General features: G+C 36.5%; 2 long non-coding RNA genes across 2 annotated transcripts; both read right to left on the minus strand.

Annotated features, from left to right (window-relative positions):
* Window positions 1-24,313: 24,313 nt before the first annotated feature.
* On the minus strand, window positions 24,314-34,936 carry LOC116793876. The gene is made up of 5 exons (XR_004359618.1): window positions 34,768-34,936; window positions 32,270-32,887; window positions 29,739-29,918; window positions 27,937-28,043; window positions 24,314-24,579 (listed from the first exon to the last, which is right to left on the minus strand). It is a non-coding gene; the product is annotated as an uncharacterized LOC116793876 (long non-coding RNA).
* A 6,585-nt stretch (window positions 34,937-41,521) lies between these two features.
* On the minus strand, window positions 41,522-56,976 carry LOC116793996. Its single transcript, XR_004359667.1, has 3 exons — window positions 56,917-56,976; window positions 53,983-54,105; window positions 41,522-41,553 (listed from the first exon to the last, which is right to left on the minus strand). It is a non-coding gene; the product is annotated as an uncharacterized LOC116793996 (long non-coding RNA).
* Between the last annotated feature and the right edge of the window lie 15,113 nt (window positions 56,977-72,089).

The following is a 72,089-nucleotide window of genomic DNA, read 5'->3' on the forward strand; positions in this document are numbered from 1 at the left end:
TGTGCTGTCTCCCTAAATGAGACTCCCTGCCTGCATAATTCAAAGTCATTGGTTAATTATCCTGTAGCAAAACCGCATTTTGGGTGCTGTGATTTGAACATAATGATGTGACTATAATTTGAACAAATTAGAAATATGCAAAGTTGAATACTTGATTTCAGATATAATCCAGTAATTAAAGACATAACAAATCATTTAGCAGGAATGTTGCCATTGTTGCTGAGAGAAGCTGCTAATTGCAGTGCCCATATCTCCCCCTATATCTGCAGTGTTTAACTTCCACCACAAATCAAGACCCAATGGTAAAAATAATGAATTATAATGTATATTTCCCAGGTTTTTATACCATGCAGACAATACTGAATAAGAAAGGAACAAGGTGGACTAAACAGACATAATTTGAAGTGTCAATTCAATGTTTACTATACACTCCCTGTACAATAGAAAATATTAATGTGCCTGCGTGTGAAGTTACAGAGATAATATGCAAGTATAGTAAATATAAGGAGATAACCAAACACAAAATGAATGCTAAGGAATATTTCTTTTAAAAATATGCCGGTGGTGTCATCCTGATAATTTTATATATTTTTTTTGCTATCCATTCACCCAATTCAGGCATATTTCTGATACTGCTTATGAATGATATTTTTCCTTAATAGAGTACCACGATTCTGGATGCATTTGAGGTATCAGCATTTACAAACGTTTCTAGGAGCTCTCCCTGTGGCAGCTGCTCTCAGGTACTCAAGGTTAATGTCACTGAGTGGTCTTTCACTGGGAGACCTGTGAAAAAGGCCTGCTCCGAACTCAGCAATACAAAGGGAAATAGCAAGAGCTGTTCCACAGCCACCTGAATTTACAGGCAGACTTTTATTCCCTGGCATCAGTGTGATTTCAAATCCTACAGAGACATTGGTTCTGCCATCCTGATGAAAAAATATAAGCATGTTTCAAGTGGATTGAAAATGCATGTTCAGCAGTCCTGCTCAGCCAAGAATATTGTTCAACAGTGACCAAAAAGAGAGGATGAATGATACGAATGTTTTACAGGTCAAACCCGCGATGTGAGAACTCAAATGAAAACCTCCTTTCCTCATTCCTTGTTCCCTTAGCAGTCTGTTTGATCACAGAGGTAAACCCCTGCTTTCACACATGTCAATTTGCCTCCAGGAATTGTTCCAGTGTTGTCTATTTTTTCACCTCTCCTGCTATAGGGAAAGGATAAAATCCTTTGAAATGCAATCTTGTGCTTCTATAGGAAAAATATTTTTTTTTGTATTGACAGTGATCACCACATCTGTGAGTGTTTTTGTGTCTCAGCAGTCAGCTCAAAATCTGCTCTGGTGAGATGAGACTTAACATTCAAATAACAAACACGGGCATCTGCTCAGGTTTTAAGCACAGACTTGAAGTTACTTTAGAGGGATGAGTTGTTTTTACGGATAATGATTCACAGACTTTGAGTGAATCTACTAATGGTGACTGACCTATGTCCATTTTCCTTCTTAAAAATCTCAGTTTTTATTCCCTCAATGTACAGACCAAACATCTCCTTAAAGTCCCCAGGAATTCTGTTTAATTGACGAGTGACATAAAAGCACTAAATAATATTATATTCTGCTTGTCATATTTGATGAGATAAATTCATCAGCCTCTGTCTTACTTTGTTTCTGTCACTGTGACACAATTTTGCAAATCAGTGAAATGCCCATGATAATACCTTTTCTCAGGATAGTTAAACATGCCAATTGGTAATTAGCTATTAACATCTGTATTTTGTTCAAACAATTGTCTCCTGTAAATACTCCTTGAAAACTGAACCTTTGGCTCTGTTAGAGAAGAGAGTAGGAGAAGGGATTATGAACCAGAGAATCTTATATTTGGCTGGGAATTGAATCCTGTATTGCCCATCAGTTCTCTTTTCTTTTCCTCAAACAAAAAAGGCAATGTTGTAACACAATAGTTCAGGGCTAAAGCATTTCTGAAAAGGCAGCACTTGAAAATGGCATAAATAATGCAAACAATATCAGTGCTAGGAAAGCAAAAGTCAGAAGAAACCCAGATATATTATCAAGAGAAGAAATATTCTCAGTGACTTCATACACTGTCAGTAAGTGCAGTAGTAAGTAATACCCATAACCTGGATGCCAGGATAATAACCAGGAAATTCAGAAGCCATGTTCCACAGTCATCCACTCTGAAGTGATCTAAATCTGCTAATCTTCAGGGACATGGAAGAACTCAGCTCAGGGCCCAGGCTTGGAGAAGGAAGTATAAATGGGGGGCTGACACAGCTGATTGCAAAGACAGCACTGGATTTACCTCTGTTATTCTACTTAGTTCACATTATTTGGATCATCAGAATGATAGACTGAAGTGCTTGGAGAAAGTCTACATGCATCAGGAACTGAAGAAAATAATAGTTCTAACACACGAATCTCTCAATTATTTAGTACCCTCAGGCATTAGTCATTTCATTTATTCCAGATTAAATACTGCTCATTTGACTTTACTACTGTTCATATAAAAAAATGAATTTCCATAGAGTGGTGAATAATTTTTAAAAGGTCAATATCATGGTAAGATAAGCTAGAATAAGTACTGGACACAAAGAAATGGAAAACCCACCCAAGCAAGATATCTGAAAAGAATTATATCAATACGAATCAGTCACAAGAACACCAATGAAAAAGGAAACCTGACATTAAATTATGGAATACATTTCATATAAAAAAAAGGTATTTGTGGCCAGGAACTGGCTCAAAAATAAGAATGCTGACTGTTCAAAAGAATTTTTTGATTTCCAGACTCTCTTATTTGTTTGAGAGAGGGAAAAAAAATGAAAGCATCTCGGCCTAAGGATTTATGATATTTTATTTGAGAGGATTCAGGATAAATCTTTCTCAAATCTGTAGTAAGATTTTTGTCCTAATATATCACTTCAACTACAGGAGCACACAGAAGTTTGACAAGGATTGGTATGGAAGAGAACTTTCTTTGTGCAACAGCTATCTGGAACTTCTGGAAGCAAGACAGACTAAAGCAAGGACCAGCTTTCAGTGTCACTTCCAAGGGCTTTAACACATCTGTGTAGAAAAAATGACCTGTAGTGCAGTTTAATTGGATTAACATGGAATTCAGTGCAAACACTGGCAACATTGCTAAGATGTAGCTGCTCTTACCACTGTCCTTTTACCTCACTTTAGTGTTTCTTTTCACCTGAGCTGACTCAGAAGCTAAAATTGAAAGATGTTTACCCAGGGGATTTTAGTAGCCTGTGAAGGCAGAGGTGACAATGTCCAAGCACTGACAGCCCTCAAGTGCTGTCCTACACTACTTTCTTGTATTTGGAGTGGACACAAAAATTCTCCCTCAGTTGCCTGGAAAGCACCAGTGGCACAACCCACTGAGGAACAAATAACCTTGGGGCACACCCACTGAAACTCCTACATCTTATGTACATCAGTGCCAGCCAAACCTGGCTTCAGTAACTCAACTGGCTTTTCATGCAGCTGCAAACACACATCAGAGATGGAGTAATCAACAGTCAGATTTAAGCCACTCACTCAAATTCTTCTTATTTTTTGGTTTTCTTGTTAAGGCAGTTGTACTGAACTGCTAAACTCATATCCACTCTACTAAAAGGTCAGAATCCTGCTATTCTTAACACATCATGCAACCTAGTAGTTCATTTTCTTTCCCTTTCTTCGAGCTGCACTTCAGCATGATGCCACTCTGGAGGTTATTGAAATTATTGTTCATGTCCTGAATATCTGGTTAAACAGAAATGTGTGAATCAAATTATTAACTAAAATGAAAGGAGAAAAGATGACAACATAAAGGGTCTTATTTTTAATTCTCTTTGCAAATCTCAGCAGTTAACAGCCACATGAATAGAAATCAGTTAAGGTTCATTACTGTCACAATTCATCCAGAGAAAGAGAAAGATAGAAGTTCTGGTAAATTAATTTTTATGCTTGTGACCCAGTAAATAATTTTCTAGTTAGAGCTATGACTTCTTGCAACCCAAAGCTCATATAATTTCTATAATAATATATTAATTTTTTGCATTGCTAAGTGCTGTTAAATGGAGATCTGAAGGCTATAAAATTGAGAACAAAAATGAGAGCATTTCTTTAAAAATCACAGATGTATATTCAAAATTTTTAGCCACAATGAGACTATTTAAATAAATGAGAAAACAAGACCGTCTGTCAAACCTACAGCAATCCAAACGAAAAATCAAATTTATAATGAGCCTACCACAGATGACATGCTTCCATTTTCTCTTCACACATGGGAGAGGGTAGATTTTCAGTTAGCTTGGATCATTTAACCAATGCCCCTGTAATTCAGATGCGAGTGATGAGTGTGTTACCTGAACAGACAGCAGAGGCAGGTGGAGGGGGGGAATATGACATTGGATTTGTCCCCACAAAAGGACTTTTATCATATCATAATTCTGTTTCACTTGCAAAAAGGAATGAAGAAATTAATTCAAATATATCTAGATTACATCTAGAAAATGGGGCCACATTTTATTATTATATTTATTGAATAATATTCTAATGATTAAAAATTCATTCACTGTGGAAGTCGCATTAGGAGGATTCTCCTTTGACGAATGTGCAGGTTGGTTTAGGAGAGGTTTAAACTGGTGAAACAAGGCAACTTGTTAAAAACATAGGGGCCTTTTAATCTTGTTTAACCAGTAGCATCTAAGTTGCACAGTGGGCAAGCCAGTAACTGTGATCCTGAATTAAAAAGGTGATTAATGAATTACAGATTAGCATTGTAACGTTGGATTCGGATGTTAAAAAAACACTGTATATCTTCTCACTGCTAAATGTAGGTCTCTGATGTGGACAAAAATTAATTTCCATTGATATCAATATCTGACAAACTTCTCAGTTGCAGGACTTTAGATATTTTCAGTACATACAATGAAGAACAGAATGATGGGGTTTTGCCTCCAACATACACTTCTTCAAGTTCTGCAATGCTCTGTGATAAATTCAGGTTATAATTTATGCTCACTTTTTCACTACTCTACAGGTAGTTTCTAAAGAAATCTTTCAGCAATGGTTAACATCTGTAGGAATTAATTTTTCAACTAATAATAGAGAATGAAAATTCATAATAAGCAGTACCTTCTTCAAATTTATAGTAACACCATACGACATTCTGTACAAACAAAGAAATTACAACGTACATAACTTAGGAAATATCTTACCACGTTCTTTTAACATCCAAGATGAAAACAGAGATGAGAATGGAAGGAAGGAAGTAAACCTAGACACATGGTATCATTCCATTTGTAACATTTTTACTTTCTGATTTTTTCTGTCTTACACCACCGCTAAGAGGAGTCTTTGTCTACCACAACTTCTCTTGTGTAAAAATTAAACAATCGAGATAATGTAATGAATATTAATAATGTGTTCTAGCTTTATCTTTTTCCTCTCATTTTTGAATTTTAATGATATGAGTTATAATTATGGAATTGTAGAAACACTGGTTGGAAGGAACCTCCAGGTGAAGCAGTACTAAACCAGATCAGCCTTGTAAGGCTCAGCTTTTAAAACCTCTGAACTCTCCAAGTGACCCACTACGATGCTCTGCTTCTCTCCTACTCAGGGAGGTGTTTTCAACGTGCACTGTGAATCTCTGATCCTGTAGCTCCTGGTCCTTGTTTTACTCTCTGCCCCATCCCCTGTAGGTCTCATCTTTGCCAGACCAAACAAGCCCCAGATCCTCAGCCTCCCCTCACAGGCCCCGTGCTCTGGGCTCCATATTTGTGGCCTCTTCAGTTTTTAATATCTTCACGATCTAAGGGACCCAAATTTGAATGTAATATTCCAACAGCAAGATATTGCCCAGTTGGGAATGATTATCAGGCCCAGCTGGTTTATTGCAGGGTCTCAGATGACTCGATGATCATTGTGGGTCCCTTCCAACTCGACACATTCAGTGATTCTGTGATAACTGTCCTTTACTGGAGTGTAAAGTCCTTGCTTACATACTTTATTCAGACCCAAAGTGCAACCCAGGTAAGCAATCTGCTCATGGATTATGTGTTTTCATAGGAAAAACATGAGCCTTTCTGAGTTCCTGAGGTGCTTTCTGTGCCTCCCTCTGAATCATTGAGACCAAAGCCTGAGAAACTTCTTTCCCGTTACAAATGTCCAAAAGAGAAACATGTCAGAACAAAGACAGACTGCACCTAATCCTATTAATGCTGTGCAAAATCAATCTCCTAGAGCTTTCTAGTGCTTGCAAACATGCAGTCAAGATGCCTCTGGTGATGGACAGAAATTGCAGGTTTTCCTCCCCATTTTGTTGTTATTTCTTATTTTCATTCTCTTTGCTGTTGCTGCAAACTGATTGACTGTAAAAGATCTACTTCAATGTCAGTCTCCTGTTAACAGCTGGGAGGTCACTTTGTCTTACTTGCAGCCACAAAAAACCCAAGATAATCACACTGTGACAGCCATACCCAGCAAGACAGCAAGGGAAGCAAATCTCTTTGCCTTATTCTGCTCTGCCCATTTCAGCCCTTACTGAATTTCCAGTGAAAGGAGAACATTCCTTTTCAATTCCATTAATGGTGGATAGCCAGTAGGAAAGCTTATTTTCAGCTCATAAAGCATGTTTTCAGGACAAAGGTAGAGTTTTTCCCTTCTCTGCTACTAAAAGTATAATCTACAGTTTTCATTAATCTATCCCATTTTAGGGAAAATAGTCTCTTAATTTTCTTAACTGTGTTTCTCAAAGTCCTGTTGAGCTAGACAAGAATATTCCAGACAGAGGAATTCAATGGGAAAAACTATAGAAAGAGACAATCCTGTGACATAAAAACCTGGAGCTGAACAGCATTAATGTCATGTAATTTAGTTGCTAGTTTCTATAAGCACTTGAATATAAATCACAATTTCTACTGAAAATGAATTTAGTAATTAGAAACACAGGGAAGGAAGCATAAAGAAGACCATCTCTTTCTCTTCATTGCCTCTGAACTGTTCCTTGTTTCCATAGGTGCTGGTGCTGCTTCTCATTTAACAGAGACATTAGCATAGAAATAATCTGCATCAAGTCTGCTTCAAAGCTTGGCTCAGTCCCAGGAGTTTTGTCTGCCTAACTATATTAGGATCAAAAATAATTTGAGTTGTTATATTTTACATCCAGATTAGCTATAGAAAAGATAACTTTATTTCCATTAACAGATAAACATTACAAAACTATTATTCCCCTTATATTCACATAACATTAGAGAGATTGTCACAGCAGTTCATTCAAAGAGCTAGAAAAAAAATAAAAAAAAAATCACTAACACCAGCAGTTTTCTAATAAAACCATCATGTCCAAGTCAGATCAACTACCTACAGTTTCACATTCTACATGGCATGTTACCTGTAAAGAAAGAGCTAAATATTTTTTTTTATCATGTATGCCAATAAATCACAGGTAATTACTCCAAACTCTATTTACAAAACAAAAGAAAACAAAAGGTTCAGCACTAGAAGCACTGTGCTGCACCAGCCAGCTCCCAGGGTCTCAGAATCTATCATTAGGTCATAGTTTTATCTACTAAAAAATTAAACTTGGCCGGGATCATCATGAAATCGGCAATAAATCTGAGATTCTATATAAAGAAAGAGCAAGTTAAGGATACTTTGCTATTCACTTCTCTGTACTGGTAGCTATTTGTTGAAGCATTCAACGTTTATGAATTTCTGCAAACCTAAAAGTAATAACTCAGTCAGCCAGACACAGTGTCCCAGAGTCATGAGCCAGTCAGTAGGAAAAATAAAATAACCAGTAATGAGTATGATGTATTGGTTAGAGTAGATACTCCTGGATTCTTTATTTAGCTCTGCCAGCAATTAGTATGTGACCTTGAGCAAATCACTCGGCTAAAAAAACAGTTTAAAGCACCAGGTTTATACTGGGCATAGATACAAATGTATTGTAAATCTCACAGATTTTCAAGTGCAAATAGGAAATTCAGGTTCCCTTACACTTGTACATTATTTTTAAAGAGAGCTGCAAGAAAATAAGAACTGTAAGTTCCACACCTACTTCCACTGAATGTTGCCTCTAAATCCTTTGAAAAAATGTTAAACACAAACTTTTAATGCTACAGTATCTATTTATGTTGTATATACTATCACAGTGCTCTTGCACAGTGCTGTGTAATGACGAGGTTTTGTTATGTAGTGTTATTACAGAGCTGTTTAACAACGAGTGTAGGATAAAGATATGGAACATGAGTACCTCCATCTTCTCCACCGCGTCCTAATGTCCTCTGTCTGGACAACTAATGGCAGGGAAATGAAGCCAGATTGATCCCACCCAACATCAGGCATGTCAGGGAGCAGCGAGGTGCAGATGGTCCATGAAGGGAACTGAGCCTGGAGCAAAGCACAGGAATAAGGCAGAGAACTTACCAACATGTAACCAGGATGCAGAGCTGCAGGTCCAGGTCAGGATCAGGGCCAGAGGCAATGGTCAGGACTGTACACAATCCCGTGATTACCCAGAAAGTCCACAGCAGCAGGGCAGGGTGAGGACAAACAGGGAAACCGAGCCAGCAGGTTGGGGGCAGGGGCAGGATGAGACCAGGCACAGACCGACCTTCTGCACAGCTCCTGTCAGCAAAGGGGCTGCCCTTGGACTCCATCTGCTAAACTCTGACTTAGCCAGCTAAACTCCAAGAAGGAGGATGCCCTCAGGTCCTGCCCAGTGCACTGAGGGGCAGAAAGAAGAGAGCTCGATGCTCCTCCATCAGAAGAGACGTTCATGCAGAGTGTCCGTACACTGATATCTGACACACCTTCTGGAGTGGCTTCTCAGTCTTGTGAGTTCATCAACTTCTGTGCTGCCTCACATAAGTGCTGAAGTGGAATGAAAGAACCTGAGTCAAGCATTCCTTCCTAAGACTGCAACCTGTGAAGAGCAGGAGACTGAACCAAACCCACCAGAATCCCCTGGCTATCAGCAAAGCCATTGGAATCTGCTCCTTCCTTTCTGATAGGATCTGAGCTCCTTCAGTTGTATTTTATCCAGTTTTGGAAGGATTAAAAATCCCAGTCATGCTGGGTAGATTCCTTAAGACATGTTCCCCATGACATTCAAAACTCTGGATGAAGAACCCCATACAGACACTGAGTAGCATGTCTAAACTAGTATTTTTAAGATGTATTTTTATATTTACACGTTTATCAGAGCTTCAGATATCTCCTTGTGGCATGCAACAAGAAGCCAGTAAGGTTGCCATGTGCAGATAAAATTAGTTAGCATCACTGGTATAATTAGTCCAGAGACAGCCCTCTCAGAGGGATAAAACAATCTCTCTTCCAGGATCTACTCCTGATTTTCCCTTAAGCCCTTTATGACAACAGGCACATTAGGCTTTCTATGACTACATTTCACCCTCTATTAAATAAATTAAAAAAAAAAAAAAAAAGAGAAAACCACACCAGGTTTCTCAAAACACCTCAGTGAAGAGTTTTGGGATCATAGGATACAGAGCATCAATAACTGATACTGCCTGCAAACCACAGGGAGCCTGGAACAGCTGTAACTGTTGGAACAGCTCTGCTCATTTCGCAGGATTTTTGCCTGAGAGCAGAGTGCACCATTGGTTTACTGATTATCTCACATATTCCAAGGGTATCTCTGCCACTGGATGCAGCTGAGTCATGAGTTATGAAATAGTGATTTGCATGACCACGAAATAAATACCTTGTAAACAGATCTAGTGGGATGGAGTGTTATTGTGTCTGAGCTTGCATAACACTTTTTTTTCAGCAAAGCTCTATGAGGTTGTATTAAACTGACATTGATTAAAAGTTACAGAATTCAGTTATATTTAGAACTTAATTTAAAATCTTAAAAACACCCCGAGGCCAGCTGTAGGAAGACAAAGCATCATTTTCTAATTAATATTAATGGAAACACTTTCAAATTTTATTTTATTGAAGAGAAACTGAGTTTGGAATATTTGCGCAGCCTTTTAGAGTGAAAAATCACTTTGGCAGTTAATCTGAACAAGTTTCCTACAGCATCTTTTTTTTTTATACTATCCTCTCTCATAATGCTGGTAACTCCCTGGCAATCCTTAGGTAAAATACATTTCCCCAAGATTTTAGCTTAAAAAACATTTCAAATTCCGAGGAAAAAAAAGATGTGAAATCAAAGATAAGTATCAGATTTTTTTCTTTGCTTTAAAACAATTAGAGGAACCCCCAAATTTCTGTTAGAGAAACACAGAAAATAGAATTTTTCTGAGTCAATCTGCCCCATCAATGAAAGGGACAAGAATCCTGAAAAGAAAAAAACCAGATTAAAGAGCTACTTGAGAGGTGATGGTTATTGAAGAGATAACCCAGTTAAATTAAAATGACTAATATCTGTTTCAAGATGTTGCTTTCTTTTCAAACCATTTTAATCTATTTGTTGCAATATTCTTTTTGTCCAGACTTTACAAAAAAGACCATGTTTTGAGATGTACCCAGCACCCAGTCTGTGTGTCAGTGAACTTGTACACAGCATGTCAAACAATTGGGCTAAACATTTGCTTATTACCTACATCATTTATTTACTTACTTTGTTTTTGAAATTAGATATCTAAATACTTAGATAATTTTAGAGATGAAAGGAATTTGCATAAGAATTAGTACTCACAGAGTTGAGGCCTTGGTGTATTTTTATGTTTTGTTTCCTACTATCCTGGGTCAACTTTGATTACTTATCAAAGATGAGAGAAAGAAGAAGAGAACCTCATTCATGTTCCTCCAGCCTTGACACTGCTGAAACATCTACAGACTCTGCCTCAAGTTTTAATAACATTAGAACAAATCTAAATTACAGCCTGCAATTCATGGTCAAATCAGCAGTTTCAGCTCCTGAGTTAACTCAAGTGCAGTTTACAATAACCATAACTCTTCCAAAGTGTATCAGCTCAGCTGCACGAGCAAAAAGGAAGTAAATTTAGAGGGTAGTATATGGGCTCTCTCTCAACTGAGGGCTCTGGAAGGGGACTTTTATATTTAGGGCAACAATATTTCCCTTAACATCAGTGAGTCTGTTCGCTCATGTATTCCCCAAAGTGATTATGGTTCAACCTGAAGCAAAAAAAGAAAAAATTAAGTTGACTCTTGCAGAATCATAATGAGTTTTTCTACAAGCAGCTGATTGGCCCTTTAAAGTTTGTTTTTATCATGAATGTCCATACAATTGCATGAATGATTTGCACCTTTAAAAACTACTCTCTTTCCATGCACAACAATTCTTCAGCTTTACCCATGCTCATCAATCTGTGGATAGATGCAATAACGTGTGGCTTATTTGATCAAGCATACAAAATTGAAAGTATTCAATAAAAGCAGTGTTGATATATTCACTCATGCCTCTCCTGTGATGGGCATTTTGAAACAAATATTGAGAAAAAATTGTGATCTTTTTACTCATAATTTATTACACAAAGTACATTTAGGGCTATGCAAACCCCTTCCAGATACCAGCTTGGCCTCTGCTACCCAAGCACTCAGGCTTTCAGGTTCAAACCAAAATATTTACACTTGTTAACACAATATATACGTGTAAAATGAGTGTCACATGTAAAAATAAGAAGGTAGTCAGGTAGTACAATCTTACTGGTTGTTTTTTTTACAGAAACATTATAAAATATTAAGTTCAAATAATTTACCCAAAAGATTAGAGGATTGCAGGTTGAACTCCCAGGCACTTCAGAAGTTTTTAAAGAGCCATGTAGTAGCTCCAGTGATGCTAAAGCATATTTTTATAATTAGGTAACCAGCTTCTGCAAAAATCATATACATGTATATCACCATTATTAAAGAGTTTTAAAAAATCTACATCTTTTACCAACTAATTGACTGATACACTCACTGTATCAACAGTACACAGCCTATTTTCCTTATTAGTACTCCAACATTATTTTTCAAGATTTCAGACCTACATGCTTTATTACAGCAAATTAAAACATTTAAGTTATTTAAACCCCAAAATAATACAATACTTTATATATAATTTATTGCTTTCACATCCTCAGGGACAATGGATGTTTTCCCAAACCCAACTTTGAGAAGAAAGTATTTACAGCATATATATCTATGTCTATATATATATATAGCATAAGTGTATAGACTTAAGTCTCATTTCAAATAATAAGGTTGACATGAAGTACCACTGGGGTTTGTTTCCTTAATTTCTAATTATATTTTCTCATCCTGAAGTTAAACAAACTTTCTGCAACCTATTTTGGTAGGATCTCCTCAAGGTTCCAGTTTGACATTACCTTTCAGATCAAAAGGGAACAATTCAATCAAGTTCAAATACATTTCAGATATAGGATGTCAGCAATGTAAGTTAGAGGCATGACTGTAATGGGCTGAAGGATAATCACTGCTCACTAGTTCACACTGGAAACATTTATCATGAAACTTTCTCTTAAATGAAACCTTGCAATCCAACAGCAATATCTCTCAGCTGAGGAGAGACATGACAGAATTGTTCAATAAAAGTCTTGTTCATTAGAACTTGGACTTTTTTTTTTTTTCCTTTTTAAAGCAAGGATGTCTTATGATTAAAATATCATTATAAATGAGATGGTAGCCTGTCATGTGGAAAATTGAGATTCTCTGGTTCTAGTGAACTGCCTCCCAGCCTGAGGGTTTTTAGCTAACTTAAGTGACAGGCCTCCTTGTCTCACTAATTTAAACATTTAATTTTTCATTATCTGTTTTCATGTAGACTTTTTATTGTTTAATGTGCTTCAAGATACAAAATATGCTGGTTGTCTTCTCACTTTTATTAATATGCAGTCACATGTATCTATGGGCATATACAGAGTTCTATATACTGAGAATTTTTTTTGAAAGAAAACTTTAAAATCCATAGACATAACCCCCACTAAAAGAAGAGTTTATTTTTCTTGAATGACTAAAATGTAGAAGGAGCTGCACATGCATTATATTTTTGGAGGGTCTCTTGTTCTTGAATGTAAAGTTTTGACAGCCACACTGAACAGTTCCATTAGTGCACCATTTTTTCAGTTCTTTCATGATTTTAACATAGATTAGATTGACAGTAACCACATTTTTCCTTCAGGGCAAAAATATATGTTTTCCTATTAGATTTTGAAGGGATTAACATCAATGGTTGACCTCAATTTTTGCAGACTATTCTACTAACAGCACTCCTATTATATTTGCCAATCAGTTAAAGGACTTCTGTCAGACCCAAGTGCTTTACCTCCATCAGCTATGATCAAAGGGGGTCAGGACCTCCAATTTTAGAGGATATTTTTTCCTTCTTCCTCTCCCAGGAAGATATCAAAAGACCATGTTTTAGTGACTGATAGTCACAGGACGAATTCGTACTCCAAGTATGAGACCAAGAGGAGTTTCTTAGAGCAGGAGAGAAGGCAGAGCAGCAGCAACAGCCAACTGTGGGATATTCATGCACCAGGAAAGCTCAAATTTCCTGAGTGTTTGTACCTTTTCCTAATTTCCCATGTCATAATTGTTCACTGGCACAATGAGTCATGGAGTCTAAGCCGTGTGTCAGCAGGCAGATCTAAATCTCACTGAAGCCAAAGAGAATGTCACCTGTTAATGCCAGGGTAAATCAGGCCCTTTTGTCTTTTCCTTTCCCAGACTTTACTAGGATGACTAAATAAGTGCATGTATGAGGGTATCTAGCTTTGTTTCAGGGAAATAGTTGCATGAAGGTGGTATTTCTCCATTTAGGGAACAGAGAAAACTGGGAAATAAAAGAAGAGAGAGGGAATTAGATCCCCTAGGGATTTGAATAAGTTCTTTCCTGATGCAAGGACATTGTTCTTAGTTACTGGAAAGCTTCATTTCAGCCACGTACTGAGGAATATCTCAAACCTGCCTATATTTAGCAAAATATTTAACTAATAAATAGGTAGGCATTAAAGACGATGAAGTAAACAATGCTATGAAAAAATTCATCTGAAGAAATGGAAATAGTCATCACAACTCACAAGACTGAGGAATCCATGTTTCACAGAGGTGTTTGCAAACGATCCATAATTTAAAATGGTGAGAAAAAAAAAAAGTTGAATCCTGTTTGTATATTACTTAAGAGGATAAATTAATGGGATAAATTATTCATTCTGAAATATTCACTGTGCTTTACTAATTATGACAGCAAACACAATGCAGGAATTTGGTAACTTTCACTGTCACATACAAATGCAAAGACATGCCTGGAGATGCACTGCAGGCCAAAGGGAATGGGAAGAGAGATAATTAAAGATGCTTTAATAGGTTTTCAAAGTTGCTAAGATACCGTCAGGTAGCGTAGCACATCTTGGACAGGCACAAACATCCAAGACTATGTTCTAAATATTCATTTCCTGTAGCTTTGCTTTCATTTTGCCTTTCCTTTCTTTTGCATTTCCTCTACTTCTTCTTTTTCAAACTTTCCTGTTAATTGCAAACCTCTTTAGATAAAACATCACCGTCTGACAGGAAGAAATGTTTGTGTTCAGGATTCACTATATCCACACAGCAGTGAACGAGTCTTTAAAGCTTTTCTGAATAATAAAAAGCAACACAAATATAAAGATGAAGTTATCTGCAAAAGCATGACTTGTAGCAGAGCAGGCAGCTGAGGAGATATATGTTTACTGCTTCTGATACAGTCAGGAAAGTAACAGGAGATAGAGCTTTCTTTGACTGTCACACATGGATTTTTCTAGTAGCATTACACCTTCCTGTGTAATTGAAAAAGAACATTGAGGGCATTTACATTAGACACAAATGTGAAGATGGAGTAATGTGAAATAAAATAGCTTTACAGATGCGACATAAAAATAATAATCTCAAATAAATGGTTCTGATCTCACTACCTGCCTGAAGTGTATACAACAGAGCAGTATGAGTAAGTGTGCATCTGCTAATATAATAATATAATATATAAATATATATATATTAATAATGGGTATTGAATAATTTAGGTGTCACTTTAATCCTTGTAATAATCATATTCAGACACCTATACACAAAAGCTTCACCATTTTAACTAACACCACATCATCAGTGATTAAAGATCTTAGAGCAAACATTCCTCAAATTAAAAGCTAAATTACCTATAAATACTGAACGAAAATCAATTCAGTTCTGATTGCCTTGGCACAAAGCTGGACGGAAAAATTCTCTTCAGCCTTGCTTTTGGTGTCCCTTTTTGCCACACAGATTTTTGTACAGATGCATTCCAACCCAGACTTAGCAATGTTCTTTGAAAACAGAATGGCAAATGCCTACTGAACTTTTCTTTTAAAACTTAACACCTAAGATCAAAGACTAATTCAATTAATTTTAATCTCTAAAGTTATTAGATCTGGGGGCTTTATTATTAACATTTTTTAGGCTTTTAATCCTTTATACAATGACTTATGCAGGCACATAATATCCCAAATGATAATAACCACACTGCGAATTCTAATAAATTTTTATCTGGCACAAATCATATATAAAGCTGTCAGTTGAGCTCCTTCTCTGTAGAAAAGAAACAGAAAATCCTGCACATGATGGAAACAAGGGGTGATAAAGACTACAGATACCAGTGCACTATTTGCAACTAATCATTTATTCAGAGATCAGAAATTGTTTCCGGGCAGACACTGGGGCAGTTCTTGGCACTTAACATGATCCTCTTTCAAGCAACTTGGTGTTAAAAAGGGATATAAAGCATCCCAAGGACTGTGAAATGCAGAAATAGCTTTCAGCTGCCTTTTCTCTCTGAATTGTGCGCAGTCATGAGAGGGAAGCCCTGACCCCACTGAAGTCAACACCATTTCTGTCATTGCTGGTAGCAGGATTGAGCTTTATCACTGTTTTTATTAATATTTTTCCTTTAAAATGACTTTGTGTGTATTTTGGAAGTGGCTTTGCTTTTTCCATTGAAGTGAAAAATTGATGCAAACCCAAAACACATTTGGAGGATGTTACCAGCTCTGATATTAGGATAAAACTAGTTGAGAAAAAAAATTAGATCGTGCTTATGTTGATTCCCTACTCTTGCTGCTTCCCTAAGCTCCAGTTCCATTTGAACTATTTAAATACTATTTACACTGTTATACACTTGCACTTTTTATTTCCTGATTAAAATTCTCTATCAAGATACTATGGTACTCACAAACTCTAGATTTGATGTAATGACACGCTAATATTCTCCTGGAGAGAATATAAACTTAAGAACTTTAAAAGTCACTTGCTTCAGCAACCTGAGGCTGTTAAAAGAAAAAAACAAAAACTAAACCAAACCAACCCCCAAAAAACAAACAAAAAAACCCCCACAAACCAACCAACCAAAACAAACAGAAAACAAACAAAACAACACCCAAACACACATATTTCATATCTTTAGAAATATGTGGGTAAGGACATAGGGAGCAGTCTCCTGAAGTCTCAGCCATACCAAATGACATCTAAGTGTAAGCTCAAGTTTAACAGCCATTCTTCTATCATAAAGGAATTGCTTGTGAAGGATTTCAACAGCTCATATAAGCTGAAAAGTGTAAGTTCTTTTGAAAACACAAGAGATTACACCTCTAAGTTTGCACTTGCACTTAAATTCCTACAAACCCAGTAAGACTGAATTGAATCTTACCAATTTCTCAGAGGTGTTTTTTCATTAAATATGGAGTACAGCTATGAATTGCTTCCTTACATATTTCTGACATGTATCCACCACCAAAGTGGAGTGTGATACTGAGATTTTATTCCTACTTCAAAGCTCTTAGAAAGTTAAATCTTAACGTCCACAGCTTGAGTTGTTAAAACATCACAGTCTGTAAACTTATTTGGGACAGATTGTTAATTCTTTTTTAATTATGGAAGTATTATAGCACAGACAAAATTAGATGACTTTTATTTTGAATGTTAAATATTGTTAATGGTGGTGAATAGAGCAAAGGATTATTGATTAACTGTCAAGGGTACTTGGTAAATGGTCCATGTGTTTAATCAATGAGTTAGTACCCTGAGGAGAGTGATCCTTAAAGTACTCAGCCAAGTTTAGAGATTGATAGGCTTCTGTTTTATTTCCAACTTACTAAGCATGTGCTGTGTGTAGTGCAAAGTATCTTTGTCATTGGCCTGAAAATAAAACGTGTTTTTGTGGATATATTATGTACTTATAGCTGGCAACAACCATTTCACACTTGCAAATTAAACCAATCCCTGTCAAGTGACTGAGAGTCACGTTGATTTCAGTAAATCCAGAGAGATCTGGTAAACTGTCAGGACGAGTTTGGTTAAATGTTAACAGAGTTCAAAAGGAGAACAGAGAACATCAGTTCTAGTGAATTCCAAAAAGTAATTTGTGTCAAGTTCACTTGAAGGGAAAAAAGAGTTACAGAAAAGGTATTAAAACCCTAGAGAACCATGTTCAAACCTTCTCTTACAGTTTTTGGCCTTTGTGTGCTTTGGCATTGAAATAATTGTATGCAAAGCTCTTTAAAGATCAATCACTGCCTACTTGTTAATTATATTTAATACAATAGGAAGATCATTCTACTCCATGGGTTCATACAGCAATTATTTTGGAAGAGCCCAAGAACTAAAAGGCTAACTTACTACTGGATGACAAATTAACAGAGACTGATTTTTCTTGTTTACTTCTATGGAAATATATGATCGAGAATACAGACAGAAAGAAAGCATAAAGCTCTTTGAAAAACAGCTGTAATGAATACAGAAGCTGACACCAAAGGCTGTCTTTTGCACCCTCAGAAATGACCTGGTGTTTCCAGCCAGCAGATAGAATGGTTTATAACCAGCTTCTGACATTCAGAATACTGATATGGAAAAAAGACAATGTCTTCAAGAGTGACCACTGTGCTGAGCCAGCAGGAGCAATATTGTACATCAGTGATAGTGTGGAAAATTCAGCAAGAACACCTGGGCCGTGCTTGGCCAAAATTTCCATACAAAACCAGTTTAAAGTTCATTAGAACTGCATTGTACAGTCCTTGAACTCAAACAAGGTCAGTGTGAATAACTCTAGAGGAGTCCCCGGGATACCTCTGGAAGTACCTCAGTCTATTCAGACTCTGTTGGATTCCACATGTGCTGCTGTCAGTTTGAAAGCTGAATATATATGAATGTAAAACATGACTTTTGCTGAAGTCTTACATAAACATTCCTTCTGGTTTTGTTCTTGAGGACTACTCCACTTGAAGCATTTAATGCTACACAGTGCACCATTTGTAAGACAACAAATGTTTCCCTTTTTAATTTTTCCTATGATTCCATCTCCTGCTATTGCTGTTATTAAGCGAAAAGAGGGGAAAAAACCCTTCAACGTTTAATGAATCTGGCTTGTTTGAAAAATTTGATCCCTATTCTTGTGACATTTTTCAAAATCCTACCATCAGAGCATATTTATTTAAAGCCATCCAGATATGTTGAAGCTACTGCAACAATCGTGGCAGTTTGCAGTAAGTAAATAGGATACTGTAAGAATACCCTTAGAAAGGTACTGAACTCCCATTTTTAACCATTTGCCTTCAATAAAGGTGGGTTTTTTTCCCCTCATCCATCATCTCCACACAGGAGACTTGGACAGAAAAGACTTTGTCAGATTGGGAACTGAGTGGGCCTTATCAAGCACCAAATCATTGCCAAATTGTTCCAACCCAGCTGTGCATTGTTCCACTTCATGCTTCTCCTTCAAACTCACATCCATCTTGTCAGAGCCTCTCCATCAGAAAATAAAAATATTCTAGACTTTTTCCAGAGTAAAATAATATTTAAAAGGAAAGGAAAGGAGATTAATTTGAGCACATAACCAGGAGAAATGCAACCTGACCTCTTCCTTGCCTCTAAGCAAACACAACCAATGACCTTAGTTTTGCAAAACCATTTTTTCCAGTTCCATGCAGAGGTGATATCACTGCAGCAATCATCATATTAAGGTGTAAGTTATTATTTAACTAAACCTTCCAGCAACTAATGGCTTTTTCAGAACTAAACATGCTATTTTATTAAAATTTCCCTATAAATTTGAATACAAAATAAAAAAAAAAGGAAGGAAGTTATCATATTTGCTGCAAGCATCAGAAAAAGCAGATGTTCCTCATAATCCAAAAAATAATACAAGACACATAGCATTGTGACATTTCAGAAATTAAATTTTTCCTCCCCATGTGCAAATTTACAAGCTGAACAACTACAGCTCTTGGAAGGCTGAAGACTATCTGCTTCTAGTGAAGTTCTCCATCTCACAGTCCCACATTTGGCAAAACCACAGCTCTGTCACAGGGGGTTTCCCTGCAGGGAGTCCCACAACTTGTCCCCTCATCTGTTTCCCTATTTCATTAGTTAATATTTGGGAAATATTCCGCTGCATAGACATACTAAAACTTCAGTTCACTGGGCAGGAGTGTCAGCTGCAATAACAGGACTGCCATTTGTTACCTTGAGTTTCTCAGGGTTTCCCAGTATCTCATTACAAGCTGGTGACATTGTGCACAAAGTATTAAAAGACAAGGCAGATGCAAATTTGCCTGACTTCAATAACTCAGGGAGACCCAGGAAGAAGATACAGAAATACATATGATAAAGCCTTCCCAAGCTATTATATAACTGAAAGCAGAAATCCAAAGGCTTTGTTTCTTTCTTTCTTTTTGCACTAAGTATGGATTGACAACCAAGAACCACAAAGCACTGGCTTCACTCTCTTTTTCCTGTGCAATAATGCTCAAGCAGAATCTCTTCACAAACCCAGCACTGCCTAGCATGACTTTGCCTATTTTCAAAGCATGTTACATAAAGCACAAGTTTTCTTCACTTTTCAACACCAGCTTTGTGCCTACCCCACACAGCTGTGAACTGAACCTTTGCACACAGCAGGAAATTTCTGACCACTGCAAGCAGTTTCACATCTATTTGATATGTACATTGCTTTACTAAGCACAAACAACCACCAAAAAAGCCAGGGAAAGGTCTCCATAACTATTAGACTCTCAGTTTCCACATTACTTCATGCAAATCAGTCTGAGGGCTCTTTAGTGCATTTACATAATGCATACCCTGCCTTCTTTTTCCTTTTTAAATGCATTATTTTTATATTCTGTTTGCACAGAGCTCAAGTGATATACTGATAACAGGGAGCCTGCAATGCCTCCAGCATGCATTTGTGGAGCTTACAAGTACAGAAAATTCCTTGTTCCCCTGGTTACTCTCCCTAGATCTACATTCTAAGACAAGAAGAAAGAGTGACAGCTTCCTGGCTGTCACCAGTGAACCCAGCTATTAAGGGAAGATTTTGCAAATAGATATTGTTTAACATTTTAATTTCTCCTCTGAAAACAAGTAGGTAAGAGGAGAAAGGCCGTCAGTAAACAGGCAGTCTGAAAGAATTAATGTCTCTGGAAGAGACATTAAGAATCTGGGATGTTACATGGCTGCTAAAGCAACTGGAGAAAGATAATGTTTGTGAAATCATTTGTTTAAAGACACTTGGAGAAGTGAGTGGAACACAACAAACTGAGATTTTAAACTTATGCCTTGACTGTTTTTGAGATTTTGACAGTGTCAGACATCTGTTCAGATGCACTGACCTAATACTTCCTGGCAGTCAGGGTTTGGGATGTGAAATTCCAGTTTTCACCTAGCAAGAAACATTTGCACATAAAATGAACAGCATGACAGAGCTTGCTCTGAATTTCAAGGAAGGGCTGAGCTATCTGCAGGAGACAGCATAAATCCAAAGTTTGGTGTATCTCAAGCAATCCTTGCAGGGAACACGTTCAGCTTTCCTGGTAAAGCAGCTGCCTGCTCTCAGGCAGGTCACATGCCAGACAAATGCAAAGATTGAAGGTCTGACCCAAAGGTAATGAAGCCACTTATTACAGAGATTCCTGCACAGGAATATTCCCCATGATATTTTTGCTGTGTTTTCCATACCTGCACTTTTACCTGCTCACCCCTCCAGATCAGTAACGTGGACACAGAGCTAAAGAACATTCAGGAACATTAAACATGTTTCTGGCACACTGCACCAAGCATTATTCTACATCACTCACTATATCTCAGATCACATTACATCATGTCAAACATCCTGAAATTGAAATAATAGTACATGACACAAGACATTTGTTACATAATGTGATGTGACTGTTAAAATTTCACCAAAAATATTTTCCTGGTCCATAGACCACTATCAAATCAGACTGTAGTTAATAAACCCAAACTGAATTTGGCACAGAGAGCATGGAAGTAAAACGAGAACAATTTTGTGCATGCATTATATACATAATCCTGTACTTAATACAATCATGTTGAGGTGGAGATGAGGATTTTCTTGTTTGAAACTGGCAGGCTTGTGCAGCTAAAAAAATGGGGGTTTATTTGCATATAGATGCAATAACAGAAATCTACAGTGGATAAAAAATGTTTTCATGCACAACACTGAAAATAAAATTTGTCATCATTTTTAATCATCAGGTGGCCTTAAAAGAAAACACTGTAGATAAAGCAAGTCTAAGAAGACTTTAATAGTATTTTTTGGAAAATTCATATAGTAATGTCATTTGTGATGCTTCCCAGCTGTTTCCTGGTGTAATTCCCATATCCTGTCCTGCTACAAGCAAATCTATTACATCCAAACACAAATTCCAGTACAAATTTTAATGAGCGATGCAAAATTCTAAACAGCAAGCCCAGACAACTGATATTACTGGTATGGCATATAGCTGAGTTCAGCTAGATATTAGGAGAGAGTATTTTTGTGAAAATGCCCAAATATTCATAAGAAATAAAACCAAATAGCAGAGAGCATGATGTTAAATAATTTTTTCTATTTATGCCACCAATAAAGTCCAGGAATCACAGATAAGCCCAAACACCAGTAAGAGTGAACATTTTGAGGCGGTGAATTTTTTTCCCTTCCAACCATTTAAGACTAGTTCTGTCCTCAAAAAATACCCTTAGTTCTATTAACTCTACTGCCTGAAAACATTTGGAAAAAAGATGCCATACTTTCAGCCCTGAATGTTTTCTGGGTTGAAATATCAAATATGTGGTGACTGAGCAATCAAGGTTGAATTCAGACAAGCTGACACAGACAGCAACACCTTTGAGACAGTGACAGTGATGCAAAATGCCTGTGCCAGAAGAGGGCATCACCCAAGAGTACAAATGGAATGATCATGTTCTAAACTAAAAGTTACTCAATCTGCCATGATTTCTCCTTCGGAGAGGCTCCTCCTTAATTAACAAAAATTACATGCAATTTCTCTCTTAAAACATTGTCAGAATGAACTATCTGTTCCAATAAATTTGTCAAAAGATTACCATAAGCAAGTGATAGTGGCAAAAAGTAGTGACATTTTGAAGGCTCAGTATGGTCTGTTATTTTTAAAGGGGCATTCTTTTTACATGTTGCACTGGCATATATTAGAGAATGCATGATTGCTACCTTGAGCTAGCATCAAACAATTAAAAAAAAAATCCACCTTATGACATTATATTTTATAAATTAAGTAACTCCAGATTGTAAAGTTTCATTTTTAATGTATTGTAAAGTTTCCTTTTTAATGCATTAGCCATTTATTCTGATGAACTCAATACATTAAGTGTGAAGGTTTATTCTCCTTGGTTTATCAGGGCATTTATGTGCGTGCACAGGCACACAGTGTCAACCTTGTAGTTCAACATCTTCAACAAATTTATTTCACTTGTGATTAAAACAGAAGGAAAAACATCCAAAGATAATAAAGTGCTGTAATTTGTAGTCTGCAGCCAGGAACTAGATAGCAAAAGCAACATCTCTTTCTGCAATGAAAAACCTTTCTTAGACAGAGAACAACTCCTGGAAATAAAACAAGATTAACCTGTCTCTGTTCTGTCTTCATCCTTGTAGTGGACAGGAGGGAGATACCACTTGACTGTTGTCCTAAAGTAACTGAGTCAAAAGCAAAATCCCATCTATTTCATGATTGGAATCAGCTTCCACACAGCACAGAAAGGTAGACCTGGAGAACTGAATTAATTCATCTTCAGAAGGCATCACAGGACCTCCTCTGCTTAAATTATCTCTGGAAAATGCTTCTTTAGTCTGCTTTTAAGAGCTGCAGTGACAGAGACTCTAGGATTTCACCAAGCAATATATTCTACAGCACAACTATTTTTACAACTGGGATTTTTTTCCTGATGGCAAGCCTAAATCTGTGTTGCTGCCATTTAACTCCCTTATTCTTTATCCTGTCCCCAGCAGCAAAGGAAAACAAATTATTCCCTTTCTCTTTGAAGCAATTTGGAGACACTTGGAGTTCCATTACACTCCCCTGCTCCTCGCTCAGACCGAACAATTAAAACTTTGTCAGGCAGGATGGCTGAGCCTCCTGCCAGCTCTGCCCTCACCTCTCAAGTTTCTCCAGCAGTTTAAAGTTTGCTGCACAACTGGAATTGGTGGAATTTAGGATTAAGCTGAAGCAGGGAGCTGCTGAGAAGCCAAAACCATGGGCAGCCCACACCAGGTGGGACAGAAGGGTGGGTTTAGGAAGAGAGAGGATGGGTGGTTGGGTTAAACAGAGAGACTGAGAAAGGAGGAAGAAAGTTGCTTATTAAAACATTTAGGATTTTTTTTTTCCTCTAATATCCAGATTACTGCCAAGAAGCTGGTACTGCCAAAAAATTAAATTCACTAAAAATTCCCCAGGTCAAAGGCTATTTCACCTGTGGCACTACCCACAAAGAATCCTTTTAACTATTCCCTCTGAGCTGCATCTTAGTCTTTTCCAAACAACCTCTGCAAATTCTGAAGCTCATTTTCTGCTATTATCCTCTGTTAGAGTCCTAAAAGCACAGTATCAGTCTGGGGAAGAAACCCCAAAATTATCTGTTTATTTTCCAAATGAAAGAAATAATTGCAATAGACAACAAGAACAAAAGAGAGTGCCTTCTAAATTTACACTGGTACCTTGTGGTGTCCAAAATACTACACATGCTTGCACACACAAGAGTGCTGCACAGATTAGGTAAGGATCATATTGATTCTCTACTTACCCAGCACTGTAAAAATTTAAGTGTTTTTCTGAAATGTTCTAAGTGAGCCATTGTTGAAGGTTATTTTTCCACTTGATTTATCTCACCATTGACGCTTCCACTCTTAGGAACTGGAGTGGCACAGTCTCAGCAGCATCCATCGTTCCACAACCCAGCCTGTCACACTTCATGAGCACCACGTTCACTCTGAACTGCCCAAGAGGTCACTTGAGGGGAGAGATTAAAAAACTTACCTTGTTGTGTTTGTGAAACTGAATATGCAGAAATGAAGAAATCAGCAGGAAGTCAAGGTGTGTTCATTAATATCTGTGACAACACACGAGCTGGGTGCCCCTAAGCACTCCAGTTGTTCCAGGGTAGGGGAGGACCCAGGAGCAGCACCATGAGCACCACCTGCATCTCAGGGGAGCACATGCAAATCAGTAGTGACACCTGGTGTGCAAGTAAAACATCAATCTGCATGATTGAGGAATTCAGGTTGAGGAAAGTCCTTCTTTCTGGTGTGCTGAAACAAAACAAATTAACAGTTTTCAGCACAGAGGAACCCACAAGGCTCATTTACTAAAAGGGGATGTCAGAACAGGTAAAACCCAACCACCCTATGGGGCTATAAAAAAGGCCTGTTTTGGTTTTCCCATGGTGCCCTTGCAGAAGGACTTGTGGTGTATTTAAAGACACACTGCAGCAATAAAGACCATGATTTGTAGCTCACTTCTCGCACTGGCTTTCTCTGACAGCAGGTAAACTCCTCATCTTCAGCACTCCTGGTTTCTCAATGTAAACCTGAGAAACATCTCCCAAGTCATCTCAGTAAATGTTCTGAATAATACCAGGCAATTTTCCATCAAACAATTATTTGGGGATACACATTTCATCAATTCTAATATTATTTACCTACCTTATAGGCATACTGCATGTACCAGTCAGTTAATGTTTCAGTGATACCCTCAAAACACAAAAGCCTAGAATGATAACCAGCCTAAGTTAATAAATGATGCTATTATTCCTTGGATTAATAGTGTCTTCATAAAGGATGCCCTCTGAAAAGTTCAGACTGCTTTTGTGCTGTATGTCAAACAGCAACAAAACCCATTATAATTAGGCATTTTCCTGGATTTCAGTGCTCCTTATAAACAGTACTGAGTAGCACCTAAATTAATTTTCTTTCTTGTTTAAAAGCAGTGGGAAGAATACTCAAGAGAGAAAGAAAATGAGGGAGAAAGAGAACTGCTTGTCACATCATTTCTCAGAGCTCTGTAGTTCTGTACTGGAAACTCCCTTCAATGGTTCAGGAGCTGTGAAGACTCAGGCTGTGATCATACAGGCTGCAAGGGGAGTGGGGGCTGAGTTAAGGAGGGAGGTGTTGCTTTTTGCTACATATTTTATTTTAACATAATACACAGTTGCCAATATGAAAAAAAAAATGCATATACTTCTCCTTTGGTGTCAGAATATGCCATGAAATATCAGCATGCCTCGCTACATAAAGTTGTAAGTGATGCACCACCCACAGCCTTTTTTTTGTTGTGGTTAACTTTTGTTTATGATTTAAACCAATAATCACACTAAACACTTGGAAATAAATTAAGCCTTTTCAGACTGATTAAATTGGTTGAATGCTTTAAACATGCGACTTTGGCAGATCTAATCATCCCAGGATAGTCAGGGAGTTAATCATGCAAATGTCTTCGGATATTTCAATTTGCAAGGCTGTGTTTTGTAGCCTGCAATCTTCCAAAGCATCTGTATTCTGTGCTGTGAACTGCAGTGTTCAGTGACCAAGCAGCACAAAAACTTAATAACAAGCAAAATGCTAAGACAAAAAAGTAATAAAATCAAAAAAAGTTTTAATAAGAAGAATATTAAATTTGTCAGGCACTTTACACCACTATAGAAGGTACAGACCCAGTGGATCCAGCTGGGAGGGAGTAAGGAATTTAGAAGAGCTCCACTGCTTATGCAAACCTTCAAGCTTACACATGTGCTTTGTGGAATTAGACTTTTTTACAAATGAGGAGATTGGTGGTGTTCCTAAATGGCCCTTTGTTCATTCACTCTGTTTTGGAGACTGGCACTTCCACCAGTTTTGAGACTCATTTACTTCTCATAGGAATCATTTCTTTCCACCTTCTTTTCTGTGTTAATGAAAATTTTAAGATGAGTGAGAAGAATCATGGATTTCACCTTTTGGTGAAAACTAGAAAGATTTGACCAGAATCTGAACAATTCCTACCATGTCCTCTTTCCTATCTCTGGAATGACTGGAAAAGATTGCATCTAGAGCATATATTTTGATATTACAGCTAAACTTCTTTAAGCTCTCATGTATTAGACCATTTGCAAAAGGACAGAGTATGGTAGAAGAAACACCATAGTTTCATGAAATTAATTAGCCATTTAGATTTTTTATAAATTATCTGTTCTGAAGCAGATGTTTTCATTTCCATTAAAATATGTTACTCCTATTAATAAGATTTAATATATATGTCTAACTTTATGGACCACCTACTGTCTGAGTTTATTCCTTGATTAACCCACTCAGACACTGTGAAAACAATTAAGGGTAATGAAAGACAGTAACTCAGTCCAGAAAATAAACTTTTGCAATAGTCTCCAAAAACCTTCGGAAAATGTTCCCTGAGTTTTAAATTCTGCCCTGTAATCAGTTGGCAAAAAGAGTTTTAGTTCAGCTTTTTAGAATGCAGTCAAGCAACCAGACCTAAAGCCAGGAAATTAGTGAAGAAGTTTAAAATCTGTCTCATGGACAAGACAAGGAAGGATCAAAAGGTAGTAGAAAGTTTGTCAACTCCTACCTGCCACCAAAAGATGTCAGTGATATCTTGTCATTTTATAAATGGGTAACATTGATTTTACTTGCCTAAGTAAGAAGAACAGGAGTTATGAAGAGCATTCTACAAAAGAGTAAAACATAACTGGCTTATAAGATTGTTAAGGGTTGAAAACATAAATTCCCAAAAGAATAAGCAATAGAATTGATTGGGTTTATAACTGACATACTACACAGCACTTATTTGTAAAATTTAAACTAGTTAGCTTGCTGTAACTGGGAAGAAATACAAGACAAATCTAGGTCTTGTAAATGAGAGTCCCAGAGCCAGTTTGTTTCTTCCCCTGCTTTCTCCCTACACTCAGGAAGAGCCTTCTTCAATGACATTAAGGTTATGATGGAAAAATGATTCCAATAGAAGTCTATAGAGATTTTGTTAATATGCCTTTATGATGTGATATTATGACGGCAATTCAATTTCATTGCAGGCCTAATGAGACCCTGTTACAATGTCAAAATGAAAGGAAACTATATTAATCAAGTTATAGTACCCTGAGAGAAAGAAAAACCTAAAGAAATTAACCCCATTAAAAACTATTTTAAAACAACATTAAGATTTAGTGAATTCAGAATTGCTTTGCTTTTGTTGGTTTAGTGCTTCAGGTAGAAGCTAAATTTTGCACTGATTTACAATTCATTAAGTGTATTGACATCAGGGGAACCAGGGAAAGTTTTAAGGAAACACAAACAGAATAAAATTCACACCAAGTATTGTGATTATGCAAGGCACTGGGCACAGTCTGCTTAGTCCTACAGCTAAAATATTTTTTCCTCTTCAGTGGAACCAGAATTTCTTCACTTCTCACTTAAAAAAGGCGACAAGCTGGCCAGTCTAAGAGTTTAAGTTCTTGTATGTCAGCTCTTTGATACCATATTTGAATTTGTACTAAACTAAACTGCAGAATTAAATCCCTAAAATTCCAAAAGAGAAACAAATTGGAGTGGAAAATTATTCCTGAACTTATTAGAAGCAAATATGCAACTGCCAACAATAAAGTAAGAGTGAATACATACCCTGAAGACAAGAGGGGTCTTGGGTACATGTCAGGTTGTTAAAATTGAGTGTAACAGGACAAGCCACAACTGGAAAACAGCCTTTGTATCAACATCTTTGAAATGACCTGCAAGGGAAGTTAAGTCACAGTTATGAAAACTCATAAGTCTATTTTAAAATATTAAAATGCCTATATTAAAAAAAGTCTTAAAAGTCAAAAACCTCAGAATGTTAATTTTTTTTTAAAATTTAACTTTTTGGCAACAGAGACCTTTTTCTGTGAATTCATTGAATTTTATGTCAATGATTTTTGTCCTTCCCAAGCTAATGTTTCTTACTGAGTGCAGAAGTCAGGGCTGCAATATTAATGAGAATTTGATAAAGGCTAGCACAAGTATTCAATTTTAAATGTGCCACTGTCATTTTTCCAAACCATGTGTAATATAAATATATGTAATATAAATATAAAGTGCTGTATATATGCAGTATATATATAATACATGTGCAATATAAAGTTTTGGTCTCTTTAAAAACTGCCACTCACCTGAACAGTGGTGCAGCAGACAGGGCAACACTCTTTTTATATGATATGTACATTCCAATTTTCAGCAAATACTTATAAGAATAGATTCAGTAAGACATTAACACTAAACAGTTTCGACATGCACCAAAATATTTCAAAAAGTAAAAGACCCTTCTTTGTCTTTCAGCGAACTCAGACATTGGCATGGCACTATGAAGATTTGCAAACTCACAAGAAATCCATTGATTTTTGCTTCTATTACTGTTGAACATGCAGAGTTGGCACTTTGTCATCAGAGTATTAGAGAAAATTGAGGAAAGGAAAGTATGAACCACTCCTAAACTCAAAATCCAGTTTCTATTTCTGCTTGTCCTTGGTGGACGTACATAAACACACACATCACACATACACAGGGTTCTTTGTGCAGACTTGATATTTACTCACATATCTCATTTACAGAGACAACTCATTTACATAGGATAGAAATTTACTGTACTTTTTGTCAATACAGTAAGTTTCTGTTGCTATTACCATCCTTAGCAGAAATAACCTTCAGTTACACCAGCATCACATAAATTGCATGTTATTGTTACATTTTCCCAAACCTATTTTTGTTGGTGTTATCTGGAGTCTCACAATGCCTTAAGAATGGATTCACTGGAACCTTATCTATCTTGCAAACCAACATTCACTGTAGTATTAAGTTCTACTGCAAAAATATCAGGACCACTTCTGTAAACACTGCAATGACAGTAGTAATGAGAAATGCAACAGTGAAATTGTAAATAAGATTATAAAGTGAAAGAAAAACCCTATAAAACTTGACCTTTAATCAGCAAGGTGGTTTGTACAAATACACCCAGCTCAGGCTGAACATTCAGTGGAGAATGTACAGACCAACAGAACAGCAAAAGAATCTACTGGGGGAAACATTTAGCAGGATTGTTCTGCTGACCAAACTCTTCATCACTCCCTATTCATTATGTAGGAGAAAATATTTTTCCAAGGGTGTGCACTTTATTTTATCCATGAATTCCTGTGTGCTGAACTTCTCAAGAGTGTAAAAGGCAATCCATTAGAGAGAACTTTGTTCCTGTGACCTTGTCCATGATTACTTTAACTACATAACAACCGACTGGAACATTATAGAGATATGAAGATATTTACATATCCATAGGAGAGTTAACTTACTTACATAAACATACTTTTATTTTATTGCAGTCTAAATATTCATCATAGAGATTGCATCAATGTAACTATTTAAACAGTAAAAATCATTACTCTGATCAAAACACTTACCAGGAAACTTATTCACACTCAAGGTCCTCTATAAATCACATTTCTTGCTGGCATCTTCCTTTAAATATTTGATGGGTTTGCTTTGTGGACAGCACATTCAAATGCTTATAATCTGGTTGTAGGATAATGTATATAAATTACTAAAACTCTTTTCCTGTGTTGGTGTAATCTGCTTTGCAGCTGTAAAACAAAACCATAAATTTTTAAAACTTGATATGGCCACAAGGTCTAAGTCACAAAAACTAAAGGCATCTTCACCTAATACAGATTTCCTTGTTTTTCTCTCTGTATTTAAGTCCAGTAATTCAATTTAATTTTTATTATTCCTTCTCTGCCTAGTCCTTTATTTAAAGAATTCCTCCATTTTCTAATGAAGCTCATTCATTTTCCACAGAGTATATTCACTTCCTCAGCTACACCTTCAAATGCTGCATCTCCATCTTTCTGTCTGGAAAACTTTCAAAGCGCCGACTTCCTAACTGGGTGTTTACATTTTGACTCCAGAACCTCTTCTACTTTTCCTTGTGTCACTGGCACAACAAATATAAACACAGGTTGCTCACTTGCACATCTGTTCCACCAAGAATAACCCAGAAATGTCTGCATGAGCTTCAGCAAGACATTTCTTTGATAACTAACCTGCCAAATAATTTCACTGCTTAACAGTGCAAATGCTGAGGTGTTTTTTATTATTAGAGTAATTTTAATGATTGGCATGCATTGTGTGTTTATATGTTTGTCAAATATTGGGAAATCAATTAGAACAATATAATGCCACTGGGAAAAACATCATTTGCAAAATAATTATAAGCAATTGGCACCAGATGTTCTAGTTCTTCAAAATTTGCATTTTCAGTTTTATAATATTTATACTTTTCTTTTGGCAAAATGCTTAAGTAATCATACCTCAAAAGGCTGGATTTTTTCCTTTTTCTGAGTTTGGTTTTATGACAACAGAATTCAAAGGCAAAGCTCGGGTCATATGCCCTGAGTGGTTACACTTAGTGGTTTCATCCCCTACCCCAGAAATACAATATCTTTTATTTTTATTATACTTAGTCTTATCTACTGATCTTCTAGAAGCAGAGATGAACAGCATATTTTAACAATACTGTTCTGCTACTGTTGGCTTTTTCTTGCTCATCCAGTTTCACCTAAAGAACCAAAGTTATTTCATCTAAAGAACTAAAGATTTTAATCTAAAATGGAAAATTTTGATAGTCCTAGACCAAAAGTCATCTAAGCAAAGGTTTATTTTGACTTGTTTGCAGATGTGCATGGGGGAGCTTGTTTTAAGTTTCAACAGCTTTCTTTAGAAAAGAAGAGGAAATGGTTTCTGAGGCCACAAAATATTGAGAGATCATTAGAATCCCACAGTATGAGCTCTTTAATAAGAGAGTTTAACACTTTTTAATTCTTTGTGTGAGAAAGATGGATCATTTACAGAAATAGGAATAGTATTTTGTCTAAATTCAAGTGTTTAGATTCATGTTTATTCAGAAAGCCTTAGTAGACTGCATAGTCCAATTTCTTGGGGGGTTGTGTTTTTTTCCAAGATTACATTCGCTCTATTTTATTATTTATTTTAGGCTTTGAGTGAGCAATAAACTTAGCTGCAGGCAAAGAAACACAACACAGCATGAGTTGGCAAGGCCTTGACAAACACCATATCCCTGGTTCTACCACCACAGTTAAAAAGAACTGGTCAATAAAAATGCTCTGCCATGAAATCTCAGAGGTCAGACATAATCTTTGTTCATCTCCAGACTTTTATCTCCCTCTAGAAAATAAAATTTCTTAGCATTTTACTTGTTCTTTAACAAGATTCCCTAAATGTTCTTGGTTTACTGTCTCAGGTAATATTACATTATTTAGACTGAGTCAATACAGTAGTTTCTGAGATTGGAGCCTTGTACAAATTTTATTGACACCATGAAGTCACTGGGCTGATGGCACCTTCAGACATCAGTTGTTAATGACTCTGAATTCCTTGACAACAAGTGAATAGGAAAATAAAGCTACACTTGGATAATCAGAAGAGAGTGGAGAATATTTGAAACATGCAGAGTTTATTACTTTGTCTACTGGCTTTGTAATGTTGGGTCGTAAAAAAAGCGAAAACATTTAAAACAGATTTAAAGCTTTTATTCACTCTGAATCCATTCCTCTGCTTAAACAGCAAAAGACTTTCATAAAAAGAGATTATTTTTTTATCAAGATTATCACTGATGCAATGCATCTTTAATTTTGAGGGCGGAAGAAAGAACAAGCACCACTATTTATCATATTCAAAATATTAATTAATATTTTACTTGATTGAAGTAATAAAAAAATAGCGGTAATACTTTCACTTTTTGCTAACATCAAGCATACAAGTTTACCAAAAAAGTTTTATAAATTCCCTGGCAAGGTTTTATTGTACATGTTATTGTCACATCAGAGCAGGTGTGAGAACAATGACCGCTGCCAGTGAAAGAAAATGAAGCATATGATAGAAAAAAATACAAAAATAAAATGGGTTAAGTGCTTACCACACCTGTTCAAGATGGGTCTTCTCCTCTGGGATGTCAATGAAATGACTTTTCAATGGCTTTCTGGTTCCAACACATCTTTTACAGTTCACTTAGAAGAACTGAAAGAATTCTTGCTTTCATCAGTTCTGTGGTCTGCCTTTGCATCCTCTCCATGTTCTCTGTGATCCTGGCTGAGCTAAAAGCTCTCTTCTTGTTATATTTTCTTTGCAGACACTATTCCTGTCCCTCCCTTTTCTCCCACCAGTATTCCTTATTGAAAGCACCATTTCTCTCTCCCACCCCTGGGTTCCTCAGATCCACTGTGCTGCAGCCAGAATAATGCAAACAGCAAAACTTTCTCTTTGCTGCTGAGATTTATTGATTTTTTTTTTTTGAAGTCTAGGTGTCTATTAGCACATTGACACCTACCAACCACTAATAAGCAACACTGTGACATTCAAAAGCTAGTTTTCCTCCAAATATTATTTAATGCAAGAAAGTCTCCAAGAGGGAGCTTTGGAAGTCAGAAATCAGTGTCCTCTTGATGGCAGGATTCAGCAGAGACTCCATTAGAGGTTGTCTTGTGATTGTCTTCCATTTCACAAGAAAGAAGGAAGAGGAATCCAGAAAGCTGTCCTATGGTGAAGGGAAATAAAGAGTCACAACAGGACACCACATTTTGAGGTTTTTTGGTTTTGTTTTTTTTTTTACTAATGGCAACATGCCAAGGACTAGAATTAAATTCTTTCCCAGTTCACTCTTTCGTCGCCTACCACCATATAAATCAAGTCTACATGAGATTAAGTAAGTACATTCAGCTTGGGCTCAGGTGTGAGTGCAGATGGGCTTTAAAACATTCCACAAATCCAACCACAGCTGTATTGGCTTAAAGGATGACTGGGGAGAGGAATGGTTGAAAGACTACGTTTACTGATTATCTTCAGTTCCTTTAGCACAGTCCATATCATCTCCCTCCAATCTTCAGTTTGCATCAAGCTAATCAAGATGCAATAGAAAGAAAAATAAGCATTTGAGACCTTCCTTTGAAACCTGCAGGCCCAGCTGAGACACAGAAATGTCTACACTCACTAAGCAAACTATTATTCATAACATCTGCCTATCCAGTGCAATGTGAGTTCCTGTCACTCATCATTGACATGTCTAGGACTGATTTCCTAACATTACGTTATTATCTTTCATGAGAATATGCTAATTCCTTCTGTATCACTATGTATGCTGATATACAGTATCCTTTGACATTCACAACATGTTCTAGTGTGACAGATTAATTCAAGATAAAAAAAAAAAGAATGTGTAAAGGCACCATATATCTGGCAAAAACTGATTAAAAGTATGAAATTATTCTCCCAATAAAATTATTTTCCCAATATGACAACAGAATTTTTACCATCGATCTCAGTGGTGCCAGGATTCCACCTGATAACCAAATTTGGGGTTATTAATTAATAGTAAGGCACAATATTAGCTGTGTTATTCTGTAAAATATTCAAGTAAAATTTTTAAAGGCTTTCTCTTTCCCTTAAATTTCTAAAGAATGTGTTGACTTATTAGCAAAATAAGTTCTCTCCAATTCAGTTATTGTGTATTACCAGATCACACAGATATTTCTGCCACTATTTTCAAGTAATGAGTGGCCATAATCTTATGTACTTGACACATATAATTCCAACATATTGTTTCATGCTAAGAATGACTAGATGGGACTCTCACAGTGTCATCTTAGTATATTTTCTACAATAACTTACCTCTTTTTAATATTTGACTTCTCTGCCCTTCACTGATGTCTTCAATGATTTCCTCCACCAAGTGTTTTACTGCTTCACCCTACTCTAATTAATTCTCAACTTTAAATTCTCCACTGACCCCCATTTAACTCTCAGTAGATACAAAAGCTTTGAAAGAAAAATCCTCAGTGAGCAAGTGCTGGCCAGGTAGCTTTTCTTCAAGCTTTTGCAGCTTTAAATCTGATCACAGGAAATACTGAACCAAATCCTGCCCTGAACAGCACAACACCCTGTTGTATTGCAATGGCAGTGCCATTTCCCAAGTGCTGTTGGACTCCAATAAAATCACAAAATTAGAGTCTGAGTGAGGAGATGCACCTGCAGGTTCACTTTCAGCAAGACTTTGCAAGTAGCTCATCATCTGATGCACTGGGAGCACCGAGAGACTCCTGCAAATTCAGTTCTTTTTTCATCTCACTTGCCAAAAGAAGCCTCCTCCTCCAGCATATGTGTAAGCAGAGAACACAGAATGAAAAGTATTTGATTCCAAAACGTCACTGAATGGATTTCTAGTTTTATTTAGTTATCTTTAAGAAAAAGAAACATAAAATCCCTCAGTTCAAGAGGAAGTTGAGAACAGCTGAGATGACCCAGTATGGTAAAAATTATAGCATAGACAAGAAAAAGACATCATCCTTTCTCACATTAAGATTTAGCTGAAAAAAAACCAAACCACTTTAACTTCAACATTATACAGTAATTTTTACTTACTATTTTTTTAGCCATTGTATTCAGTGCAAACAGATGAACTGTAAAAAGTTTGACCAGGGAGAACTAGTGCATTTATTTGCATTAATCTCTCAGTAGAGCCAGCTCCAACCTGTTGGACTGCTCACAGCTCTGTTCTTCTCTGTGCTGAATTCCAGCATAAAATACATTTGAACACCAAATGCAAGAGTGTAAGTGAACAGAAGCAAATTCACAGATCTCAGGTAATATCAGCAACTCTAGAACTCCTTTGCAGTTAAATCAAAATCCCAGTAAAACTCAAGGATAGAAGTTTTCGGCTTCAGTTCTGTGCACCTTCAATGACCCTCAGTTCCATGTACACTGAGCTGGGACTCAATGCAATAACAGGAAACCATTAATGATTGAAAATATTTGTACTATATGAAGGATCCAATCCAGATGACTTTCACCACATTTTGCTTTCACTGAGTGTACAGCACTTGATATCCTTATTACAGTTGCAATATTATTACAATGATATCTTTTTATTATGACTTAACCATCCTTTATAAATTTTAACACAAACATGTGCTTAGGGTTTTTTTTAATGTTAATTTACCATATGCCCACAAGAAACCACTTTTCAGAACATCTTTCCTATCTTTTCTACTACATTATAAATTACACACATTTATGATAATTCTGCTTGATTTACAATCTCTCTCATTCCTGAATTTAATCTGTTGTACAAAAACAGGCAATTGAAATTGGATACACCTTTTGAATGGTACTTTAATGACCTTGAAATCAGTCAAACGAAAAACCAAACAAAACAACACCAAACCAAACAAAATGAACCAGCTATTAAGTCTATATAACTTAACCTATATCCAAAGTAATAGTTCAGCCCATGCCTAAGGGAAAGATAGAAATGTTTTGCTCCCAATTTGGTTCTGGGCACTGTCATATCTCGTATAATATCCAATTCTTTCAGAAATGACATTTTCATGTCATAAAATCTAATTGATAGGCACTTTCAAGTGCTATTTTTAGAGATAACATCCAAGATTAATGAATGCAATACACTAAGAAGTTTATATGAAGTTAAATCAAGCTGTCTTGTCTCTGTTGAAGTCATTCTTTTCTAGACAATAATACACAATAAGAGCAACATTCCTCAAATGGGGGTTTATAACCCTGATCTTTGCCTGAACTGTGTTTCACTTGAAACAATATTTACCATTTTTTTAAACCCAAAGGTTTCTCCTGTGACAGTTAACGTGTGTTTTGTCTGGTTATCCTGAACCACCCAATCTGTGGATTATGCACCATTGTGCTGTTGATACAACAACATCAGATCAGTCACATTTGCTGTGACTTTAGAGTCAATCTTTTCATTCTTTTGGAGGAGAACACCAGGATGAATAAAGAAAAAAAACTCTTCCAGGCTCATTTCGGTCTTTCACCTCTCACAGGTTTATTTTCACATTTTCTGTGAGATTCCACCTTTTCTCACATTTCACCGGGAATTCTTTTTACACAATTTTTTTTACTTTTTATCCTCAAATGACTTAAAAACCCCTGAATACGAGTAGTCTTTTACTAAAAGCCCCATCTCTGAAATAAAAATCAAAAAGCAAAGCAGTTCTGCCTCATTTACCCCCACATGGCTCAGGTAATTCGTGGGCTTCCTTCCTCATGAAAACTAAGCTCAAGGGTCTCTCATGCTTTTTTTTTACCCCTTCATCTTGCAAGTCTTGCTGATTGCATATGTAAGGAGTGTTAGTGGTTTTGGTCACCGTCCTGTAAAGTTTCCTTACCCAGATTGTAAAATATTTAGCAAACACTGTTAAGCTTTAGATGTGTCAAATTTTAAGGAAAAGCATTTGTGATATTTTTAAAAATTAAAAGAATAACCAACAATACAATTCCCATGAAGTGTGTTCTACTCCACTATGGCTTAACAAGCCATTCCTCTGAAATTGCCTTAAACTTCCATAAAAGAATTACACATATAAGCAGATAAACTCTTCAACTAACTTAATTTGACTGAATTTAAGCACACTGACTTATTGTTTAGTAAGGAATCAGTCAACATAATTATCCTATGGAGTCGGGAAATAATGAATAAACTGATCCTTGTGGAATTTTACTTGCCCTAAATATTTCTAAGACATTTCAAGTCTGTTAATATTCATAAGAGCTTTGAAAGTGAACCTTGCATTCTGAAAGCACTGATCATCTCAGGAAGGTAAACAAAATGCAGGCTTTTTTTTCTTTTTTGGTCCAATATTGGGAATCTTCTCATCCATGATCATCACACAAAATAGGCATCCTAATTGTTTCCATTAACTGATTCAGTGAGAAAAAAAGCAGACATTTTTTTGCTCAATAGGCATGACACTTTTAAGGGTTAAATCATCTTTTTGGATGAGCCACAAATCATATTCTTTCACTTCCTTCATTGTCAAGTTTATTTTTATAAAATATATAGAGATAGATATATCTACATCATCTTTTCTCCATTTCAGCTACCCAAAAATAATTGTTGAAACAAAAAGCAGGCTTTCACCTCACTTGAAAATGCACACAGAACTAGAAGGGGCATCCCAAAGTCTCAGCTGAAGTCCTGAAAAGCAATTTCCATATGGAAATACAAGATAATGATGGTGGTGAAGTTCAAAATCCAAGTCTGTATTCTCACAGACTTCATCAGAAACAGGACTGGGGGAGAAAAGGACTATTGGAATGTGACACACAAAACTGTTCTTACAAGCACTAATCACACATCCATAACAGGATACATGGCAAACAATTCAGTAGAATGTCAGGAAAAATGTACATCACAGAGAACTTTCTATTGATCTAGAATATGGTATTTTCCAACAGAAAATAGTATGAGCAGTAATTTTAAGTCAAATTGACAAAGTACAAATCATCCGAAACTTCAAAACCAAATATTTAAGGGTCATGTTAAATATCCTCAAGAGTTCTCATGTACCTTCATCCCTTTTCTGCTCAGCAAATACACTAAAGGACAATGCTCATAAAAACAAACAAACAAACCAAACAAACAAAAACTCAAAACCCCCCCAACAAACAAACAAACAAACCCAACAACCAAAAAAACCCCAACCCACCACATTAAATCTGTGGATTATACTGGTTAAAAAAAAGACATAAGGATAAAAGTGACAAAAGTAGCCCGAGGTCTGGCAGCTGACAACAACAACCTGTAGAGAAGTCAGTTGGGAAGCTCTCCAAAATCATTCTGGGACAGTACACTGATTTAAAAATGGCAACTCACCCTAATTTTAGTATTTGGAAATATTTATTGCACAAAAAAAAAACCCAACAAAACAAAACCTCCAACATTTTGCTCAAATTAACATAAAGCATTGAGAACAGTGAAGATACTGTTCATGCATGTGATCTTGCTATCAGACATACAATTTTTCTTATGAAATGGGATTTACCTTCCTAATGACTCATCAGGTGCTCTGCAGTTCTCGCTTATCTGAAATTCCACCCTTGGGACTGGCTGTGAAAACAACTAATAGATTCTAATAAAGTCAACCTTTTTGTGCTACTGCTCTTGCTTTCAAAAGGTCAGTGCCTTTGCAGCAGGCTTGTTATGTCATTAATTTGTTAGCATTGCTATTCATAAATAACCCAACCTCTCTCACACAGCTGCATCGACCCCCACAAACAAAACAATAAACAGATGGTAGTGCAGTGGCTAAAGGTGCTGGTTCAGCTGTTGGACGTGCAGCTCTCTCCATTCTACATCCCCAGCTTCAGATGTACCATAAAATTAAAAGGGGTTATTTCTGATTTGAAAAATATCATGACTTTCTTTTATTGCAGCTAGACAACTTTGATAAAAGTGTTAAATTTTCTCTCATTCTGCTCCTCTGAGTGAAATGTCCATTCTACTGCTGCAAATAACTCATTTTTCTCAGGTCTCCCCTTTTAAAAATTCTTCTACACTATGAGTTCCTAACAGCTACAGACACAAATGAACATACAGAACTTGGATACCAATAACCAAATCTTCACTGTGTTCTATGTCAACCTACTATTGACAGCTTTTAGTTATGCATTACTTTACATAAAGTGAATCTACAAAAAGGAGAACAGAGATAAGAAACACAAACCAGAAATGCAGCATTGGAGAATGTGAATTACTGATCTTTGTTCTCCTAGGAGCCACTTCATTGGTTTACTATTTTGCATTCAACAGCTTAGCCATTAACCCCCTGAAAATACTGTGTAATAAGGAATTAGCTTTGTGTTTGCCACCAATTACTGCAAGCTGGGAGCAGAAGCCTGTCAGCAAAATCTGTGGGCTTTTTGAAAGGACAAAGCAAAATTGCAGTGATCTTCTGCCTCCCTGAGATTAGCTGAATGAATTCAGGTATTTAAGACCTTTTACCACGGATGCCTTAAAACAAAAAAAAACAAAAACCAAAAAAAACCCCAAACACAAAACCCAAGAAAAATCCCAACAACGTGGTTCATGCAGGATGTACAGCATTTTATCTGCACAAATGAAGTCAGGTTTACCTCAGGTTTCTGGGGGGAAGTTTTTAGGAAACCTACTGGTGCCTGCACCATGCAAACACATCAATATTGGGCAAGCTTGCCACAAGCAGACAATTAAAAACATAGCAAACTTGCAGGATCAGCTTACTGTCATCTTCCCATTTTAGAGGGATCTGGGTTTATGCCTGGTCAGCGCTTTGCTAATTAACTGTATTCTGACTATTCTGCAGAAATGATATTGTAGCTTGTAACATATCAGATGAATATTATGTCAAATAAACTTACACTGCAAAATTGTGAAGTCACTGTCAGTCTGCTGTGTCTTACCCTGAGAAAGCTTAGAAGGGGCCCAAGTTTTGATTATATCAATATTATGCACTTTCTCGCTATGAGGCGTTTGTACTGGAGTTCAGTGTTTCAGTATTTGAATACACAGTGTCTCAGAAAAAGAGTATTAAAATACAGGTGCCTATTAACATACCTTTAATAAATATCTAAGGACTAAGATGTGTTAATTCAACTCTCTCCAGACTGCTCTAAAAACCCTTCCTTTACTTGAAAAGGAAGTTGCCTTGTGCTTGTAACTCCATGGAATTCCACATTCAATGGACCGGGGCTTGAAGCAGCTCCTTCAGGACAGTTCTTACTAAAGCCTGATAGTTTTTGCTTCTTCCTCTAGTTTGTTGACTCAGAACAGAGGTAGTAGATGAGGTATGGTTATTTTTCTCCTTTATCCTATACAGTTTCTTCACATACTGTAGTCTGATTGTAAAATAATTCTTTGCCACACTGAGTGCTCCTGGACTTGTCTATTAGGGTTTTGTGCTAAACATTTAGAATATAAAATATGAAAAGAAAATTTTCCATGTTTTAAAGACAACCAAAACGATATTTGTGGTAAGGTTGTGCATTCACTGAAAGCAAAAACAAAACCCTGACACAACACAGGGAATGGAAGCTGAAAGGTAAATTGTGCTTGCTGTGTTTTTCTGAATTGAATCCTGCCTGTATGATCAGCAGCATTCAGACTCCCAGCAGGGAAGTCTCCAAAAGAGAGGGAAAACTAGGCAGGTGGCTTTAAAGAAAGCACAGAGCAATGTACTGAAAAAAAAAATCTGGTTGAGAAGTGAAATTGGTTAAATTGCCTACAGCATGTTTGGGGAGGAAAAGGGTCTACACTGAGTTCCCTGCTTTGAGGGATGGAGAGAAAGCATTGCAGAGCATGAAAAGAAAAACCCTGGATGGAGGACTGGTTCATTATGGACAATTGCTTTATAGATAATCTGTTTTGGAAATGGACAGAATGAGGGAGATACTAAAGAAACCACTGAGACAGGGTGAAGGGATCCGTTTGAAGGATCAGTCAGCAAAAGATTTAGCAGTGACTACAAGAACAAGCTGCAGGGGACAGAAGGTATCATGGGGACAGAAGCATCACCTGGGCCTGAAAGCAAGGATTAGGAAATAGTCCCCTGCCTTCTCTGGGTGGCAGAGCTGTAAGATGCCTCCATCAGAGAGTTTACCCACAAGACAGGAGTCATTTCTGCTTCATCATTACTGGTCAGCAGGAGCTTCAAAATATTCAAGATTGGAATTATTATAAATTTTTAAAAGTCAGGTCACAATTTGGAGGTAGGAAGAGTGAGGAAAGCTAAGAGATAGCTACAGAAGTAAAACAAACAGCTATCCTTTACGATTACTCAAAAAAAAAAAAAGGATTGTATTCTGAAACGGTTTGTATATTAAACTCATCATACACTCAGAGACTTACTGTTAGTCCAAGCTTTAATGCTTATCCCCATGTGAGAGCATTTTTTTCTATCAGATGGAACCAAGGATCCCAGAATTCTTAACCAGCTCAGAAGACCTCAGTTCAACCACTTTTTGAACAGGTGAACTATTTCTTCCTCAGTAGCATACCATGACCTTCCCTTTCACAGAACCATGGATTGTTCCCCTCCAATATCAGGACAATTTTTCAAACAGTAGAATTTTAAAACTCTGTCTTCTGGGCACCATAAAAATGTCAATCTTGGTGTAAGGCATAAACTGGCCAATTTGTCTCTAGGCAATTCAGCAGTATGGAAAGAGTACAAACACAGTATGTGAGACAAAATATAGCTGAGAGCAGGCCACTGGAACTCCCCAGATTTTCTTTTTCTACTTGAAAATTTATTTACAGATCATGTACTAAAGATAATGCTCAAACTTGTACTGGAAATCATAAACTAATTTAATCTATGACACTCACCAAGGGTCGATCTCTTCAGAATGGAGACACGACTGTAGAGACAAGAAAAGCTTTAGGATAGAGCTGCAATTCAGGTGTCACCAGGAGTATTCAGCTTAATTTTAAAAAAACCCTTCCTTGTGTAGTTCACAGACACACCTTTCCCTATTAGCCTGACTTCTGCACTTGTTCTGAGCGCTGCAGAACTAACTAAAATTCCTCTGTGTATTTGGACAACTCTTAAAATGGAGGGAAAATGCTATTTTTCCAGGATTGGACACTATACAATTAATGTCATCAAACACTAAAGTTGATCTTTAAAGAATTAATTTTTTTTTCAGTGTTACCACAATACTGAGAGCTACTTCTAACCTGCTTTTATGCCTCTCTGTTTTGATAAAGAAAAGCAAGGACAAAACCTGAAGAATGAATCACAACTAGATTTGAATGCAAAGCTGTCACCTTTCACAGAAAACATACTTACTTTTAAAATCAGTTTCTTTGAGACAAGATAATAGGTTTCTAATGACCTAATTAATGTTACACAAAATGTATTTTGCAAATGTACAAAGTTAGACAGCAAATTGCTGTCTGTGCTTTGGTAAGAAATGGTTGTCTCCAAACAAATCTCTAAACCCAATGTACAGTAATTCATGCAGATAGTTTATTCTAATTACAGCTGAATATAATGGTTCAGCTGAGATGTCAAATTTCAGTGCAAATAGCACTTTGCTAGACAGTAAATAAAAGAAAATGAAAACAAATTACAAATCCAAGTTATTTTAGCTGAAACCTTGTTTTTTCTAAGCACATAAAGCTACAGAAAGTTATAATGTAACCAGCAGCAGTATCTGGTGCTGATTCAGAAAATTCAAAGTATTTTTTTTTAAGTAAAACTAACAGATATATGTTTATATTTTTAATTGAATATTAAATAGGGGTAGTTTGTTGTTTTTTTTTTTTAAGTCTTGGTAAACTTCTAGACAACCAGAAAAACATTTTGGAAAACACTTAAGTGTAAAGTGTATGTATATAAGAAAAATGTCATGCACACTAACAAAGGCAAAAAGGAGAGTTTACATGTTAAAAGCTTTTGTGAAAATAAACATATCTCATACAGGAACAGGTTCATATATAAGGAAAAGCAAAGAGTTGAATTAATTTTTCTTTGTGCACTTTCAGGGAGGCTCAACATTCAACATCTGTATTTGAGATTTTTAAAGCTTTATAGGATTCAAAATACAAAGAATTTGAAATCAAAATTTGAATTTAGAGACAATCTGAAGTGGTATAAGTATTTGATTTTATGAAACTTTACACACTTCCTACTCTGAACCTGGAAAAATTTAACGTATAATTGCACTATACCAGCCATAAACTCCAAATTCAGCCTCCTAACTGAGCCTGAAAGCTCAGGAATGCAATTTGTCAGGATTGCAATTTGTCAGGATTGTCCAGTTGATAGCACAGATAAGAGACAGGTTTAAGAGGTTTGACAACCATAAACCAACAGTTTTGTCCAAACTGTGTGCAATGGCAAAATCACAGTTTTCTGGATTCAATCCATGGGGCTGAGAAATGTAAGAAGCAGAATGTCCTGTTCTTGTCCTGCTCTCCAGGGAGAGATCTCCTGCTGTGTAGGACAGGAGTAATCCTTCAACAAAGGAACCTGGATATCTAAAGGCGAAAACTCTTAAATGATGTCAATGGGCAAATAAAGGGAGAATAAAACCCAATGATATGATAATGAATATAAAAATATAATTAAACAAAACCAAAACAAGGCAGAAAATGCAGGTGTAAGAATTAATATCCAAATAGGTTGTTTCTACAGAAAGAAGTACAGTAACAGCACTACCATATGTATTTTAAGCATTTTTTAAAAAGACTCCGATTGTACTTAACAGCACAAAAGTAGAAATTTTCTACATTCTTCTTTTTCGTACTGGCATACTACAAAAAGATTATTCATTATAAAAAAGGCAGAAAAATTCTGTAGGATAATATGAATGAAGCATAGAGTTAATCCACTAAGATTTCATTAAGAATTGAGCCAATGTTCAGCCAACTAATTACCCATTCATTAAAACAGAACCATAAATGACATTTCCAACATATTACAAAACCCCTCTGTAGTAATATTTTCCCATCTACATCTATTCTGGCATTTATATTCTATGTCTCTTTCATAATTATTTCAAATAATTCCTCTGACATGTCGAGGGGAAAATAGCTTAAAAAGAGAATACTTACCACCTACTAGTTGCTCACAAAGAAAGGAGCAGGACAAAGTAATTATATTGGTGTATTAATATAGAATTAGTGTGCTTGTAGTCCCTAATAATCACTACAGTGATTTAATTTTTCCATGGTGAAAATTTTAAGGTGCTTAAAATTATTTGCCCACACCTATAACTTGAGTTTCATCCTCCCCAAAAATGAGCATATATAAAACTAACTCATGTGATTCACAGAAAGAAATACAGCAACCAAAAGTTGGCATTAAAAACAAATAATTAAATCCAAAGCTGGATTTTTTCATGTCCCACTTAGTTCTGCTGTTGCAATAGCTCCTACTCTATACAGTAGAAACAGAAAGTGTGAAGACGGTTGCACAGACAACTCAGACTAAGAATAAACATGGTTTCAACCAACAGAGAACTTGATACTCAGTACAAATTGTTATTTGTTGCATGTTCACTCAGGGATCCCCTGCACCTCTTTCACTGATAATTAACGAAGTCACAAAAGCTCAAGTTTGCAGGAAATAGTACAACCTCTGGGCTATTTAGACCAATAAAAATCTGCAATCTGCTACAAGTGGCTTCTTCCAGCACCTTTCATATCAGGATTTTTATACAAAGATTATTTTCTTCCTATAACACCACCACATTATTAATTTCCTCTTATAAAAGATAAAATTTCTCCTTCACACATTGTTTCATGCTTTGGCTTCCAAACTACGCTCTTCCATCTTTGCATTCTTTTTCCTATAGTTCATGTCCCTGTTCCTCTCCCATTATACATTATTCTGACCTAACTTCTTCTAATGATATTGATATTGAAAATTCAACAAACTTTTTGCTGAACCCAGATTTAGTTCCTATCAAGAAAAACTCATCAAAAAACTCCAACCTCAAGAAAACCTAGTCAAAGCCAGCTCTGCATTACATCATATATCTGATGAGATAACAACATCTGAAAGATAAAATAGATAAAATATCCTCAATGCAGATTTGAAGCCCTGCAAATGCTTCAAGTCCATAAAAAGAAAAAAGGTGGGATGTCACGGTTTTATCATGTGCTGTTTAGGGATAAAAGAAGCTACATTTTTACTGAAGCTACATCTCATACTGCATCTACAAAAGGACCCACCTACATAATCAAGAGAAGAGTTATACAGTCTTCAAAACTCATCTCTCCTAAAGATTTCTTTCCTTTTAATTTGTGCCATTACCACACTCATGTAAGTCAGAAAACAGAGTGGTCAAGCAAATCTAACAGCTGACATGTCCCTAGATAGAAAAGTAATCTTCCTGACACCACTTCACCTGTGTTGGTCAATACCCAAATGATTTCTGGGTGCTTTAGCAGAGCTGAGGGTGGTAACAAACCGTGATGTAGCGACCATATGCCAGGTATTGTCTGCAACCTTGAATAAGGTCAGCTCCCTATTTGAAGCACAAACAATGTGTGATCAGAAGGCAGATGCTGGAACACAAAAAGCTCTGGCAAGCATATGGAAAAGAAGGAAAAAAAAGAAAGCCAACAAGGTTTTTAGATGCAAAGGCTGCTCAAGGTTTCACTTACCAAAAGAACAGTGACATAAGAAGGTGGGATTTATGCAGAATGTAGAGTCTGTAATGCAGCCACTAGGAGAGAAACACAGACCTGGATTAGATGGCACCACACAGCCACTGCACTCTTACCACTACTTAACAGCCAAATATTAAGTCTTCCAGAACAAACACAAACCTCCAGAGTCTATAAATGGAATGAGTTCGCTTACTGTCCATGCCCAAAGTTTATTTTTAAGGAAATATGTATGAGACGTGAGTTTTAAGAAATCCACACACCGAATAGAAGCATGGACACAGATAGATATGAAAAACACAAAGAACATTTTCCTGAATTAAAGGAATCAGACTTGTCAAAAAGCAAACCTCAGAATTTGTGGTTTCCATCAAAAAAAGGAGAGACACAAAGACTTTAATATAAAAGAGGTTTATTTGTCTGGTTTCTACAGTACATCAAACTAGATGTTGGATTAGTTGTGGCCAAGGGCAATATATTGGTGGCAAGAGAGAGCTTGTAATGTTCTTTGATTTCCCACTCTCTGTAACATAAGAAAAGCAAGGGACCAGCCAAAACCTATTCCATTTCCCTCATCCAGCCCATGGGTGGAGATCCAGCCCTGAAAAGAGGATTTTGGATTAACCTGCGCAAATATGAGACAGACAATACAACTCAGTACAATCCCTGAAAATTCCTCCCATTCAAAATCATACAAGAGATTCATGACTACAGACAGTTACAGATAATTTAACAGATAGAAAAAGAAAAATACAGTCAAGCCTCTCAAAGAACTTCATGAAGAAATTGCAGAGATTTAAGCAATGTCTCACAAATGTTTGTAATTAGTCTCAAAACAGATTCTTTTTTCCCAAATGTACATTGGCTTTAACATACTTATAAGTCACCCTGTACACAAATAATTTATTGCAGCCTGTTAGGGGAACTTTTCCTGTGAAAATGGGGTGATTAAATGTTTATAATATGGTCCATAATTGTCCACTCGTGTGTTTTCATTTCTTTTGTGGGAAGTTCGCACAAAATAAAGATTTCAGAAAGAAACCACTCTGTGACAAAGTCACTGATATGAAAAATAGTCACCATATCCTCTAGAAGCACATAGCATTTACTTTACATTTAATTACAGAAAATTCTGTTACATTCATTTAAAGGAAAAATATTAGTTTTTCACATTGTGCACAATTTTTTTTTGGTGAAATCCGCATTTTGACACAGTCTCACTAAGAATTTGAGAACGGTTGACTATGAAATAAATTGATACTAAACAAACTGTGTTTGATGTGTCTGTATGAAAGTTTATTGTGAAAAACAGAATGTGAGCAAGTGGGAACAAATTTGAGAGCAGATGCACTGGCTACTGCTATTAAATAGAGAGGCTTTTAAGAGTCTTCAAAGCAGCAGTCCACAGGCAGTGGGAATGCAGCACTAAGATAAAATACCTATCACTGGCACTACATTTTGCAGCAAAAATAATTGATGAGGAGTTGGGTAGAGTGGATTATAAATTGCAGGGTGCATGCAGTAATTTCTGCTCTGGTCAATGTAGATATTAGATATATTAGTATAAAGACTGTCACTGATACAATAAAGGGCAGAATAATCCACTAACAAGGAGGATTATATTTTGTTGATTGATAAGAGATTAAACACCTACGTTATCCAAAATTTGTTTTTACTGCCTTAAGAAAAAACAATCTTTTTCTGCAAGCCCTGCATCAAATATTAATCAAGCCATAATTAAATGGGATAAAGAAAACTGTCTTGGTATCTAACTTGCAATCATTTACTTGGTGTATAAAATAAGCCAAGCTTGACTGAATAAAACTGTAATACTCTAATACTGGATTTTTAAATTTTAATGTTCTGCTTTATTCCTAACTCCTTAATAGAAACACCATTTTTAACTGACTTTTGGTAATCTGTGGGATGATGTTGTTGCTTATGAACAGTGTAGTGAGATGGCAAAGCAGGGCCAATATAGCAAGATGAGGCTTCAGATTCTTCTTTTGTATTACTTGAACTATTCCACTTTGGCTGCAGGCTTTTTTTATTACATTTCTGTGACAGAGTACCAAGGTCAGAGAGACCAAGACAGAACAGCTCATCTACTCAGTGAGTGGTTACACACGTGCTTAAGGACTTCATAAAGCAAATAACTCCTTAACCAGATCTTAAAGGATCCTGGCTGACTGAGGATTCATCTTGACAGCTCCTGTGCTGGACTTTGCCAATGACTATTTCATTAACTGCTGAGAAGTCATTGCAGGTATAATGTGCTGTTGGATTAATTGTGGTTAACGAGAAGTTCATGGTTGATATCACCACAAGGAGGGATCTTTAACATAGAGTAGATAAAATAATAAATATTAGAAAAGAATCCTTTAGGAGACTCTGTCTTAAATATCCCAGTGCCTTTGATTAGAGTACAACTCTGACAGTCAGCTAACTACTCCTTTTAACGATGCCGATCTTATACACCCGAAAACTGATTTTTACCCATTATATTATCAGAACAAAAGCCAACTATTCATGATTCCAACTGCAACATTTTTGGAAACACCTCAGGACAGAGAAACTAAAGCCTGTTACAAGCAGGTTGACTGGGACTGAAGCACTCAGCCTAGTAAAGAAGTCATGGTCATCTTTACATCTCTTCCAAGCATCAGATTTTAAAACTGATTGTATGAACTTCTGTGTTTAATCCTTTGCAGAATCAGGATCTTAGTATGACAAATAGTTTTAAAACAATACTTAAACTTATCGGTACTGAAGGGAAAAAAGTACCATAAATTAGCCTGTTTGCTAATTAGTTGAGAATTTATGTTGTTTTCAGAGAATAAAATCGAAAACAACATAAATTATATCCTGTCAAGGAGATTCTCTAAAGTTTATTTACAAATAATGAGTTTTAAATAATGTAGTGAAGCATTTAATGGGGAAAGTTTGTTGTTTTGGTTTTTTTTTTCCCTGCATGCTGGGAACATTTTCTTTTAACACAGATTACGGTAGAGATATAAAAAAAATAAAGCATAACTGCCTCACATTCAACATTATTAAATCTATCAGGCCTCTACCTACTTCAGTGACAATATTACTCTCCTTGCCTTTTGAAAAATCCTGCAGATTACTTTTTTTCTTCTTCCATAATATGCTTGAGATATTTGGAATTATTAAAATACATGAAAATCAAATAGACTTTTATGTATCTACTCTGGTTAGTTATGAATCCATAGGATTTTTAATTCCCTATGGGGAAAAGAAAATAGACAGTATTTGAAAGGCCTCAGTTGTTAAGAAGAACAATGTATTATATCAAGGTGGGAAGAGAAGATAAATTCATGAATATACAGAAGAAAAGGAAAATGAAAGTCTGCACAGAAGTAAATAATGGTCACATTTAACCAACTCTACAGTGAACTATATCCCAGGAAAAGGCAAAAGCCAGTTACTCTTTCCTTCCTTTCCATTGGTTCTTTTTGTTGATTTTCCATAAGGATTTGCATTTCCTGCAATGGGACATATGGAAAATTTAAAGCAGATTGTCCTTTGTGTAAGACGAGTGTATAGAGGTGACAGAAATCAAGGTAGGGATTTAAACCCCAAATCTGAGTCTCCTGCTCAGTTAAGGGAGATCAAGATGAGGCTGGTGCAGCTCCTCAGGGATGATATGAAAGGAGGCTTGGCTGATGTGAAGGCAGGTAATTAATTTGGTGGACCTGCACCAATTTTTCTGGTTGATCAGAAAGAAGACTGAATCTAAAAAGTTATACGTAAATTACTATGGAGTATTATGTTAGAATTGGAAAGATATAACAACTAGGCTGTAAACTCTACTTTGAAAAGTATGTAAAAAAAATATATATTTCTCAGAATTCATCTTCTGGAGGCTAATTATTTCTGGTTTGCTACCCCATAGAGAGCATAGTCAACAAGCATGTCTCATTCTCAAATAGTCAAAAACATGAAATACATCGTGTCTCTTCAGATTTTACAGCATTCCAGAATAAAATCAATTAAGGCCTGTAGTAGAAAAAATTGTGTACTCAATTAGCACTACTCCAAAATAAGATAATGAAACTCTGTTAAATGTCCATCAGATTTTTAGTTAGCCTGCTTACAATTTTGAAAATATCAAATCAGTCTAAAAATACCAAACCAATTCCATTCCTTTGGTCTCAGTGTCTTCTACAGAACAAGCTGAGGTTAATTGCTCTCTCTCTCTCTCTTCCCTTTATCTGAACTTTTGCAGCTCTGTACAAAATTCCCAATTAGAATACATGGTCTGTTTTCTACACTTCAATGGGCATCTGCACTAAATTTAACCAAAGCCTTTAAAGAAAAGAAGTAGCTTATTTGAGATGACAAAAAAGAGCAATTTCACCAGAGATTGTTTTCTTAACGTTACCTAGAAATGAAAAAGGAATGTCAATAGAAAATCGTGACCTCTGCCTTCACTAACTTGTTCAACTATGCCCAAAACCACCTGGGATGAGGGCAAGGGTGGATTATCCCTTCAAATACCGTGGAAATCTACATCTCAGGTTTGGATTTAATCATCTGAAAAAGACATGAAAATGGATGGGTTTGTCTCTGATTCGTCTCAAACCGCAAAAAATAACCAACCATTATTTCAAGTCATCTAAGAAACCATGCAGTACCCAGTGCAGCGTTTCTGCAGCTCATAAACTGGGATACAACTCTCAAAGCTACTTTTGCAAATCAAAAAGCTGGAGATAAATGAACTCTTCAGGGTCTGCATTTGTGAAAAACACTGCCCCAGACACCTTCCAAGCTTTAGGGAATAACTATAGCCTCAGAAAACTTGGATAATTTGGAGAACTACTGAGAATTCTCTCTGAATTGAAATGACTTTAAACCAACAATACAATATGTTTTCTTTTGGTTCATCAAAGCAGGAGAAAGAAAGGAGCTCACCATTTCCAGCCTACACAGCCAGCTAATTGTTGTCTCCTTTGTAAAGCAGAATGCTCCTTATTTTTTCTGATCACAGTGAGAGAACTAAGGACTTTTCCATGTATTTTCTTGATGTTGATAAGGCTGATAAAGTGTTAATAAAGCAGTCAAGTGAAATATCAAATACAGTTGTTGCAATGCCTCACTGAAAATGGCCCTGAAAGGATGTGAACTCTCACATCAGAACCAGATGAGAGTTGTACCTCTCTGTGAACCCACCCAAACTGTGCTGACACAGTGACACAGGGTGACACCTGCACTGAAGAAGTTTCTGCCCATTCAACAGAAAAGCTCTGGCCTTATGAAATCCCAAGTATTGTCTGGAAGATTGAAGGTATATTACAATATTGATGATAAATGTTTACATTATCATATTCATGGACAAAGACTGCAAATAAAATTTGAAATGCTTTTTTAATTATTTATTATTGTATTTATTTTTTATATAAAAATTTGAAGTGCTTTTTTTAATCTACCTCTAATACTTGCTGAGGTACAAAAATAGAGCCATAGAAGCTGGTGCATATAGGACTGAGATAAGAGCCAAGTGGATGCAGACCCAGAATTCCAAAGGGAAATACTGAGGGATTAAATGTGGATACTGCCTGTAATATAACGTTTTTCAAATATGTTGACAGCTATAGTGTTGTCAGATGTTTAATTAAATGATATTAATTAAAATCATTATTTGTAACATAGAGAAATATATAAATCTGCAATATCCAGACATTTAAATCTCAGTACTAGAAAGATGGCAAGCAGGAAGATTTTGTGCTGTGTGGGACCTGATTTATTTCAGAGACAGTATGTACAGGTGACTGACTATTCCAGTTTCCAAAAAGAAAAAGCAGAGGTGAAATCCTACTTCTACAGATGGCCATCACAATGTGTCCTGCCAAATCTGCACTTCAAAGGAGAGGTAGGTGTGTCCTTTATTTTGAAACTCTCCCTCTCACTGTACTAAATTTAAATAATCCATAAAATGTTTAGCTCTGAGGAGCAGCAGGAATTTAGCAGCAGAACCTGTCATGAGTGGCAGAGGGATGCAGGCTCAAGGACTGTGGGACTCTGCTGGCTCAGAAGTTATTGAGACCTACATGGATCCCTGGGAGGTTACAAGCTTGGTTCATTTTAGCTGCCAAAGTGGCAGCCTGACAAGATCCTGCATTTCCCAGGCCTGCAGTCCTCCAACAGCCAGTGGAGAAATTCTTGCCCAGGGAATTTCTGCAGTTTGGGTTCCAACCAATCACTCTCACTGTGAAACACCAAAATCCTTAGAAACACAGAAACTGTTTTCCTACGTACTGTTACAGCTCTAAATCTTTCCTTGCATTTCACTTCATTCCCATCTCTGAGATTAGAAAATACTGTATTTTGGAAAGATTCTCTACAAAATAGTGCTGTGGCTACAAAGTGAAGCTGAACAAAGCTGCACCTGCTAAAGAGACACACCTGCACCACGAAGGGATTTGGATTGGGGATCCAGTCAAACCAGGACAACTCTATCATTTCACCCTCTGGTCAGCAGAAGGTAAGCTGCCCAAAACAGAGAAGTTCTTTCAAAAAGAGCAGGAAAAGAAGCAGATGGCCTTGGATGAGGATATCATACTTCAAGAAAATGAAAGTTATTAAAAATGAAAACCATAAAGTTAAATCTGAGGAAATAAAACACTTATCTTTGCACAGATGTAATTTAAAGTCTCCATAAAAGATCTGAAAAAAACTTGGAGGAGATAGAAAAATAGGCTCTAACCTAGTGATCAGAAACATTGCCTACCTACTTTCAGAATACTCAGCTCATAGCACATAAAATATTGAACTAGAAGAGAACTATCAGTGTAGATGTAATGGATTTGTAAGCAAACTTGCTTTTTGTGTACATTTTAATAGTAATTTAAAGCCTCATATGTTTGGAATTGCTGAGCCTAATTTTTAGCCCTGAGCAAATTTTTATAGCTAAACAGCAAACTCTAATGATAAGGGTTTCTAATGGTCAGACTTAACTACTCCTCTGCTGCCAGGTATTGGAAATGGCACAGCCTACCTTTGCCAGAGCTGGTTCCACAAAAAGGGCTATTCATTTTTTTACATAAACTCTGCAACTTGAAATTAGACATTATTTGGAGGCATTTAAACCTCATCTCTTTTAATGGAGAGCGTGTGTTCATTTTCTTTCAAACTACCTTTGAAAGGATCCTGAGCAAGTAATTAAAACTATTAGTTGACATTTCAGTTCTCAACAGCTCTATCTAGCCTAAAAGTGTTCTCTTTAGAAATGGCAAACATATTCAAAACAAATAATTGGGAGTTATTAAGAAAATCAAAACCCTGAGTGCTTTTCAATTCATTTACATCAAACTAATTTCTCTTGACCTCTAAATTTAAAACAACAATTTTTTTTTTTTGCAGCTGATATAAAATGAAGAACAAAAGTTCCTGTTCTTTTAACCTAATGAAGGCAGAAGTCCAAACACAATTTCCTGTGCCTAACAGACTCCAGCATTCACATTTTCTGATGACCAACTGAGAAGGAAACTGGTACTATTCCATCGTGTCATTCATTCAAGGAAAGGAGTTGTTCAAAAATGTCTCTATGAAAATGTTATTAAAAACTTGTTGTTGTTCCACATGCAGCTGTGTTCTTTTAATTTTGGACAGGTCAAGAGGATTGGCAGTAAATCAGGGACAACCTAGCAGCAGGGTTCTGTTGTCTGCAGGGATAAAAAAAACTAAAAAAAAAATAAAAGCCAAAAAAAGGGGACACACATGTTGCAGGATCTAAGGTTTCCATGGATAGTGAATCAAGGCTTTTCCTCATCTCTAACTTAGCTACCACCTCAGATCAGGGGCAGAACAGGGAATAAATTTAAGATTTCCTAATTTTCAATTGTTTCACACACACATAGAGCATTCAAAGTGTTGCCAGCTGATTATGAAACTTTTCTCTAAACACTCATAAATTGCTGAAAAGCTCTCAAAAGAATCAGCTGGCATAAATTGGAACAGAAGCCTTGGACTTGCATTTTAACACCTTTTAAGCTAATCCAATATATTGAACACACAGAAAATATTCCTACCTCGAATTTTCCCAATAACTGCCATTGACTCATTGCAGTGCTATGGTTTCTAATCAGCAGAAGATACCCAGTTTTAACAACAGTATGACTGAGTACAGCACTACACCTCCTTAACTCTTGAAAAGGAAGGAAAAACAACAAACCTAATGTTCCTATAAATTGTAAAAGGACTGAAATTATTACATATTTTTAATTAAATGGTTAAGATGATAGAGAGCTTAAATCCAGTATTAACTAAAAAAATGGAATTATTTCAGTGAATTAAGTCTGATGATTGCAGAATTAATTGTATTTGCATAGTAATGTTTAAGTACTAGAAACTGCAAAAGGAAAAATTCTGAATATCAATTATGTTAATTATGTTGCAGACTATTGGGAGAAAGGAAAAGATAAGTCTTCTTCCCTTCATTTTCTTTAGTATGTGCTTTTCTGTGTACAGTGGAAAGATGAGAGCTCCAGTTGCTATAACAACTTAACTCTATTATAATCAACAATCATCTAAGTTTAATTGCCATCTTGTCCTTCTAAACCAATATATTCAACAGCAGTTGTATGAATTCCATAAATTTTGCTACTAAAACCTGTTCAACATCTGAAAACAAGCTGAAGAATACTTACCCACCAGAGTCAAACTGAAATTGTCCTTCCATTCCTTACTGTAGCAATATACCATTTAAAATACTCTACTGTATCCATGAGAATGTTTATCTTGGGACAGTTATCTTCTTACTAAATCCAAAACTAAATAAAAACCAGAATTGAAACTTAAGGTATGAAAGTAAATAAATTAAAATAGCAATTTTAAACTTAAAATATATTAAATATTGCAATATTTTTTTCTGATACTATAAGCACCCCTACCTTCTTCAAAAGAAACTCCAGTTAGGCTACCTACAAGAGTTAAGTTAGACATAAAACATAAAGTAATCAGAAGAAGAGCACTCAATGAACTTCAAAATCTAGTGTTGCAGACTAACTACAAAGATTATTACAAACTATATAATGAACTATAATAATTTCTATTGTTGGCCTCTCTAATGTTTCCTTTCATTATTGAAACAAAATGACATTTGAAAAATGGGAAATTTGTCAGCATTCTTCAAATATTCTCTAATTCAGGCCCTGTGGGCTCAGAATAAAATTAAGCCTTATCATTTACCCACTAATTATGGTGTTTATCTGTAATAACATGCCTTGTAAGTAACATTGGAAACAATCAGAGCAGAAGAAAAAGTGGAATCAGCATCAAATGGTGAAACAGAAGCTAAAAGAGGTCTTTTACATAAGGTACAAAAGATAAACAAGTGATGTAGTATTAACTGAGATTGTTTCTTTCTGAACAAAAAGAATGGGGGCTCAAAAAAGTACTTAAACTTATGTACTTTTGCAACCAGTGGTTCCTGCCTTATGCCCTACATGTCTTTTATATTCCAGTAACTTGCAAATAATGCAACAACAGCTCATAGGAACACTCAGAGCAGCAGGCGCAGGACTCACTTTCATTTATAGTACAAGGCAGAGTTCCCAGAAAACTCTTTGAATGCAATACTGGGAGCTAAACCCACAAACGAGCAAGACAAAGCTTAAAACTGGATGATATAAATCTTTCAGCCACAGCCAAATCTTTTGGCCAAGTATTAGCTTGTTAACTACACCTCTATCAGCGTTTGACAGTAAAGATACAGCTGATGCACAAGAAAAATCAGAAAGGTGGAATTAGCCTGAAAAGGTGGTTGAAATTGCAACTGAGCCCTCAAACAGAAATGTGGAAGTACTGGAACCATCTTGCTTAAACACTGGTCATCACTACCCTGGTGGAATGATAATCTTTCTTATCAGTTAACCATTATGAAAAGAACTATTTCAACAACACTATGAAAATAAATCACATTCATTAAACCTAAAACAATCAAAACTATTAAACCCACTGAGTCAAGTTGTTTCCTTTTTAAATATACCTGTTTTAAGATTTAACACACTAATTCATTTTAAGTTACTTTTATATCTTTTATGTACTGATTAATGAATACAGTACATTAAAAAAAAACAATGAAAAAACCCGTAAGAAATAAAAAAATAGCAGCTCAGTAAAACTATTAGGTGAGCAAAGGGAAAAAATGTTGCAATAAAAACTCCCCCCTGCAGTCCTATTAGGATGTAGAGCAATCAAAAAGGTACTGGAATCTAAGCCTTTTTATCTATTTATTTGTCTATTTTGTTCAATTACAATGAATATTTACATTATATATATATAAAACATGAGGGCTTTGTCAGGAAGTCAGAGCACTTTAAAAACAAATTGTACTGAATTTTTTGACAGCAAATGAATAGTTCTTTTATCAGAAATCAATAATTCTAAAACACAATCATGAAATGAGAACAACTGATAATCTTTGCTAAAGGGCCAGTTTGGAGAATTGCAGCACTGAAGAGACAGAATAAGCTTTGACTCCTGTTCCAAAAGTAGCATTTCATAAACTAGCAAAAAATGGCTTTCTTTTGATCTTAGTTTATTAGATCCAGATCAGAGAACAGAATGAACTATTTATCTTTAAAAAGTAATATCTTTTTGATTATATGTCATAGCAGAAATCTTATCTTTGTCTTGGAAGTTTGAGACTAATGACGCCAACACCGGGAGTCGTGTGAACCCTGACAGGGGCTCAGCCAATTATGTGATGAACGATGGAGATGGAAAGTTCTTTACTCCTCTGTGACATTTCTAGAAACCATAATTCTGAAAATCTAAATGGAGTCATTGCTTTTCACCCCCGTGGGCAGAGCCATAATTCCTCACATATACATCCTAACTGGGTTTTTTTCTAATAGCTCCATTCGTTTCTCAATCTCTCTAATAAGATTGCCAGAGAGGACAGCTTGTCTCTGGCACATTTCTCTTCCAAGGAGGACAAAAATCAGCTGGGCTATTATTCAGCCTTTCAGCATCACATTTTGGTCATTAGAACTTGTCAAATTAAACAAACTAATACCACTAATGAAAAAGAAAAATGGAAGGGACAGAAGAAGGTTCCGTGGTTCCACAGCACGCTTTGTGAAGTCAAAAGTGTTTGAAAAGTAACTCCTCACTTCTGAAACACAGAGGGATATTTACTAACCTGAGGTTGATATCTGGCGTTCACTATGTGGTGTGAAAAGTCTCACAACAATTTAGCACTTAAAATTAAAACTGTAACCAAATAATGAAGTACCACTGCACATAGTAAAATTGAAATGTAAAAACCATCACTTTGAATTAGAAAAAACAATTTTTGAACAATTTTTTAATGCAAAATGTAAGCTAAAAAACCTCTCAGTTAAAAAAAAAAAAAAAAACAAGAAAAAGAAGCTTTTAATATATTTTAATATTTTCAAAAAGACTACAGGGAAAAGAAAAGCAGTGTGGAAATCAAATTACTTTGCAATAAAGTTAAGGAAAAACTCTTGATCACACCAATGATATATCATTGCAATACATGAAACTGTAGCTCAGAGTAGCAGCAAGAAATTGCTACAAAATTTTATTTTAAAAAACACAGCAAGTGAGAAGCTTACCTTAATTTGTATAATGGGAAATATCTATGTCATGTCAAATGTGTATATGAGAGCTCCCATGTGATGGGGGAAATTATAGGTTTACTCTTAACATAGTTTAGGTTACACAGTAACCAGCAAATTGCAAAAAAGCTCCCCAGGAAAAGGAGGAGTTGGTTTAAGAAGTACAAAGGAAATCTGGCCATTTGTAAGGGACAAATTCCTTGGAATAAAAGAACATGGTTAAAACCTGGTCTGGCACTTCCAGAAGTTACCCTGTCAGCAACTACAGCAACTTGTTAAACTTTGTGAGCCACATGATAACAAGTTTTCTGATGAAAAGATGGAGGTTTGTGCTAAAATGGTTTCATTTATACTGAAAAACAGAGACTATCTTGTCCTTCACCTCACAGAACTCTAAGTTCAGTCTGAGTGCTGGTGTAGGATTCACATTTCACTGAATTGTTCTACATTAACACATATGAACCATCCAAAAGCATTGGTTTAAAAAATGCATCTCTTCAGAGGACTAAAAAAAGCTATTAGAAATCTAAAGCCCTACAAGTGCATTAATTCAACAGACCTTAAGTAGAGAGGATCTGTATGTAATTTTTCTGCTACTCAGTCAATATATAAATTTCCATCTCTTAAGATATTCCTAGTCATTTTATTTTATATTAATTCCAAGAAATGTGAAAGTTATTAAAGCAAAAGTAAAATACTATTTGCTGTAGTGGTTTCTTCTGTAAGTTCTCATTTCTCACCATGTCCAAAATGCTTCTGTTTCAGCCAACTCTTGAGGAAACAAAACACCATTATATGTATAATCTCCTACCTGCGCCTTTGCCTCATAGTTCAAAGACTGAGAAGAAAAGAAATTTTCATTGTTCATTTGAAAAAGAGCAAATGGAAACAGAAATTGAAGAGAGGACTTGGATTTTGATAGAGTTGACTTTCTTTGAAAGTGAGAAAATATGAGAGAGTGCAAATATTGTAGTGAGTGAAAATAGGGTCGACATCACAAAGAATGTTTGTTGTCTGATAGAAAATGTGCCTTTGAAAACTTAGCAAACAATATCAAAAGCTTAGGTTTTGTCTACAGATATGACTGGTAAAATCCAAACCATCCAGTTCTTTTAATACAATAAACTCCATTTAATTGGACTCAGATGCAGTCGACTGCAGTTCATTTGTGTGAACTTTCTGGCAAGTTTTAAAATGAGAACAAATCCCACTTACCCACACTCAACAGTATCCACAATCTGACTGAACTATAGCATCTGTAACTGAGAGTATGGCTGTAAAATGGCTGAATGCCAAATACTGCCTTGATTTCAATGGAATGTTTTGTCTTAATGTGGTTTTCTTATTTAGGCAAATACTGCTTTCAAAAGTTCCAGAACACTGGCCAATTACCTCTTGAGGAAGAAATATGTATTCCTCAAAAATGGCTAAAAAAAGAAAAAAATTACCCAGAAATTCCAGACTAAATCTTTGTGATTGTATTTTTTTCTTTCACGTGCTGTTTGCACAATTCTGTACGTGACACGTGTGTTTTTGGACAGATGGACAAGAGGTAGGAGGGGGCCCAGCCAGGACAGCTGACCCAGGAGAGCCAGAGGGGCAGTCCCTGCCATGGACTGTCATGCTCAGCAGTCACACCGGGGTGGTCGGGGGTCTTTCCAAAATCACCACAGCTCAGAGATTGGTTGGACGTCAGCCTGCTCGTGGGAGGTGGTAGTTACCTGTGTTTTCATTTTTCTTTTTAATTCCCCTTTCCTTATTAAACTGTCTTTGCCCTGACACGTGAGTTTTTTTGCTCTTCTCTTCTATTCTCTTCTTCCGCCACCCAGCTGGGAACAGGGGGTGAGGGAATGGTTGTGTCATCCTTGCCTGCTGGCAGGGGACAACCAAACCCCTCTGAGTTCAGAACTCCTGCTGAGTAGCACATGCCACTGTTTATGTTCTTTGGTTGGAAATCTCTTAAAACTGGCCTGTCCAGACCAACTCTCTTGGCCATCCTTGTCCTGATTCGAGATTCAATGCTCATGGTACAAAATTCAGCCTAGTAAGGCTGAACACAGGATTAAGTGGTAAAAGTCAGTATATGCAGAATCATAAGAGCCAGATCAAATTTTTCTTTTATGTTCAAATGAATATTTTTTAGGGCAGAAAGCACTGATTAAATCTGGAGCTCTGAAATAACACCTTTTTGTTTGTTTCACTATAAGCATTTCAGTGCTTTTGTGTAGCTACTTCACAACTTGACAGCTACCTTCATGATATTTTTAATTAAAAGACATTAAACACTTCAAAGAACAGCTAGCCACAGTGCCACTTGGCAGCTTCCTTTGTTCTGCTCAAGTAATGCCAGAAACAGAACACCACTGACAACACCTTCCTGGGATTCAAACGAGTGGTTTTCTGAAAGCTTCCACCATCTACAGCCTTTTCTTCAAATGATTAAATTTAAGCTTTTGGTAATTTTTGGCTCTTCTATTTTCTCATGTTGTCACCAAAAGGGACCCTGTTCAGAAAGAACTGTTGGGACAACAAACACAACTGCATCAGCACAGGCTTTGCACATTGTAACTTTCTTTTCAGTTTTAGTATTCAAAGGAAAAGGTTTATTCTCTCACACTGAAAACACCTCTTCATATAAACCAGATTCTGTCTCAAAATAAAAATAACATTTGATACATTTATCTTGAAACTGTCTTAATTTTTGAAATTTTTTGCAATGTACCACAGTCACCCTAAGTTTACACAGAGCAAATTCCATAAATCCTATAAACTCAAAGCCCCAAATGCCCAGATATTTGATCCTCTCTTCCCATTCAGCCAACAGGATAAAAAAGGCATTTATAGAATATTCACCATGACCATGGGAATAATGATAACACCCCAATACCCTTTGCCCAAAGGTGAAGCAGACAGTTAATATAAACCCAGGTGAACTGCTTTGATTTGTGCCCTTGGAATTTTGTGCCACGTTTGGCAAGAAAGATATAGTCTATATTTCACATGCTGCACCACTCTTTTTATGTGATGTATATTTTCACCAGTAATAGTTAATTGGAGTACAGGAATCAATTACTGCCTTCCCATTCTAGCTGCAAAAATCTCATAATTCGTAAACTACATTGTTTTGCCCCATGCATACTAAAACCAGGTTAAGCGAGATTAGTACTGAAAACAGGTTAAAAATAACTTTATTCACCAGAGAGAGATGAATTTAAATGTTATATATTCTGAAGGAGGAGCAGGGGGAGAGGGGACTAAGAGGTCTCACAAGGGGGATTAGACTTTGCTACTTAATAAAATATTAAGTGACAATCAATCAAACTGGAATGTGTGGGAAGCACAGTTTTGCAGAACTGCTCTTTTAGGATTTGTTTTCTTTCAAATTTGCATTCCTTTCTGCATGCTTTGGAGATATACGTATGTTGGCTGTTTAATGATTAGAAATGGCTTTGATCTTGACTACTTGAAGGAACATAAAGATATAAATAGTGTGAGTGGATATGATTAATCCTAGTAATGACAAACATAACAAAAAACCCAAGATAAGCTTTTCTGAATTTTTCAACCATACCTCAGGAAGTTCAGTCTTAATCTCCTGCCATTCCTACAGGAATGATCTACAGGAAAGGTCAGAAACACACCGGTGTTCAAGGTCCCCAAACACCTCTAGTGCCAGTTTATCAAAGATAAGAAGCTGGGAAATCAGAAACATCAGCTTTCTGCTTGAGTAACTGCCACTTTGCTTTGAGATGGACTAGAGAGCAAGAAAACGTCCTTCCTGCTGCAGCATCACTGCCAAAATAATGAAATAATATGCAGTGACCAGGTATGACACTGAAAATAGCCCACTGATATAAGAAAATGTCACCAGTAGATAATAAGTGCCTAAAGGCCAGGGTTTGATAGCTATTTATAAGGTATGAAGCTAGAACTCTTATCAGCTTAAAAAAGAGAACTCTCTACAGCTTAAAAAAATGGCCCCAAGTTGTCATTAAGATGATGTAATTTTCTGCATCAGTGTAAGAAGGGCACTCAAGTGAGATGAGAGGAAGAGCTTTTACAATTAAAAGAGGAAATTTTTAAGGGCAAAATACAAAAAAAACCAAGAAAGGTCTACAAGACATCATCTCTATTGTGTCTTCAGATCTCATCTCCTCAGTGAAAGAACCCAGCAGTTCCAGAACACACCTGTCCTACAAAGTGGTGACTTTCAAAGCCTGTAGTTTCTTGAGACAGCACTGCTGAAACCTGAGCTCTTGTTTTCTCATGGACATAAAATACATCAAATAGGTTATATATAATCTGAACCAAATCCTTAACCTACTTCTCAACAGCAGCTTTAATATAGGAAGTTGATTACTTCTAGTGAAACTACAGAAAATTAAATGGAATATCAGAATTAAAAGGAAAAAAATGGACCAATTGCTCCACCAAATAAAGTAAAATTTTAGAGAATTCTGCTGCATTTTTTGGTATTCAATGGACTGGAAGACAAATTCTGCTTCCTTCCATTTCCAGCCACCCAGTTCTTTTTCATGGATTCTTTGCATTCAGGGGCTATTCAACTAAAAGAAAATTAACTTACAGACTAAGAAGTACAGTACAGCAACAGAGAATTAACTAAACAGGGAAAATTTTTCAAAACTCATATTTGAATAAAAATGGCAAAGTCATGAAAGAAAGACCATATAATACCATGGTGACCTTTTTTTTTTCAAAACTAGTTTAGTGGTTTCACAGCAAAACACATGAACACAGAGCAATTAATTACTTTAGTTTCCCTTCTTTCCACTTGTTTCTTCCTATGTATTCCCCCACCAGTGGCTTGAATTCTTTACAGAAGCATGAAACCTATACCCCACTCCTCATAAGCTAATGAGTGTCTAGACTGAAACAATCTCATTTTTTCAAAAAAAAAAAAAGTTTCTTATTTGGATCAGCCCTATTCAAGCTATTTGTGAGAAAAGTACCACCAGTAATTGCATTTTGAAAGGAATATTACCCAAAATAACTGTACTAAGACTTGTTACCCAGTGAAGCCTGGATTTCAGTGATAATCTTTCAACACTAAAGATGTTTGTACTCAATGGAGGAGCAAAACAACTTCATTAAGTTATCTGTGTAATTCTTAGGTATTTCCAACAAATTATAAAGCTCTGATCTTTTGAAAAGCACAACAGAGAGACAAATAAGATGCTAATATTATATGATTGTTATTTTCAAAGCATTTGAGAAAACTCACACCCACCCAGAGTGCAGACATATTAGAAAATGATTTATATACAAAATTACATAGTTCAGCATCCCATTGTGATTGAGAAGATGCTACAATATTGGTACCTATGTTTCACTCCTGGATTACTCTAAAGCAAGGCTAAGTAGTATTTTTAAGTTTTGCTGTAGCAGTTGCTTTTATTTGGGAAAATGGGAGGAAGATTTGTATTTAGTATAATGTATCATTAACTTTCTCTGTTATATAAGTGTAATAGTTTTTGCAACTATCTCCCTGACTATATTTGGAACAGAAGAGACATTTGATAATAAAACTTAGGAAAACAAAAACCAAATCAACCTCTAAGGTCTTAATCAAACAAGCGTTATAAAGTAAAAAATTGAAGAGCCAGCAAAACAAAGAAACATAGAAACAATTCTAACAGTTTTATTGGAGCAGCTTTTTCCTTGGATCAACACCTGGAAACCCTCTGGAAGCTCCAGCCAGCAGGTAACACAGGCAGTAACTGGCCCAGCAGTCCCTGACACTGTAAGAAACCTCTCTGTCCTTCACTCTGTTCACATCATCAGGATTTCTAACTCTCACCTCAGCTCTCAAGGTGATCATTTTTCCTGGCTTCTGGATAATATTCCTTCTCTATCTGTAATTGGCTCTACAAAGCCCAAAGGAAGTTTTGCAACATCATAAAGAGTAATTAAAAATGTTCTTCTAAACAGCAATACCTTCAGGGTCCAGGAGGAAGGAGAAGCTTTCCTGTAAGATGTGTTTGTAGGAGCAACACCAGCACTGAGCTCTCCAAGCTTCAACCAGCAGAGGCACTGACAGTGCCTAATAATATTAATAAAAAGCCCTTCTAAATGAAACATAAACATTTAAATGTTTGCTGACCCACAGATGAGCTGATTAATTCTGTAGACCTGTCTAAGTGAGTAAATGGGGGTGTAGCTGTATGGTGTTTGAACATATTGTGACAGTGTGACAAAAACAGACAAATCAAAAAACCCCCAAACCCTGCATTTAAATAAGATGATGACATATATATGCAATTTCTCTGCTGGAAAATCTGAGTAAATCTGAAAATGTTACTGAAATAAGTGTATTTATAAAGCAAGCCTAACAAAGGACAAAAAAGCTACCAGCACCTCCCAAAAAACCCCAAACCGACAGATGATATAAACTCCTTTTTTTCTCTGAAGAAATATGCTCTAATCCTGTTCAGGATGTAGCAGAGTGATTTTAACTTGACAGCTGACAACACATGGTACTTACATGGACTGCTCTCAGCCTGGCAGACAAACAGCCCTCCGTGGTTCCTGCAGTTACAGGGTTGGTCTGAGGTTAATGAATTCCCCCACTCATATTCTTTTAATATGTGCATTTTGTAGCTGCCGAGACACAAAAATACAGGCTTTGAAAATTAGAGATTTACTCAGTTGCTTGTGGAAGGAGGGGTCAGGGCATGAATGATACAAACAAGGCACATATTATGCACATGGTGGCTCTCTAACATTAAAAGAAAGCTTCACAACTCTATATATCCTTGTTTGTACTCGTTGGGCTCAGGACTTCAACTATCTTTTGCAATTAAATCTATCAAACTTCAAGCTCCCAATTAAAAATTTTCAAATGCATCATGCTCCAGGGTGTCTGAAATTAAAAACCACTTTACATGTTTGTCAAGTCCTCTTTTGTAATTTTTACAGTGTTGCTCTTTCTGCTGCGATAAGTGCTGCCAAACCCCTTTCCATTTATGTGCCACCACAGAAGAGAAAATAAACAAAACTCCTTCAGACATTCAGTTCATTCCAAACTGCAGAGTTCTGTTTCAATAGTGGCTGCTCCTACCTTTCCCAGACATCCATTCTCAAGAGGAGGACAAGGGGGGACGAGAGGTTGTCTCCCTGTTGCCATTCCTACAGCTCCAGAGGGGTAAACTGGAAGCAGCACAGCACTGAGCTGTGCAATTGCTCCTTCCAATATTGCCTCCAACAGGTATCAGCTAATCACAAAACCTGGGAAGATCCTTATAAGTTCATGTCACCTTTTGGTAAAATGGAAGAAGGGAATGACTCTGTTTTCGCTGAGTATGAGGGTACAACCAGTTCCTAATTTTTCCTAAGCCTCTGGGGAAGAAAAAAAAAACAGCAACAAAAACAACCAACTACTAATTCTAAGACTCTTGAGAAGGCAGTAAACCTTTATATTTTTTTCCACAACAAACTCTTCTTCTAGACCTGAATGCCTCCTATATGATGGTCCAAGTAAATATATCTATAGATAAAAGAGGTTTATTCATTATATACTTCTTAAGTATTCCTAAAATAAACTGTTTCATGCCCATAGTGATGTTGTGGTGAGTGTCCTACCATGGAGATGGGAGCCTCCTTTTGGCCTTCTCTCAGAATTGATTCACCAGGAGAGAGCACCTGAAACCAATGTTGTGTCTTAAAGCAGATTATGGAAGGACAGATAAACACAAAGACACTGTTCTCAGTTCATATGAATATATATTAAAAAATGTGATGTGACCAATATTGTTTATCCACCAATGGACACTGAATGAAAAACTTACAGTGGGAGATACTGAACAGCTGGATTGGAACTGCAGGAGCCTCAATTCCCTTTTTCTGTCCAATGGCTTCTCTCACCTATAGAGAAAATGAAAAGACTTCAAATCCAAAATGGCTGAGCATGAGAGAGAGACAAAATGCTGCAGCTTAAATCTTCCTTTGCCATTTGGTAACACTGTAGGCAACAATTTTAAATAGCTGTTTCCATTTCTGTTAACTTCAATTCCTATTTTATCTTTAAAAGGAAAAGACAGAGACCATGGAGGACCCAAACTAGCATTTCCCAGTAAATAAAAAATATTATGTATTTAGGAGACAAACAGCAGTTAAAACAGAAGTATGAATGCAGTTTAGAAGAAAATAGTACAGTACAAGTAGAAGTCACACAGTGGGCATAAAAAGAATATGCAGAGCCTTAATTATGAATTACACTTGAGTTGTATAATGCCAGGGCAGACTAAAATTATTTATTTTTCCCTTTCCATCAATTATATAAGGAACAATTTTTTTCTAGGTTACACTTTCCAAGCAATGTTTATGATGTGCCTAGTATTTTGTTTACTTAGTTTTGCAAAACATCCTGGTTTGATTTGCACTCTTACCACAGGCCCTTGAAAATTAAAACATGTTCAGAGAGAATTCTTGACATTGATCTTTTCCCATTGTAAGTGTTCCCTCTTTTTTCTCAACCCTGCATGAACATTAATACTTGTATTTCATAAATGTGTGTCTATTGTTTTACCTTCTATACCTTGTAAAACAAAATCAATGCTCTCTGATGAGACAAAGGTAAGGTTTCCAAGTAAACTCTGAATTTCTTCTCCTTGAGATATCTGGAAGACAAATAGGGATCTACCCTAAACAAACAGTAACACAACCAACCGGGGAGACATTTCTTATGCTTCCCTTGAAGATGCAAAAACATCTCTGAGCAAGTAATTACTTGAAGGGACTAATCTGAACCAGCACATCTCCACTTCCTAAGGAAAGCCAGAGAGAAAACAGCAGCACATATTTGGGGACCTACACATGGAACAAACACTTCCCTCATCCTCTCTCTTTCTCTCCTTAAAAGGATCCAAACAATTTCTTTTTATTCTAGGTAGTTGAGGAGTGTTAGAACTAAAACAGCTTTTTAAAGCTCTAAACATACTAGAGAACACTGGGGAACTGAAGAGCACCATATCCTTGAAGAAGGAAAATATAATTTAAATCCAAAGCTTAGGAGGAAAGGAACATCATCAAGAGGATGCTATCTATTTTAACCTAGGTACATGAAGCTTCTCTTATTTCTAACACAGAAACACTGAAATTCAGTTTTAGAAACGTGGATTTAATTCAAACTGTATCCACAGTTTTAGAATCTCACCTCTTCTGCTGCTGATTTGGGTTTTCAGCACTGCAGAGCAGCCAAGTTTAGATGAACAAGAGAACGAATACTTTCAAGACTTCCTGTTCTGCTTGACTTGCTCACTTGGAGAAGATTCAAACCAATAAAAGAGAACAAAGGGGTACTTTTTTTCCCAGGCTATAGTTTCTTTGTTTGACTGATTCCTGACCATCCTATTAAGAAATCTTCCAAGCTTACCAGTAAATACAATAAACACCACAACTTCAGGAATTTGTTCTACCAACTTCTTGCTTTAAGAGTTTATCCATAGGCTCTGGGTTGGTGAAACAGTTTCAGTTTTCTTTCATTCCACATTCTTTGGTGGAGAATTGCTTAAAAATGGTGCTTGGCCTTCAATGGTTGCTTGTTACAGTTTCGTCTGTTGGTATTTGTGGTTTCCTTGAAGGTCAAGCTCACGCCTTAGCTGGCTTTTTTCAATCCTCACTGTCAAAACTTCTGCTGAGAGTATTAAGTTTAGTTCAAAACCCAGAATCACAGCTATTTGAGCCAGGTTTTCAGGGTGGGTCATACTTTAAGGAGCAAAATACGCTGCTCCTGTCAGACACACTGATTTATCACATACAAAAATAAGATGTAACATATTTCATAAAATCCTTCTCCATTAATTCTAGAAAGATTTCTCTGCAGGAGCACATTCTTCTCTCAGCCTCCTGAAACTTAGGAACAGTAACAACAGCTATCAGTGGCTGACCTGTAAACAGAGGTATTTTCCATAAATTGCTTGATATGCATGGAGTTTTGTGGATATATTGCTAGGAATGAGGTGTTAATGGTCCTCCTCAATGGGATTAGGAAGCAAACATGTTAACTGACCTCATTTAAATAAATTAGTACTAAGCACTCAAATGGAATACCTCTGTATAGTTAAATCACGAAAGAAGAGGATACCTGGTGCTACCACCCGAGGCAAAGAGGTCAGGCAGAATCATGGAGCTAACAGGTGTAATTCCTACTTTATTCCTAAGGTGCTGGAGGAGGCTGAAGCAGAGAACTGAGGGCAGCTCTACACCTCCTGCAGCAGCACAGACCTCAGGTCTTCCCCTTCCAGAAAAGCTGGAGGAGGAATGTTGTTTGCTTATTGTGTTCCTGACTCTTCATGGAAAGAGAAAACACTAAATCTCTTTAGAAATAAATGAATTGCAATAAGAAAATCCCTGAACATGCTGTCACAGTTTCTCAGCCAAAGAACAAGTACTTTACTCAAGCAGACAGGAATATCCCTAAATGAGGACTGACTGGAGCCCTAAGGGCCTTCTAGGACCCAGTAACCCTGTGGTGGTGACTTTCAGCAGGTTTTCTTATTGAAAGAAACAAATCTCCTTGCAGCAGCTCCCCATCTTAAAGAGCTTTCAGGAGTTCTGGTTTCCAGGCTAAAAAAGTGACATTTGACAAGTTGCTCCTCAGCGAAGCAGAACTGGCAGGGTTAGTGGGTCACTGGTGAGCTTGTTCCCTAATTGCACAGGGGACAAGGTTTGTGCTTCTTGAATGACAAACTCACCAGTTTGTTCAGGATGATCCTTTTCTTTAGGATGCAGTTCTACCCTAAAGAAAGTACCAGTAAAATACAGTACCTGATACACAGAAATCCTGAGACACTGGGCAAATTAAGCTGACCTAGAATCTGCATGCTTTTGGAAACCTGTGTAATTCTTCAACACTCTCAGTGAAACACGTGAAAGCTAAAATCCTCCCATGTAAAATTATTTTATTTGTTTTCTGATAGAAATAAATTCTTTCAGCATAACAGAGTCTTACTAAATAAGCTCAAAGGAAAGGACTAATAAGGTTTTTGCAGAGGTTTGAGGTTTTGGGTTTTTTTTTGTACAGAAAATATCATAAGCTCCCCTCACCATATTTTGTAATATTTTCTCTCATTTTCAATGGAAACCCACCACAGATACAGTCCTTCACAGGGATGCAGTATATACTGCCAGTCCTGAGGAATGACACAACTAGCACAGTGAATATTGCAACATCAAATGGAAATGAATAGAAAGGGAGATATAACTAAGGTAATGATACCCTGTTGTAGTAGATTAAACCAGCAAATGAAATTAGTAGGTAAATAACATTTATTTGTACAATTTTATCTGTTCCTGATTATCATTATCCTGAAAAATAAGACATTTGTTATTGCTTTAAAAGCATCATTAAATATCTGCTTGCTTCTTTCAAACTGACAATGTCATATTAAACAAACAGGTTTTCCAAGTTTTAAAACAAATGTAACATTTAAACTTCACAAGGACATAAAATGCATTCAATTCTTACTTTACATTCAAATGTCTCCCTGCATAATATTCATTAGATTGAATTAAAATGACCATTCTGGATGCCAGGTCAGCTGTGTCTGCCTTTGAAGTTCTTCATGAAGAATAACAATTTCAGCTTTTGTCTGACTACCAGGCAGACTTTCCACAGCAGCTGTGCCAAGAAACAGACCTCACAGTGTATCAGGGCTCCTGAGTGTGACCAGCATGAATTCAAGAGCAGACTTAGAATAGATTAGTCTCGTAGAGTAATTCAGAGATGCTGTTTCATGGTTTGCCCACAGATCTGCCAGAACGCTGCAGATTTATCAGGAACGTTTTAAGGTGGCTCCAAATGTCCCCAGCCTCCTGGACCAGGCTGGCAGGGTGTGAACCTGCACTGGAGCTAAACCTCCACAGCTGATCAAGGTGAGTCTGCTGAGAATAACATAGTGAGCTGAAATTAGATTGTTATTCCTCCCTCCAGCTCACACCTGCAGCACTGGCTGAGCCAGGAAGCTGGGGACAAGGATGTGTGATCCCAGCACTTGGCCTAATTCAGCTGATAACTCTCTTTCCTGAAGCTCCTCCCTGCTCTTTATGAGCCTGAGGAATATTAGTATTCTTAAGGAAGTGAAAAAGTGTCATGATTCACAGGAGGAAAACGAAAATAATCCATCTACAAAGCTGAAACTGCTGCCATTAGAAAGCATCAAACATGACTAAGTTTACGTGATTTACAGGGTGATTTACAGGTTGTTCCAAAAAGAGGGGTTATCTGAAATCCTTCATGTTCTTCCTTTCTTACAACAAACAAATGCCTAAATCTGAACAAACACGAGAAAAGAAAGTCTTGACTGAATTTTTAATTAAAATTAAGGCAAAACCCATTCAATATGAGGCAACCTTTTATTTTAACACTGCGACAAAAAAAACTTCCCAGCAGCCAATCTATTTGGATCATGAGAAGAAGTGATGCCCTCAGCACTGAGTCAGCAGATACAGACAAATCCAGAAAGGCTGCACTCCAAGAAAAAGTTCTCTCCCCCATAAATGTCTTTTACCCAAGCAACACTTCTGTCATCTGCCACTGGGGAAAAAATTCTCACGAGCTTCAGAATGCTGCAATTTTCTGGCAAACTTGTTGCCTAAAGAAAGAAAACATTTGTATACTTGGTCTGTATTTATTCCCTTGTATACTCTGGTGTTGAGAGAAGGGATATGCAGGAGCGATCCCCTTCATTGTGGATATAAGGTTTGCTTGTGGCTGATGAAGAGTAATTAAATGAAGTATTATGTGACACTGCACAGACTTACAGTAGCAGAAACTAGAACCACACTACAAAAGTTTTTTGAAAAGGAAGAAGACCTCATTCATTTTCTATCTTTAATAAGGTTATATGGCAGCTAAACTGTGGATAGGTCAGGAGAATTCTTTGTGTTATCCAAAAAAATAACAATATAGAGGAAATAAGGACTCTGTTAAGAAGGCGAGAAAGGAACAGCTACTATGCAGTCCTCAGATAAACAAATGCACAATAAAAGAACAAGTCATCTGTCCCCTCCTATCCACACAATCATGCAAAAGCCATTTTACATCCTTCCTTATCCACCTGTGATACCACAGAGCTATCTCAGATTTGAACTGCACAGTCCTTGACTAAAATCTGTGATCTAGCAGCAGAAGATTGTATCCTTTTATTAACATATCATATACCAAAATGCCACTTAATTCCTAATTCCCAGAAAGGAAGGATGTAACAGAGAAAATACCACTTGCTCTTTGTGTACCTTGTGGTGACCTCACCTGGTCCCCTCATTTTCACTAAGCATAACAAGTGCAGGAAAGTACATACTAAGAAAATAACCTTCAGAATTGAAAAAACCACTCACTTTCATAATAAACCACATTCAATTTTCCTAATTACATTCTTTCTTAATCTGATCTTTCTGTTACATGTAATTTTTCAAAGGTCCTTGAATGACAATCAAAGTCAACAGTTTTAAAGAGAAAAAAAATATCTGTGTGTTTCTGTCCAGGATCAGAAAGGAAGGGATACAAAATAAAAACTTTTTTTGTGGTTTTCAGAAAAGTATATTCTAAATGTACCAAGGCAACCTAAATGTCACAGCTGTCACAAACTGTTCAGGGTTTATAATACTCCTAAATTTCACAAGTAAGCTGGATTACAAGAGCACTAACCCCTTTTTTAACTCTGGACTTCTTGCAATAAGAGTATTATCTTCAATCTACTTTTGACTGGATTCCAAGTTTTCTGTTATATGAGCCTTACACAGCTGAGTCGTGTATTATCAGCATTCTTCTGACCCTTATCACCCTTTTATTCTCAAGAACATTCAACAGAAATTCACAAATAATTTTATGACATTTAGCAAGTCATCTCAGCACCTAAGTGAAAGCTTTTTTAAGAGAGTATTTGAAAGAAAATGATAATGAAAGGGTTATCAGAAGAGGAAGAAAAGTGCTTTCAATATCCAAAAGTACAGAAACAATTCAGCTCCAACATCCTAAAAGATTGAGATGTAAGACACCAGGTTTCATGCTAGAGGAAATTGGACAAAAATATTTGGGTGGAATGGATGAAGAAATTCTAAGAAATAAGGTATTTTTGGGGAAACGGGGGGTGGAAGGAGGAAGACAGAATACTATTTATGCTAAGAAATAAGCTGCTTTTTTGAGGGACTTTCCCAGTGGAGTTTGTGAAATTACACTGTTGCAAGTCTGAGGAAGGCAGTCACCGGCAAAACGTGTTTCTCCTGCACTCACATCCCTTTGAGGATGTTAGATCTGGGTCTGCAACCTCTGCTGACACCCCCACACCCCTAAAACCCCCTCCTTTTTTCCTGGACCTCTGCCCCATCTGGCTGACAAGGGAGAAATATAGTTTATACATAAACAGCAGATAATTCCTAGTTTGTGAGAGTGAGGGATGCAATACTGCAGCTGAGATAAATGGAGATTTGTCTAAAATATTGAGTTTCCTGGGTTATGGAGGTGTAAGTGGGCCACCTGAATCTCTGTTTTTGTATCCCTTCAAATAATGCTGCCCCATGCTCTCTGCTTCAACACAGGACTAAAAATCTATTTTAAATGGTTGAGATAAAGAGAATGGTTCCTGCCTTCTCTCTCATGTTGATCTTTATTAGCTCCTTATTCATTTATTCCCCTTTCTCTCCTTCAGTCTGAAATAAAAAACAATTTTGAGAGGAAAAGTGTTTGCTCAGAGTAAACCTTGTATCAGAAACTTGGGATGTTCAAGGGCTGAAAAGAAACCAGGGCTCATAGGAAGTGAAAACAGTACTAACTCATTTAATATGTGCTTCAGGTCTTCTGCACAGTGCATTAATATGAACCTTTTAAAATTCAAGCAATAATTTTGTATGTCTTTCCCTTTCTAGTGTGTGTGAATCATCACCCCCTCAGACTAAGAAAAGAAGGCAATATTATCCACACTTTATGGATGAAGTATAGAAGATTAGGTGTCATGCCTCAAATCAAACAAAAGTCTTCAGAGGAGCTCCTGATCCAAAGTCTGGTACTTTAACCACATGATAATTTTGCTCTCCTGGGCATTTGAATTTTACCCCAGTAGTTCAGGAGTTGCCATTAGCAGAGAATTCATTCCAGCACCTGTCACCAATGAAAGTGAAGGAGATTAGAGTTCATGAAGGGGATCCCATCTGCT

The sequence above is a fragment of the Chiroxiphia lanceolata genome, chromosome 14, assembly GCF_009829145.1.
Source record: "Chiroxiphia lanceolata isolate bChiLan1 chromosome 14, bChiLan1.pri, whole genome shotgun sequence".
NCBI classification, from domain to species: domain Eukaryota; kingdom Metazoa; phylum Chordata; class Aves; order Passeriformes; family Pipridae; genus Chiroxiphia; species Chiroxiphia lanceolata.